Source organism: Meriones unguiculatus, chromosome 7, assembly GCF_030254825.1.
Source record: "Meriones unguiculatus strain TT.TT164.6M chromosome 7, Bangor_MerUng_6.1, whole genome shotgun sequence".
Lineage (NCBI taxonomy): Eukaryota > Metazoa > Chordata > Mammalia > Rodentia > Muridae > Meriones > Meriones unguiculatus.
The window spans coordinates 21789163-21850067 of record NC_083355.1 but is presented as its reverse complement, the minus strand read 5'-3'; the positions used below and the strand labels follow the sequence as shown (position 1 = coordinate 21850067).

At 46.2% G+C, this 60905-nt stretch overlaps 2 protein-coding genes and 1 long non-coding RNA gene across 4 annotated transcripts in view; 1 reads left to right on the top strand and 2 right to left on the bottom strand.

Moving 5' to 3' along the window:
• Krt20 (keratin 20) overlaps positions 1 to 5637 on the bottom strand; it is an 8656-nt gene extending 3019 nt beyond the window's left edge. For both annotated transcript variants that reach the window (XM_021662123.2, XM_060386767.1), the window contains exons 1-5: positions 5156 to 5637; positions 2604 to 2686; positions 833 to 989; positions 316 to 477; positions 1 to 119 (exon numbers count right to left, since the gene is read on the bottom strand). The exon at positions 1 to 119 is cut by the window's left edge and continues 7 nt beyond it. In XM_021662123.2, the coding sequence (XP_021517798.1) occupies positions 1 to 119; positions 316 to 477; positions 833 to 989; positions 2604 to 2686; positions 5156 to 5566 (932 nt within the window). In that variant the 5' untranslated portion in view covers positions 5567 to 5637. The remainder of the gene's footprint in view (positions 120 to 315; positions 478 to 832; positions 990 to 2603; positions 2687 to 5155) is intronic.
• A 32346-nt stretch (positions 5638 to 37983) lies between these two features.
• Krt23 (keratin 23) lies at positions 37984 to 52505 on the bottom strand. The gene is made up of 8 exons (XM_021662112.2): positions 51942 to 52505; positions 46627 to 46709; positions 45619 to 45775; positions 43035 to 43196; positions 42824 to 42946; positions 40627 to 40844; positions 40040 to 40071; positions 37984 to 38360 (listed from the first exon to the last, which is right to left on the bottom strand). The coding sequence occupies exons 1-8, from the start codon at positions 52335 to 52337 to the stop codon at positions 38266 to 38268; spliced, it is 1266 nt and encodes a 421-aa protein (XP_021517787.1). The 5' UTR covers positions 52338 to 52505; the 3' UTR covers positions 37984 to 38265.
• A 4073-nt stretch (positions 52506 to 56578) lies between these two features.
• LOC132655394 (uncharacterized) lies at positions 56579 to 58018 on the top strand. Its single transcript, XR_009593205.1, has 3 exons — positions 56579 to 56610; positions 57173 to 57226; positions 57806 to 58018. It is a non-coding gene; the product is annotated as an uncharacterized LOC132655394 (long non-coding RNA).
• Positions 58019 to 60905: the final 2887 nt, after the last annotated feature.

The following is a 60905-nucleotide window of genomic DNA, read 5'->3' as shown; positions in this document are numbered from 1 at the left end:
AGCTGTGACTGCAGCTCTATCTCCAGGTTCTGGTAGGTGCGTCTCAGCTCAGTGACCTGCACCCCGGTCCCTTTCAGCTCCTCGGTGTTCACCGTGACCTGTTGCTGCAAAGCTTCACTCTAGCATTCCAAGAAACAACAACAATAATAAAAGTGAGCAAAGAAAGGCATGAAAGAGAGGAAGGAAGGGAGACAAGGAAAGGAGGGGGAAGAACAGGAAGGAAGAAAGACAGAAGGACGGAAAGAGAGAGAGAGAGACCAGATGAGCTCTCTTCTGTAGAGCAGAGCTACACATCCGCTCACACTCTGGAATTACCTGTCTCTCAAACTGTTCTTTGGCCTCCTGCAGGTTCTTCTGGGCCAGAACTTCATATTTCTGTCTCATCTCGTTCATGATCTCTCCCAGGTTCAGGCCTGGAGCCGCGTCTACCTCCACGTTGACAGTGTTGCCCAGCTGCCGGCGAAGGGCCTCGACTTCCTGCGAGAGTGAGCGTCTCAGTGAGGTTAGCCTGAAACACATTCTCAAAATGTGTGAAAAGGGTGTAATGAATCTGTGACTTCTTTCGCTTGGGGATGAGTAAAGACGAAAGGAAACAAGAAGAGGGTGTCCTGTGGTCTGGGTACTGCTTTCAGTTACCTCACGAGAAAAAAGTTAGGGTCGGTGTCATGATTGACATCGTCTTTATCACTGTCACCACCTCCATCACTATCACCTCCATCACAACTACCACCATCACTACCGTCTCTTTTTCTACTTTCCGTTTCTCTTCCTCTCACTTTTGTTATCGGAGCTGCCTCGTCACTCCTTTATGACATGCCTGCGTGTTTCTCACCTCTTCATGTTCTTTCCTGAGGACGGCCAGGTCTTTGTTCAGCTCCTCAATCTGAATTTCCAAGTCTGTCTTTTGAAGGGTCAGGTCGTCAAAAACCTTGCCCAGGCCTTGGAGATCAGCTTCCACCGTTACACGCATCGCCCTCTCGGCCTCAAACCTGGCAGTGAGTGCAGATGCAGACACAATCAAGTCCTGCTGAAGCTGTCATAGAGGAGGTAATGTAGTATAACGAGATAGATGATCCCTGTACTTTATAACAACTTCCTTTACATATTTGTGGAAAAAAAAATAAAAGAATGAGAATCTGGAACCAGCTCATTTACTCTGTAATGTAATCTGTCGCTGGGGCTGGAGAGGCAGCTCAGTGGTTAAGAGCACTGGCTGCTCTTGCAGAGGACCCGGGTTCAATTCCCAGCACCCACATGGTGGTTCGCAATCATCTGTAACCCCAGTTCCAGGGGATCTGATGCCTTCTCTGGTCTTCTGGTCTTTGTGGGCACCAGGCACACACATGGTGCACAGACATACATACAGGCAAAATGCTTATACACAGACACACACACACACACATATATAGTTTCTGTTCATTTGTAGTCTAAAGCTTTGAAAAGTTGCTAAACTCAGGATCTATGGTTGTAGCCGGGTGGTAGAATGTTTGCATATAAGGCCCTGGGCTTGATCTGTAAAAACAAAAGGAAACAAACCTAAAAGCCCAAGCCAAATCAACACACACACACACACACACACACACAAAAATCCCAAATCAAACAAACAATGGCTCCCAACACTCCAGAAACTAACAACTCAACTGTGAATTTCACAGGGTGAACTCATTTTCATCATTTTTGTAAAGAGATGCATCCAGTGTGAGTCATCTTAGTAATTTCTTTTCCTCTACAACCTCCTCTCAAAGACGCAAATTCGAACACACCGATGCAAACAAAGAGGTAACATGGCAGAGTACCCAGCTGCCGATGAGTAACCCTGGCGCTCAGGGACCTAACTGCTCCACCTTCAGGCCTGCTTTTTGATCTCCTTCTTTGTACTCTCCTCCAGTGTCCTAAACTGCAGTGTCCTTGGTGTGGACACATCCTGCAGACCGGGACCCCTAGAAGACCCTACTGTTCATCAGCCCTGAGGGAAGATGAGCGTGTCCAAGAAGGTGAACACAATTTGAAGAGTATTAATCATAGGTTGGCTCATCAGTTGGCTGGATGAGACTGTAGAATACCAGCATGCCGGAAGGTACAGGGCTCATCTGTGGAATCTGTCTGTGATGTGGGGGCCACATGTCCATGGCGTGATTCTGTGGAGGGTCACCCAGTGGAGACATGTGGCTCCCACGTGCAGAAAGGTATTTGTGCAGAAAGGAGAGAGCTGAGGCCTGCCAGTGTCCTCTGATCTTGACACTTGTACAATGATGCTCTCTCTCTGTCTATCCTCTTCCTTTCCTTCTCCTTCCCCCCTGCCCGTATAAACATACAAGCTAAATAAATAAGAAAAAAAAACCCTACTAAAACGATTGCTTTTAGGAATATACTATCATGGTGCTGGGTGTGATGGTCTACGCCTGCAGTTCCAGGTGTTTAGGGGCTGAGTCAGGAGGATGTTGACTTTGGGGCCAGCTTGGACTACATAGGAAGGCCCTATCTCAAAAAAACAGAAGCCCAAACAAATCCCCCACCAACATACACACACACACACACACACACACACACACACACACACACACACATACACACATCTTTTTGCTGTGGTTTAGAGAACCTACTTCAACCTGAAGTCCTCCGCGGCCAGCTTGGCATTGTCGATTTGCAGGACTAAGCGGGCATTTTGTATTTGCGAGCCCCTAATCTGGAAAAAAAAACGTGAGAGAAAGAGAGGCTGACATTTACCTGGGCAGGAGTTTAAAGTGATATTATTTGTCCTCAGAGACAACTGTAATTGCAGCAGAAATGGCGTCCACGCGAGAATAAGTGAGAGGAATAGTGACGCAGGTATTAATGTACAAGAGCTAAAACAGGAATTTCGGTGCGGCCTATTTTCTTTGTCATCGTTGAACTCATCTGTACCACTGACCCTTTTGGAGTGCCTTTTCTGTGGCACACTGTTAACACCCAGAACCGTGGCTGCTATTTCTTCTCCCCTGGTGAGCTACTGTTCCTTCACCTCTCAGCTCAGACAAAATGGCTTCGGGGTGGGGGTGGGGAGGCTTCAGTGACATCTTCCAGTTCCAGCAGTGGACATGCCTCTGCGGCTGTTGCCTTTCACGGCCTTCCAGCATTTGCCTCTCTGAGTGACAGTGGCCTTTGTCCACGCCTGTTTCCACCTCAAGCACTTTATTTCGCGTCATCTTCCTCTGTGTGTGATGCTCAGGACCCAGCTGGTGTCTATGAAATGGTGGCTGAATGAGAACGTGCCGTCTGATTAGGAGTTAGGCACAGGACAGGAGGATGGACACACCCAGTCTACGTGCCTCTCTCTCTTCCTCTCTCTCTCTGTGTATGTGTTCATATGCACAGGTGTGTGCATGTGGAGGTCAGAGGACAATCTTGCATCTCGTTCCTTAAGCGCTGTCTATCTTTTTGTTGGGGGAGGTGGGGCAGGGTCTTTCCTTGCCCTGGAACTCACCAAGTAGGCCAGGCTGTCTGACCAGCATGCCTCAGGGACCTGCTTGTCTCCACTTCTCCAACACTGGGATTACAAGCACATGCCATCATTCTCCAATTTTTTTAATTTTTATTTTTTTGAGACAGGGTTTCTCTGTGTAGCCTTAGCTGTCCTGGATTAACTTTGTAGGCCAGGCTAGCCTTGAACTCACAGAGATCTCCAACCTCTGCCTTCCTTGTGCTGGGATTAAAGGCGTGCACCAACTCGCCCGGCTTCCAATTTTGTCTTTTAACTGGGGTGCTGAGCTCAGGCTCTTGTGTGTCAAGGCAAACACTGTATCCTTTCAGATGCAGGTAGGTTAGAAGTCAACCTCTAGCAGACCTTAGTGAAACACATCTCTTTCCGTGGCTTTTCCTGGAGAGAGGTCCCTTGACAGGCTTCCAGCACGTGGACACTAATGGCTGTGCCTAAGTATCACGGATAATCCCCGAATCAATTCAGAGGCATCAACCTTGACAGAAGTGCTGGAGAACAACTGGCTTATTTGGAATGAGCTGTAGCAAGAAGCCTGCAGGCACGCTTGGTGGAAGGGAAGGGTAGTCACCATAGCGGCTTGAGCTGATGATGGTTTCTGTGAAGTTTGAATCAAGCTGCCTTGATGCCTATAATACAGCTCAAGAAAAGAGGCCCCTCTGCTAAGTCAAAGTCCTTTGTTCCAAAGGGGCAATGATTTAAAAAAAAAAAAAAGAAACAAAACTGAAAGGGATGCTTTTCTTGATTAGATAAGAATGTTGGAGCAAAGCAAATGGTGTGTCCCGGGCTTGACATCCTCAGTCAGGAGCAAAGTCTGCCATTTTTACTCCGCCGAGAGCCCCACCTACCTTGGATGACACAGGACTAGATTACAATATGACTGCAATAAACTTGAATTGGGGGTAATAGAACAGTTTATTATTGTCGAGGTGCATGATAAAATGCTCGGTGACAGTGAGGAGATAACTAAACGAGACATTAGGAAAAATCCAGGCATCATAAATGCGCATGATGGCAAACTTCTCTCACCCCAGCGCTGGAGGGATGGAGGCAGGAGGGTGGTCAGGTCCGGACTAGCCTGAGATACACAGTGAGATCTTGTATGAATAACCATTTCATCCATCTGTTTGTCCGTCCATCCATCCGTCCAACCTCCCAGCTACCCACCTATCACCCACCCATCTATCAATCTATAGATACCATTAATCTCCGTATTCTGTTTCTACCCTGAACCCTTCTATTCCTTATGCCAATAGTAGGTTAATACTTGTTTTATAACGTTCATATAAGCGAAAGGAGAAAAAGCTCTTTAAATTGATTTGAGTCTTCAAAATTAGTATCATCTAGTGGCAAACTCACATAGAAACTCTTGCAGCTCTTTTAAGAAAAAAGGTTATTCACCACAAAGATCCAATATTGTAAGCCATGGCAAAGACACAGACTGTAATTTTGGATGACAAAAATCATCACACTTTAAAATGCAATCTGGTTGAAGTTTCAGAAAAAGTGTGAGTGAAACTCACCCTGTTTATAGCTACCACATGATAAAATACAATTATTCTTTCATTTCTAAATTTCAGCCTAATCTGCTTCGTGTGTTTGAAGTCACCTAGCACACATCCCCCTTAATCTATTATGCAACTGAACAGCAAGGTAGGAATCACAGGCTTCGTGACTCACCTGATTCTGCAGCTCTTTGATTTGTGTGTAATAGGGACCATAGTCCCGGACGGTGCTGGGCGCATTGGTTTCATACCACTGCTTGATCTGGGCTTCAAGTCTGCCATTGGACTGCTCCAGAAGGCGCACTTTTTCTAGGTAGCTTGCCAACCGGTCGTTGAGGTTCTGCATAGCCAGCTTCTCATTGCCACCAAACAGGTCCCCTCCACTGGAGAGGTCGCTCCCGTAGTTCACTACTGACCTGGAGACGGAGACCCGAGTGCCGTGGCCTCCGGCTCCACCGTAGACGCTGGGCGCAGCCCCCAGGCGCTTCATGCTTCCCTTCCTGTACAGGGAGCCACTCACGCTGAGTGCCGGGCCTTGTGAGGAGGAACTCGTACTTCTGTGAAAACTCCGACGACTGAAATCCATCTGGGATGCTGGGAGGCAACACCTAGAGCCTGAAGTTGGAGCACAGCCTGTCTGCCTCGCAGTGTGGTGGAGCTGACCTTTTATAGAGTCCAAGAGACTGACTCCTCCTCTGCTGCCATGCCACCTCAGGAATGACACAGTCCACCTCTCCCCCTCCCCCTCCTCCTCTTTTGTTCAGTAATATGTTTCACTCCATTCCAGAAATTACTACTAGAGGCACCGAGGCACTTCTTAAAGGCTTTTCTTGGGGGGGGGGTGATCTCTTTTTAATAAACAGAGGTAACAAAAAGAACGAGGAAGGGGTGTTCTTTCAGGTTGCACCTGCCCCGGCAGGTTTTTCTTTCTTATCCCTGTATACAAATAAAGAATATTTACAATCTGTATGCATAATTTAGGCATTGAACAAGACAGCTGTGGTAACATAATGGTAAGTCACCCCAGTGAGAAAAGGCAATGGCTGGTTTGGATGGTGCATCGCTTTTCAGAACCTCCGTTTTTTATGGTCCTTTAACTTTGGCTTTTAAGCTTATCCTTGTTTAGAAGTTAAAGTTCCAGTCTGTTGAACTATCTTGAAAGAAGCTGGGTGGGCTAGTGCACACCTGTGTGATTCCAGCACCTGAGAAGCAGAGGCAGGAGGATCCCTACAAGTTTGGGGCCTGCCTGGTTTAAGTAAGGAGTTCCAGGCTGGCCCAGGGTTGTGTAACGACCCTGCCTCAAAGCGTACGCGTGCACATGCCCCATGCACAGAGAGTTTCACGGCTAACTGTGGTGAATGTGTGAATCTGTAAATGAGATTAGGCGGTTGGTAGATCAGTTGACTTTGGAGTTTTTAAAATATATTTTAAAAATGTTTTTACACATTTCATATATGTGTTCAATGTACCTTAATAATACCTACCCTGACTTCCCTCTCCAACTTCTCCAGAAGCTCTGACACTTATCTCACCCAACTTTATGCCTTTAAAGAAAATAACCCAACAAATCTAATTAGTGCTGCGTGTGTGTTTGTAGGTGTGGGGCCATCCACCTGCTAGGGCGTGGGCAACCTGTCAGTAGCCATAGATCCTCTTCCTGGTTCCTAGCTGCTTACAACTGTCAGGAACTCCTAGGCTACAGATGGGGGCCTTTGGGAGCCCCTCCTGAGTTTTTTCTTTTTTTTTGAAACAAATTTATTATAAAAATCTTGCATATATATGTATATATTTATTTATGTGTTTTTTTTTTTTTTTTTTTTTTTTGAGGCAGGGTTTCTCTTTGTAGCCTTAGCTGTCCTGGACTCGCTTTGTAGACCAGGTTGGCCTTGAACTCACAGTGATCCACCTGCCTCTGCCTCCTGAGTGCCGGGATTACAGGCATGTGCCATCGTGCCTGGCTCCTTGCAAATATCTTTAAATACTAGAATCTAATGGTTGAAAAGTGTTTTTAAAGACTTAAATTACTGAGCAACTTCAGTTTTTAAACAGGGCGTGTTGCGAGCAGGAGCCTGCCTCCCCTGTCTGAGGCCAGCTGGACACTATCAGGAGATGCTTTCTGCTTCTCCCATCCTGACGCTGCAGCAGGACCCTGGTGGATCTGGCTACAGAAGCTTGCTCCGCCCTGCAGATTCCTGCACTTGAGGCAAAGTTGTTCCCTGAGAAGGAAGGTTGCGGGTGGCCTCAGGGACTCACACCCAACCTCCAGAGGCCATGGACTAAAGAGGGCAATTATTCCAAGCCTCAGCCATTCAGTCTATTGATTTGCTTGAGTAGTAAACCTTCCTCCTAGAGGCCAAGTCTGTCTCTCTGCAGGCGAATTTGCTGCTTCCTCTCTGCACTCTTGTGGGCACTGTCTCACCACTTCTCACCAGCGGGGAGCTGAGGGTGTGTGGAGCAACGAGCTTCCTCACAGAGGTCTCTTTCATTAGGACTTCTGACTGAAAATGTCTCCTCTCTTGAAACACCTGCGCCGTTTCTTTTAATCAAATTAATTAGAAGGGCTTGGGAAGGTCACAGAAAGCACACAACTGATTCCCATCTTAATGCTTATTGATAGGAGATTTGGGTGTGAGTAAAGCCAGAGCGCACACACACACACACACACACACACACACACACACACAACCAAGGAAGCAAATTTGGAACCTGCTTGCTTCTTTTTCCAAATAGCTTTCTTCTAAAATAAAGATGGCATTGTTTCTGCCTTATAAATAACTGTGCCTTCAAGCAAGAGTTTGTACTGTGTTTTATCTCCGTTGTAAGTTTTATAAAGGAGAAGCTACACAGCGTTAAAAACTGACAGTGCCGGCCCTGCCTCGGGCACTGAGTGGTATGTGTGGACAGCCTGTATACTGCCACCCATTTACTGCCACCCACTCACATGCCCATCAGCTAACCTGCCCCAATTGCCCACCTTCGATGGCTGGACACGCAGCAAGCAGATCCTGATGTGCGTTGGAGTCACAGATTGCTTTGCTAACAGATGTCACAGCTGAAACTTGCAGTTAGCAAGCTTTTAGAGACATGCAGACAGTGTGTGTGTGTGTGTGTGTGTGTGTGTGTGTCATTTTTGGTGTTGAGCAATGGGGTAGGAGAGAAAGTTATTTGATTAAAGCCATTGGAAAATTATACCATTAACACTGGAAAAAAAAAATCTGAGGTGAGTCTGCTCTGAGTCTCAGCCACTAGCACTTAGCACATACCCTGAAGATGTTTAAAAGCAACACCTGAATCCATAGTTGGTACCGAGTGTGGGTCTGAGCTGTTCTCCGAGGGCCCTGGTGTGGAAGGCTTGGTCCCTGGTCTGAGGTGCCACGGCTGGGCCCTTTTGAAGGTGGGCTGTGGTGGAAGGAAGGCGTGTCACCGGGGATGTGGTTTGGAAGGGTTCCTTCTCTTTCTTTCTCCCTTTGCTTCCTGGTCCCACCCTGAGGATGGCACCTCTATCGGGCACTCCTGCCCTCATGAGCCAGATCCCTGGTGCTGGCTGACTGTGGACAGAAACCTCTGAAATCATGAGCTCGGAGAAACCTCTCCTCTGAGTCACCCACCTCGGGTCTTTGTCACAGTAGCGGCAGGCTGACTGGAACAGCCTTGTAATAGAAAGGAACAGAAACACAACGGTCAAGCATTATAACTTGTGTTCTCCTCTTTAACACAATTCCTCCTTGTGGCTGGACTCAGTTATGTTTAAGTCTGAGTTAAAAATCCAACATGTGATTGTTCGAAGAGAAGAGATGAGTTCATGTTTTATCCAACCTATTATTGCATAATATTTATAGTTTTCTGACATTTTAAATTTGAACGGAAATCTGATATTGGAAGGCGAGAATGTCGAGGCTCTGACATCTGATCCACTAGTCTGCTTGAGGAGAAACATTCTGATCGGATCCTCTATCTGTCTTTACACTGGGTCCTTGATGTGCCATTGAGGTTTACCCATTGGCAGGTTCTTCCAGCTTCTAAAGTGAGTACAGGAAATCAAGCCATTGTTCTACAGGAAATCGTTTTTCTGAATAATGTCAGAGACCCAATAAAGGCCCTATTGACCCTTATTTGTACGCATAGGTGTGAATTTAGAGTCCTTGCTATTCCAGGCTGTTTGATGACTTCGTCTGAAAAAAAGATACTCACTCGATCGCAACTTCTGTGTGTGATCGAGGTGCACTTTGACCTCTGAGACAACTTGGCTGAGCGTTAATGATTAATGTTAAGCTGGGCAGTAGTTTGGAGGCTGTTATACCTCTCAGAGGTCTTTCTACTTTCACTTTCCCCACAGCATGGACAACCTATCATAGCTCAGATAAGGAGACGTACAGTGTGCAGGCTGTGGAGAGGTTTCCTGGCAACCAGGAGATGGGGAGAGGAGGAAGAGATGATGAAGCTGGGCAGCGAGGGGGAGGGGCTCAGCAGCTTCGACGCAAACGTCTATTGCTGTCCTGTACCGAGTTCAAATAGCTCCTCTGGCTTATGACTTCCCCTTATTTGGGGCTTCTGCCCAGCTGTGACTTGGGAGTTTGGTGGATCTGTTATCTCAGGGGATGATCAGAGTGAGACTATAACCCACAGCTATGAGTCACCTAATGACAGGGAAATGTTATGAGAAGTATGCTGTTAGGTGATTTCCTTGTTGATTGAATATTGTGGAATGTAATCACATAACCCTGGGTGCTATAGCCTGCGAAGAACCAAGGCTTTATGGCACATATGTGCCAAGGCTTTCTGACACACAGCCTTAGTACACACACACACACATGCACACGCACACATGTGCACACATGCACACATACTCTGTTTATGCTACTGTCTTAGTTTCCTTTCCATTGCTGCGATACATACCATGACCACAAGCATCTCCAGGGAGGTATTTTATTTGACATACATGTCCTGAGCACAGCTGATGAGTTTTTAGGGCAGGAACTAAAGCAGGAGCAGAGACAGGACCCATGAAGAGTGCTGTTCACTGGCTTGCTCCTCATGGCGTGTAATGCCATGTTAGGCAGGGCTAAAGAGAGTTACTGAACTAGGTAGCCCTGAGAAAAGGCTCTGGGTGCAAAGATGAATGACAAAGATGAGTCAAGAGGTATGATGGGTGGAGTGAGAAGGTCCAAATATATCAAGACAAAGTTCCAGAGAAAGGAAAGAGAGCATAAAGTAATAATAATAAAACACCTGGCAAGTAAAAGAGAATTTTCTATAATTATTTAAAGCAACTCATGTTTAGATTATGGAGACCTCGTGAGTTTCAACTGTAGTGGATACAAATAAATCACAGCCATGTCATCAGGGCAGAAACCAAATCATAAAGAAACCTCCGAAGCAAGTGGAGAGAAAGGAAAGACCACCAGGAGAGGCACAGTGCTTAGAGTGACAGCTGCCCCTCGGAGGCAACTTGAGAATGGGGAATGAATAATGCATTCAGTAGGCTGGGCGAAAATAACCATTCTTCTTGGAATTTTCTTGTTCAGTGAGTCTAGGTTTGAAGGAGGGCAAGTCAGAGATATTTTCAGGATAAAAAAGAAATTGTCATCAGCTTCTACAGTCTCACTAAAAGTAACCGGAAAGCATATACTGTCTGCAGAAGGAAGGTGATGCTAGATGGAAGATCCGAGGTGCAAAAATGGAGGATGGAGAATGAAGAGTTATATAACTGTGGCTGCTTGAATGAGAATGGCCCTCATAGGCACGTGTGTTTGAATACTTGGTTCTCAGTTGGTGGAACTGCTTGGGGAGGATGAGGAGGTGTGGCCTTGTTAGGAAAGCTGTATCACTGGGGATACAAAAGCCATTCCCAATGCCAGTCTCTCTGCCTTGTGGCTGTGTCCCGAGATAGGCGCTCTCATCTGCTGCTCTAGTGCCTTGCCTGCCTTCTTGTTGTCATGCTCCCTGCCATCAGTGATGCTAACCCTCTGAAAATGTAAGCCCCAAATAAATGCTTTCCTTTATTATAAGTTGCCTTGTTCATAGTGTTTTATCACAGTAATAGAAAAGGGACAAACACAGACCAAGTCTAAATGCGTATTTGTTAAAAATAATATCAAGTAATAGAACGCTCCCCTTTTATGGACTCAGTATAGTCAGAAGACATTAAATGGAGGAGTTTCCAGAGATAAACAATTTGAAGTTTTAATGTGGGCCATTCTGAGTAGAATGATGAAATCTCGCGCTGTCCTCTTACTCTCTACTCCACCTGGGAATCGATTTTGTTTAGAATTCATATTGATGAGAGAGCTGTAAGCTTTTGGGGCCTGGGAGTAGAATTCTATGACTTGAATCTGAACCATTCCCCATAGATTCTCGCTTTCGAATACTGGCCCCCTTCAGCTGATGGCTCCTGGAAGGTTGTGGGAGGCGGAGCCTAGCTGGTCGACTTAGCCGGATGTAGGCCTCAGAAACTTCCGCCTTGGCTCATCTGCCGGATGTAGGCCTCGGAAGCTTCCGCTGCCATTGGCTCATCTGCCTCACTCCCCGCTGCCTGGTTTGTCGTAGTGAGAGCAGTCTCTGCCACATCATACCAGCAAGAATTGAGATGCTCCTCCATGCCCTTGAGGCCATGATGGACTGAGACTGTGTGAAACCACGAACCCAAAGCAATTTTCCTACCCCAAATGCTCCTGTCAGGCATGGAGGTCACAGCAGCAGTAACTAAAACCATAGGTTTAGTCACACCACTGTGATCACTTCATTTGCTTCCAAATTGTGTGTGTGTGTGTGTGTCACTGCCCAATTTTGTGTCTTTTTTTTTGTAACCCACTGTAACTACAACTTTTGTATTTAAATATGAAGTCACCCCTTCCTTTCCTAACTGGGTTTTGTCTTACTCAACCGGCTCCAAACTGAGTTCCCATTGAAAGCCTCTGTGTGCTGTTCTTCTCAGCATACCATTCAGAACTAAACTCACACTCCAGACTATCTGTGGGGCCTGAGGAAATATTTGCCTTCCTCCCACCATGAGGAGGAGAGGAGGAAAGGGTATCCCCAGTTTTTCAAGGTATGCCTGACCAATCCTAAAACCAATCCTGATCCGATTGGCATTAGCATAAATCCCAGCTTGATTCTTGCCTGCAGAGGCAACTTTGAGCCAGCTTTGCACAAACTGGTCGATAGTTGGGATGCCCTGGGTTTGGAAGACAGCATGGGTTTGTGTTTACCCCGCATAGGTCTGAGGAGTGAGGACTAAGTATGACTGCCTCACATTCCTATGGCGGATTGATATGTCAACCAGTGGGTCCAGGCTCAGACACGGGGTGACTGTGAAGAGGATGCTGATATGGGCGGTGATTCAGTTTTAGAATGTACTTTTATGTCTTTTTTAACAACCCAAATTTACTATTTTTTTTCCTATAAAACAAGTAAGCAAGTGGCAGTTACTCATCCCATCTTTTTTTGTCTGTCAGGATACCTCTTCTTAAGTGCAGTGATCCATCCTAGCTCTCACATCTGGACAAGAGCAGTTTCCCAGCCCATCCTCCTCATTTTGCAAACAGGTTAATGACTTCCCTATAGCAACAGTACAAACATGGAAAGTTGAGATTAAGTAACACAATATTTGCTCTCTAAATTGATTTTTGCTCTTTGTGTGACTTAGGGAAACTCTTTTGCAAACACCACCCTGCTGAGAAACAATATCCACAATTAAATCGTTGGTTAATAGGGCCACTATAAAAGCGCAATATAAGCCTTCTTCTCTTTTCCATTCAGATGCTGGAGACCTACTCTTTCTTTGTGTTCCTAATAGCACAAAATTGAATTGGATGCTCTAAGTCGTCATTGGCCCCGGAATAGTCCCAAGGCAAAGCATAATGTATATGAAAACATGACATGAGATGAAGAGATGAATTATTGATTAGCTTTTCAGAACACAGTGGCAGATGTGTTGGTGTTCCAGTGTAGAGGGTTGTGTTCTGTTGTTACTTTTTAATGCATGCTTTCGACTGAGAGAGCTCCCTTCACATTGCATGATGTTAGAGTGACGTGGGAGATGTATTGGGAAGAGGCTGGGGATCATGAGGAAGAGAGTAGGGGGCAGATAGGACCAAGATACACTAGGTGTAGGAAGGAAACTTTCAAAAGAAGAGATATCCTACTGTTGTCAATAGTAACAATGTTTTCATCCCAATAGTAACATCTATTGTGTTTTCATCCATCCTGTTTCAAGTACAAGGAGACTCTGGGAGATCAAGAGCTGTAGCTAAGCTGCTAGTCAGTGCTCTGAGATGTTTAAGTGTCTGCCCATTATTCAGGCCCCTGAAGCCATTGCTTTATTACAGCAGAGTAACTCATTTTGATAAGGATGATCTTGTGTTAACCACATAAAATCCTGGGTCATACTTTGTAAATTCTGTTTAATAAAGAAGGCCACAGACTTCATGTTACAAGGTTTTCAATAGGGCGAGTAAGTTAAAGTCAAAAGAAGCCAAGGGGAAAAAATGGTGATTAGTTACTGTTATTGCTTGATATTAGGAGGGAAACACGATATTACTTTGCACTGTATAAATACTTAGCATTGTGGGCGTGTATACATTCAGGAAGGCGAGCAGGAGAACCATTCAAATCAAAAGGTGGCCTCCCTGTTGAGGAAGATGGTGGCTAGCAGAGGAAACACTCCTACTGGTCGTGCATCAGTGGAGAAGGCAAAGGCATGCAGAAAGCACTCTGAAAACTCACAGCAGGGTGAAGCCCGAAGGCTGAAGAAGCCAGAGAAGGCTTTGCAGAACATTGGCATTCAAGCAGGACATTGTTGTGTAGGAGGATCTGGAATCTGAGAGAGAGAGAGAGAGACAGAGAGAGAGAGAGAGAATAGGGCTCTTGTTTTCCCAGACCCTCACTGACCTGTGTCCTGTGCCTGGGCAGAGAATGGCCAGCAGGAGCTCAAGGGCCCTGCAGTGGGAGAATGAGCAGAGGTGGGCTGGAAAGGAATGAAGGAGAGGCATAAAACAAAGCTGAAAAGTCAAATTCATCCCATCTCTTAACAACACTGTGAAAGATAGAGTGTTTCAAATATAGACCACCGTCTTTTTAATGTGAATGGAGAAGAAAGACCAGGAAGTGCGGGGCATAAGAGCGGAACAGCTGTCCTGATAAAGGACTGAGGAAGCAGCTGGGTCTGCAGGCTGCGAGGAGTCCAGGTGACACCCTACCTTCACCCTCCACACTCTAATTAAGCGACCAGTCCTCTGGCGACCCAGTTTGGGCAGCAGAAGGATGGAAGGAAGAACCCCACTAGGAGGGACCTCATCTAGTGTGACACAGAAGAGAGAGGGTAAGGACCCTGCAGGAGAGCAAGGCTCAGTGGCACAATAGCCCTTCCCGTGGTTTGTCTTATTCCTGTGTCATGTTTCCTAAACTTGAAATCTCCCTGGGAACTCACTAGATGCCAATGGAGATTTGTTTTATTAATATATATATATTTGCAACGAGTTGCTTCTGTTCAACTGCCACATTGAAACTAATAATTTCCGATGCCTCGGATTCCACAAAGGCATTGCTTGTAGCTTTCTGTGATTTTGAGTGACAAAAAGGCAGGCAGGAAACCCCAGAACAATTTCTTCTGTGTTTGACACAGATGTTGAGGGGTATCAAATAATTACTGCCGAGGGAGAAATATAAGAGGATTTTATGGCTGAATCTTAGGTTGATGGAGTGACAGGCTGCTAGCTGGGTATGTACTTTTTCAAACAAATGCATCTCTGTGAAATGAACTGTCAGAAAAACTCCAGGCGTGGGAGGGCTGGGGTAATTAAAGAGTGATATCGTTCCTAAAATATTGACGTTAATGGTGATACACACTGTTTCTGGGCCATTTGAACCAAACCCATCACTTAGTTTCCTGCTGTGGGGTTTGTTTTGTTCCTAGACCATTTGAGGTTTTTATTAAAGATTTACCTGGTGAAGTTTTCAATGTACAGTACTGACTTCAGTGCGTGTTTATTTATGGTTTTGGAACATAATGGACATGACATCTGGCCGGAATTCAGGTTTTAGATCTCTAACTCCAATCCCTCTTTCCCCTTAATTAATGCTGATGTTTAAGAAATGTCAGAATTGAGACACCAAATTTGACCCAAGAAGCAATGTTCAATTAATTAAAAAGTTAACTCTGGAAACCAGTTCTGGCCTGCCACGTTCTTGTGTTAAAAGATAGTCCTTTATTTTCCATCCACTTACAGGCTAGTTCTTTTCATATCGATGAAGACAACCACGACGACCCACCACTGACATGCTCACAGGCCAACCTGGTCTACCTAGTTCCTCATGAGACTCTTCCCGGTGAGTTGGCATTTAAAATGGACGTCGTTCGGTCCAGCGTCACCTTTGCCTGTTTGCAGAACAGATGGTTCTGAGAACTCTGATGGGATGCCGAGACGCACCGGCAGAGCTCTGTTTTGGACCCCGCCTCTGCCCTTGCCTGCCTTGTGAGCTTGGGCAAGGTGTCCTCTTCAGTCATGAAACGGAGGATGGTGCTACTGCCCAAAGTAGCACGGGTGTGAGGATTAAATGAGAGTGCGTCAGTGCGGCATGGCACCGGTCCTCGGAAGTACCCAGTAAACTGCAGCTCCTCCCAGCGGATGAGATAGTAAAGGAGGGAGAGGGATTACAGACTTGGTGATGGCTGCAACCTGGCGAGGGCCAACAAGAATCATCACTAAATGTGCAGTGGGCTCATCGCAAGGTGAGCAGATAAGGACAGCGTGAGGCACGCACACAAAGAGTTTTACATTAACTGTAAAGAAAAACGAAACCGTGATGTTTGCTGGAAAATAGATGGAGCTGTAAATCCCCATGTTAAGTGAAACAGCAAGACTGAGAAAGAAAAATATCACGTTTTTTCCCCCCTCATACAGAGTCTAGACTAAAAAATATTTATAAAGGTGTATATAAAAATGTGTGAACTCGTATGTGTGTGTAGATCATGAAACTAGAAAGGGAGTAGGAAGAAATAATGGGGGAACGAAAAGGGGAACATATAAAAAGATAGAAAGATATTGCTTGAGGGGAAGGCATCAGCCAAGGAGGAGGAATGTGGAAATGGGACAGGGAGACAGTGGGGGAGGGGAATGAATGGGGTCAAAGTCACAGACGAATAAAAATGTCATAGACAAAAAGCCCATTGCATAGTATACTAACCTAAAAACAGACAGAGAAAGTATTGTTGAAATAAATAATAAACATTAGAGGGCCTACACGCCTTTAACTTCAGCACTTGGGAGGCAGAGGCAGGCAGATTACTGTGAGTTCAAAGCCAGCCTGGTCTACATAGTGAATTCCAGGACAGCCAGAGATACATAGTGATACCGTGTCTTGAAAAAAAAATTGTATTGTCACTGATGTTGGCTGGGCTCATATAGGTAATATTAAGTAAGATGGAGACAGATTTCTGAAGGAGAGTGTGACTGAGAACACACATGATCACGTTGAAATCCCTATACATAATGACCCGGAAGTATTGCGAGTGGGAGGGTCTAAGGGTCTGAGAATGCCTTGCATAGAACAACAGCTTCTCAGGTATTCGTGATTGGTTAGGATAGAGTTGCATGTGACATACTCACTCTGGAGAGAGGGGGAGGGAAAGGGGAGAGAGAGAAAGGAAGAGAAGGAAGAGAGAGAGAGAGAGAGAGAGAGAGAGAGAGAGAGAGAGAGAAGCTTGGCATCGTAAGACCTTGCCAGATGAACTCAGTTGTCACTGTGTCTCTCCCTGGGCTGGTCTGACGCTCCTGCCCCAAAGAGAGTAGAATCCACTAGAGAGGATGAACACACAAAGCTCTGCTGATCTCGTAGAACAGTGTCATCCACAACGGCTTCCCAAGACAGAACCAATGGGATTTTAATACCACATTTTACCCAGTAACTGCCCTGTTCTTAACGGGCTACTTTCTCTCATTTTGGAGCTCATCTCGGAGATCTTGTGTCTGTTCTACATCCACAGCCCGCCTGTGCTCACAGAAGCCCCACCGCAGCTGTTTATTCTGCCTCTGTTGCAAGTGTGCTCCTCAAGGGACAGGTCGGTGCCTGGCTCGGCTAGTCGAAGAGTGGTTCTCGCTCTCAGGGCCGCACAGGTGGGTGTGTCCTGGGTCTCCTGTACCTCCTGAGTCTGGGGGGGATCGAACAGGATCAGCGGTGAGTCACCGCTGTCTATCAAACAGGATCTGCGGTGAGTCACCGCCGTCTAAGCGCCGTCAGACGACTGGAGAAGAGCTTGCCCTTTGAGGGGACCACGCACTCTCCCCTCTAGTCATGTTTGCGTAGTACATATTCTTATCATAGATTCGGCAAACCATTTTATCGCAGTCAGACCAAAGGTAGGCTTCGTTCAGTCCTCTCCTGAATCAGTGGCATCTGGTAAGACTTTCTTGATCGGAAGGTTGAGTTGTTTTTAAAAAAAAAAAATGAAGAAAGGCGAGACAGGAACAAGTTTTCATTCAGCCATGTCATGAATGACACTGCCATTCTAGTCATAGAGAAGAGGAGGGAGGAGAGGAGGGGATAAAGAGAGTTTCTAACCCCGTCATCGGCTGACTTCCGCTCTAGGATTGGCTTTGTGCGTATATATGACCTTGGAGGGCTCTGACGACTTGACTGGCAGCTCTGCTGGGTTGAGATTTCTGTTTTTGGGCAAAGGTTTTGCTTTTCTATTTTTGGCGAGGCACATTATGTAGGTGGCGTGGGCTCACCTAATTGCATGCTTACTGTTACCTGCAGGTGAAAGAGAGCAATGGATTAGGGAGGAATTTAAAGAGCTTAGGTTCTTTTCCACTTCCCCATCACCATAACATCTTTACAGCCAAGATAAGACAACATGAAGACGGACCCGTGGGAGACTCGGAGTCAATAATGCATTAGGGCCTGGATGTCAATGGAAGATTAAATGCGGCAACTGTGGAACAAATACACTCATCACAGGGACACAAAGTTCCTCAATCAACATATAAACAGCTCCACCTTCCCAGCCATCCCTTCATGGTTCCTTATTCTGTGGCCATGGGCCGTGCCAATGAGTCAACAGGCCCATTCAGAATGGAGTCTCATTTGAGGGAAAGTTTATGTGCTAACTACTTTCTCTTTTGTCAGAAGCTTACACACAGTAGAAGTGTATCAGCTTAGAAATAAAATGGCTGAGCTCTACTCAAAGCTGTGGAGTAATCATTTCACTTGAGAGCAATCTACTTGGTGAAATGTGCAGTGTCTTCAACTCAGAGTTTAGTTTGGGACAAGCCAGCCACAGAAGCACAGGGAACTTTGCAACTGGTTGTAGGCTTTCCATTTTGATTTTTTTTTTTTTTTGTCAGATAGGGCTAGTGAGATACCACATTTCATAAGGCCATTAGGCTAACTTGGAAGCGATGTTGTTTACTGTGGTAATTGTAATATGAAAGATCTTTTATCTATCTATCTATCTACCTATCCATCTTTTTAATTTTATGCATATGGGTGTTTTGTCTGCACATATATCTGGGTACCACATTTGTACCTGGTACCCAAGAGAGCTAGAACAGGGCTTTGGATTCCCTGGGAAGTGAGTTAGCAGATGCTTGTGAGCCACTGTGTAGATGCTGGGAATTGAACCCAGGTCCTCTGGAAGAGCAACAGCCAGTGCCCTTAACTGTTGAGCTGTCTCTCCAGACACTGCTGTGTTTATTTTTGAGAGAGTCTTAAACATGAACAGAGATAGAAAAAGTAGTAGAAAAAAAATAAGTGTATGAAATAACCCGGGGTTTCTGAAGCTGGAGAAGAGCAGGCTGAAGGGAGGGACAGCAGAGTCACACTTTGACACTGTGGTGGCAGCTGACCATGGGCTTGCCTACCGCAGGAAGGTCACCTGTCTTACAGAGGCAGGCAGGACATCGCTTACCATCGTCCTGGCAATGCGTCTACTCATTCCATCTGTATTCATACGTGGGCATACCTGCTCAGTGTCTTCTGTGTGCTTAGCTCTGATATCCACTGAGCAAAACAGACCAACATTCCTGTTCATGGGGCTTCACTCTCGCAAAGGGATAGAGACTCAACACACACACACACACACACACACACACACACACACACACATACACAAACACACATGCACACATGCACACATGCACACACACACACACACACACAAACACACATGCACACATGCACACACACACACATACACACACACGAACTCATGAGCATATACATGAGTTCTCTCTCTTACCCACACACTACATACATCACTGCACACACACATACAAGCTCACGCACATACACACAGACACACACACTGTGCACACACACGTTCTGCTGTGATTATATAAGGCAGGAGGAGAAGTGGCAGCCAGAGGTGTGGGGTGGTGTGAGAGCCGTGTACCGTCATCTTCTGTGACAGGAATTCAGGTCCTTCATGTCTTAAACTGATAAATCAAGAAATGGCAGTGCAAACATCTGGTTTTTAAATACAGGATTAAAATTCATTCTTTGAGAATTTGACAAATTGGATACCATGCATTTTGACCACACCTATACCCCTCTTTTTCCAACTCCTCTAACACATCCCTCCTTCTAGTTTTATCACTTCCTCTCCCTTATAGTGATCTGCTCAGTCCAATCTTGTTATCTGAGTGTATATGGATGTGCAATGGAGCACAGATGTCTTACAAGCGGCCACACCCCTAAGGAAAACTGACTTTCCTTCCTCCCAGCAGCCATCAACTGCCAGCTGCTTCTCAGCTTGAACTGGGGACTTGTGAACACCCTCTCCCGTTGTAATGGTTTGAATAAGAATGGCCCTCATAGGGTCATATACTTGAATGCTTGATTTCAAGTTGGTGGAACTGTTTGGGAAGGATTAGGAGGTGTGGCCTTGGAGGGGTGTCACTTGGGGTGGGCTTTAAGGTTTCAAAACTCCACACTGTTCTCAGTTAGAACCTGTTTTGCTTCATGATTATGGATCAGTTGTAAGCTCTCAGCTACCATGCCTGCTGGGCGGCTCCCCACCGTGACAGTCAGGGACTCACGCTCTGCAACTGTAAGGCCCAATAAACTCTTTCTTCGGTAAGCTGGCTTGGTCATGGTGCGTGGTCACAGCTATGGAAAGGTAACCAAGCCATCTCTCCACAGTGGAATTTTGAGTGGTTGACCTTGTGCCAGTGACCTCAGCTGCTGTGAATTCCTGAGTGTAACAACTGTGTCATGCCCAGAATACAGCCTCTCCCAGTGTTTCTCTCTTCCCCACTCTCGAGCTTGTATGTTCTTTCTGCCCCCTCTGCTGCAATGTTCCCTGGATACTGGCGGTGGTGCTGGTGGTGGAGTGTCGACACAGATGTCCCACTGAGGGGGAGCACTCACAGTCACTTATTCTCCGTGAGCTGATAGGTTATGAGTCTCTGCATTTTCCACCCCTCACTGCACCAAGAAGCTTCTTGATTGAAGTCAGAGACAGTACCTATCCATGGACATAGACATGAGTATTTAGAAGGCAGCTTGATGATATGACCACTTAGCAAAGCTGGTCTCCTCAAGGGCCCATGACCTCCCCAGCCATGGGATTTTTGACAAGTTTTCCAGTAACGGGCACAAATACATTCCTGTGGAGCAGGCCTCAAGTTCCAGTCAGAAAACATGGCACTATTTCACCTGTGAGCATATCTTGCTTAACACATTGACATTACAGCACGGACGGTCCAGTCCCAGGGAAGACCACTGATTTCCTTTCTCTTCTGGTGGCCTGCATAGCACCCTCCCCCTGTGAAAGCTAGCTGGCAGGGAGGAAGTTTTCTTGGTCAGTTCAGGTGCATTTCTCTTATGTCCTGCAGCTGACCTGAATGGCGTCTTCAGCAATGGGGTCTTGCCATGTTGCTAGCAAGCATTTTGTTTAGGAATATGTGGGTTTACACCAGAAAAGCTGAGAGACTTTGGAGAAGAAGATTCAGAATAAGAGATAAAGGATGATATTTAATTTTTCTTTTTTTTTTTGGACCAGCCTTACAGGGCTTTTGATATCCATTCACTCACTCATTCACAAATAAGCATCAGTAACTGCGGTGCGTGTCCTGCTCTGCTGTAGACACCGGAGATACAGTAGTGAAAACACACGGGTGTCTGCCCTGCAGAGTCCAGTTTTGGGGTGGGAGTCTAGAGAGGAAGAGAGTGAGTCAGAGGAGACACATGAAAGAGCCAGTGAGGCTACTCTTTTATGAGCACCGAGGCCAGGCCTAACCCTGACAGTAAAAGACATTTGAATGAAGACTAGGGAGGAAGGGTCATGATGTCTGGGGTCAGGGAACTTCCTGGTGCAAAGTCTGAGAGTATGAGTGTGTGGGAGGAGACCCCTGGCCCAGTGCTGGAGCTGAGAGGAAGGAGGTGGGGTGGGAGAAAAGGAAGGCAGAGGGCAGGAACGACAGACTGGTGTGTCCCACAAGAACTGTAGTTTCACTCAGTGTGACTTTAGAAGCCATCAACGTCTGCCCACACGAATTCTGCAGTCATAGAGACCACATGGGACGGGTACCCATCACTGCGCCATTTTTTAAAAGACATCACTTAGGGAGTTTTCCGTCGCTGAAAGGAGGGCAGTGTCCACAAAGTCCACAGAGATTTGGATGAAAATGAAGACTAAAGGGCATCCCAGCGGTGACTTAGGGTGAGAGCACTAAGTATCCCAAGTCAAGGCACGAGCCTAGGCTGTGTAGTGCAGGGGACTATGAGAGCCTTGCGTCATGTGCATCCATGAGTTTGTTGCCTTGTTCCATTGTTCACCAGAAAGAAAGGCTTCCCCAATTGAGGCCGAGAGTGGTGTTTGCCTATGGGCATGAACATGGATATTTAGATGGCCGCTCAGTTCATAACAATGGCATTTGGTTCCTTCATAGGACCTATTATCTCCCCTCCCCCCCACCCCGCCATGGGTGTTTGTTGGATCTGCAGCACCAGAAGGGAATTCCTGCCTCTGAAGCAGAACTAAAATCCGATGAAAGAACAGTTGGTTATCGCCCTGACAGCAATGCCATTATTGCGCAGGTCTGCACTTCTCCATGGTAGGTTATTCTCCTGAGTTGTAGGACTCAGTTAGGTTAGAGCACGGATTTCTCCCCCAGTAGCCTGCATACCGCCCATGGGGACTATGAAACTCGTAAGTAGGGAGGAAGCTGCCAGCTCATTTCTGGAAGCATCATGCATCCTGTATGTGTGGTGTATTCTGCAACAGGCTCTCATCACGCAGCTCTGATAGACAACCAAGAAGACTGGCAAAAGCCTATACAGTTTTGGTGGTCTCTGAGATCTCTTTGACCAGTCACTCATAAAGAGGCATTCCACTGTTGGCATTGGGGGTTTTGTTTAACAGCCCGCAGAAACTGAAAACAAACAAACACTAAGGAGACAAATACTAAATACTCTGACTTGTTCATTACACATTATATACACATAGTCTGTACATAAAAATGTGTACAAATAAAATAATAGAGAAAGAGTCAATAAGAAAAATAGTTTATATCAGTTGTATGAGTTTTACTTCAACTAAAACAAAGCAGCCTAGCCAGGTGTGGTGGTACATACCTGTAATCCTAGAATTTGGGATTGGAGGCAGAAGAATTTAGAACTAAAGGCTATTCTAGGCCACAGAGGTAGACATTGCCTCAAAAAGACCCACCCTCAAACCAGTCTCTCTCTCTCTCAAAAAACAAAATACTCAAAACAAAAATTGACGGCCCTGTGTCATCTGGGTACAGAAGTGAAGGTTTGTCTGGCCTTGGGACTCAGTCAGGACCGGATGCAGATGGACTGGGGCTAGACCAAAGGAGGATAATGCCACAGACTGTCTGTCGGGTGTCTCAAGAGATTGTTATATAACGCTGGAGTAGCTTTCACCATCCTTGCCTTGTCAAGTCTTCCTCCCCAATGAAGGTCCGACCTTGTGTCCCCTGAGTCATTCTGTGACACATTGATCCTGAGGTGAGGGTGTGCTGGATAAGGACAGGATGACCATGCTTCCCTGTGGGCGGCAGGAGCCTCTTATGAACAGGGTTTACCTGGCTTCATCCTCCTCAGATCCTGTCCCAGGAGGTTGGAGGACAGATCTTTGCCTCCACGGGTGTTGGCTGAGTCAGGGTCTAAAATACAATGAGTGGAGAAGGTGCACCAGGAGCTATCCCTCCCATCTTACCCTTGGACAAAGGACCATCAACAGCCTCCAAAGGAGCCCGGCTCAGCACGTCCCAAGGGTGCAACTTATAATTACAGGCTAGTGAAGAGTGGGTTAATAGTCTACAGTTCAATAAAGGGACTCTGAAAGCTGTATGACAGTGAGTACACAGCCAAAGGGGAGAGGGAGAAGGAGGGAAAGAAGGAAGGAGAGAGGGAAAGAGGGAGGGGGAGAGAGAGACAGACAGACAGACAGAGACAGGCAGACATGGAGACAGAGAAATAGAGACAGAGATACACACACAGACAGAAGAAACAGACACAAAGAGAGACATACACAGACAGACAAACACACACGTACTTTTACTGTTTTTAGGACATCTTTTATCAATTAGAATCTGTCTTGTCAAAATGCCAGTAGGGAGAAGGAGAAGTGAGTACAAGTCCCACATTTATCCAGGAAGCCATTTGCAAATGGTACCTGCACAAATAGGGGAAAAACCAGTTTTCTCCACTGGAGTGACACTGGGTACACTAAGATCACTCTAGGGCAGGCCTCATGCTCAGGAGGAGTTGGCCAGCACAAAGTCAGTGCCATGTTATTTTTTCCCTGTTGTGTGCATTTTGGCCTTTTTTTTTTCTTTTAAATTTTACTCATCATTTATTTAATTTGAGAAACACCACAAAGGTGGGTGAGTAGGGTGATAGGAAGACCTGGGAACAGTTGGGGGAGCAGAAAGAGTATGTTTAAAATATATGAAAGAAAAAAAAGCCAATAAACACAAAAAAATAAATGAAATGTGTCTTACATTCTTTTGTCTAAAGAGGATATTTGATCATTTGTTTCTGTGGACAAAACATAAAACAATGATTTATATCATGTTTGGGAAAGCATTTTTTTCAGGGGGAGGGAAGATTTGCTTTGGGAATGAATAGATCTGGCAACAAGAGGCTTAAGGACGCTCTGTTGTTGTGACTGTTTTTGGAAACAACACCCAGAGATACAGTGAAATCAAGTTGTAAGAGGCAATTTGGTAGGTGCTCTAGCTCCCTCTGCTGGCTTCTCTGCTTTGCTATCACGGCAGATCCCGGCCCTTGGGTTCTCTCTCGCCCTTCTTTCCATCTCCAGCCTCCTGTTACACTACCCTTAGATTCAAGAGGAATCCCTCAGGCAATGATTCTCAGATGCCAACCACACCGGATTCCCTTGGGTAGCACAGTGAGACCCTTGAGGCTAAAGTCAGATCAGTCATGGACTGTGTGCGGTTTCTGTACTGGACAATGGAGTTAGTCAGATTGTTTTCATATCTGAGGAAGGAGAAACCACACTGCTTTGGGCTCCTGAGCCCAGGAACTGTTGTCTGAAGTCACTGTGGACATTTTAACAAGCACATCAAAGTACTGGATCCATCCAGAGCATGGAGCCCATTTCTCCTCGCCATCCTGTCTTCAGATTAGTCTAGGGTCGTCTCCAGAGTCCTGCTATGCTCATTGAGAGGGCTGAGTGACTGCTGTCCTTTTTTCATCATCTTGGTATTTTACTTGAAATGTTTTCTGGGACTGACAGAAAATCAGAGTCAAATGAATTTTGTTGCAGAACTCATACACACGAATGAGCCCAAGTCTTGGTTTTTGGGTTCTCCCACTTTGAAATCAGACAGTGCTTTGTCTCTGTCTGTAACGATGCCTTTGGATGCTGTCGGAGCCTGTCCTGGCTCCAGGCCTTTGTGGCCACTTACCTGTGAGGAACAGTCACCACCCAGTCCTCCTGGTTTCTGTCACCTGCATTTCATCTGCACCTGTTAGCATGCATCCTTGTCCTGTTGACCCTCAGAGACCGAGGGAAAGGTAAGAACATGACTTACAAATTTATCTTTTCCAGGAGTTTCTTTATTAGGGCACAGGTGTTAAAAAGAGAAAAAGAAGACTTTATATTTTAATAAGCTCACCAAGCTGAATGGCCCAAAGTGTGTTTGTGTGTGTGTGTGTGTGTGTGTGTGTGTGTGTGTTGGAAGGCTACTGCTTCAAGCTTATTCTCCAATCAGGTGGGTTCGAAGGAGATCCCACACACATTGTGAGGCCAGAGGCGCTGTGCCCGTCGCCATTTGCTTTCAAGCACCGTGTCCACCAGGGAACAGGGGAAGCCTGTCCTTGACTTTATACCTTCCCTCTGTCCCAGCTAGCTCCGTCCTTTGTTGATGGGATAACTATGAGGAGATGAAGCCATATGAGCTTGGCCTTGTTATGGCTCGAGGGGCCAGAAGCCTGCTGTTTCGTGGGGCTCCATTTATTTGAGAAAGATCTGCGGTCCATAGATGTGATAAAAGTTGTCACAAGACTTTATGTTCCAGGAGGTGCCATCGTGTTGGCTTGATGAGGATAAAAGAAGGCCTGGTGATGCCCTGATGGTCGTTTTTGCTTTTGCCACCGTACACAGGATACAATCTGCTTACTTTCTAAGTCAGCATAATCCCTGGGTAGAAAAAGAGTTTGATGGTCTTCTACGGGACGATACGGATGTTAATTAGTCTGTTCAAAGTTACACCTTGAGGAAGGAAAAGGAGTGCGTTGCCTCTACGGCCAGCAGGGGTCGCTCTTGCTCTTTCTCTCTAACGGAGGCGACCCGGAAGCAACCCCTTCCTGGCTCCTGCTGGGAAAAATCCAGTGTCTGACTCAGCTGTCAACCTTTAACTCTGTTCAGAGGAGCATCTTGCGAAAAAACTCCGGGAGGAGCAACAGCTGAGCACGCACCTGGAAAAGGATCGGAGAAACCATGCAGTTTAAAAGGAAAGCTGCCCGCCGTCTCCTTTGATCTATTTAGAATTGTTACCACCTGTTAGCAGCAGGGATGAGGCGTGGAGAGGCGGGGAGAACGGTTCAGTTTTCAGTCCTCTAAGCCATGACACCGATTCTAACCTCTTCAGGTAGCTTGTAAGGTACCTTTGCTTCCGTTTAGTAGACTAAGAGAGATGGTCTACTTTCTCCAGGGCAGAGCTATTGGCGGAGGCCTGGTTATTCCCGCTGTAATTTTAACCCATTTTGTCCTGCTCTCTCATCTACAGTAGAGGTCGGGAAGCTTTTTCTGCAAAAGCGAAAGCCTGGTGGTAATTTTTCTTACACACACACACACACACACACGCACACACAGTTGAAGCAGCGTTTTTCAATCTTGAGCCTATCTTGGCCTGGAACTCACTGCGTCACTTTGTAGCCCAGGCCAACTTCAGGCTCATAGCCAGGCTCCTTCCTCAGCCTCCTGAAGACAGGGATTGCAGGCATGAGCCACTACACCCAGTCCCTGGTGGAAAATATTATTTAAAAATCTCTGGGGTCAAAGAAACACTGTTGTAACCCTACCCTTGCAGAATCTGCCATGGATGCCAAGCGGGCATTGCTGCGTCCTAACAAGACTGTATGCCTGATTCGGCCACTCCCTGACCTGCAGACATCTACAGATGTTCAGGACTGCTTAGTGACCTCCTAGCTAGCTATCATTTTACAGTCTTTGGTCACGGGAACTCTGTTCTAATGGAGAAGTCAGTGATCAGATCTCTCATGCTCCGCCTCTGTCCTGGTGCCAAAGTCCCCCCTTTACAATGTCCTTGCCAGCCGTCATTTCCCTGCTTAGAGGTCTCCTGAGCTCTGACTTTCATACACCAAAGGCACAAAGGATGATTTAAAAAACAGCACTCGTACAGCAAAGCTTAGGAACCAGTGCTGCTGGAACCGTGACCTTGTAATCTTTCGTTCATTGCCACGTCCAATCCACATCTGAAAAGAAAGATTGCCACGTTACAAAAGAACAGGCACCAACTGGCCTGAAACATCCCAGGAAAAATCTGGTGTGAGATTTCTCTAGGAGTCCATCCAAGAGCATTTTTTCTTTTGCCTTTTGATCTGTCGAGAGGTGCACGTGATCCTTGGATGACTCTTGGATGCCAGGATGAACCAAGCTCTGACGAGGGGTCTCCTAGGGAGCCAGCACTCCGAGTTGTTAGGGTACTGGGGGAGCCTTTCTGTGTATGCTTGAGTCCTGCAGACCTGCCTCTTGCTCGCACGCTGTCTCTGAAGAGCCTGTTTCCTGAGGAGTCCAGGGAGAAGCTCATTCACTGCTTGTGTGCTTAAGTCTCTCTTCTCCCCCTTTGGGAACTTCCCCGAGTCCTTCTCTGATATTGGCAGCAGCAGGTTATTCATTCCTTGCCTTCTAGGGAGAAGGACACTGTTCTGGGGGTGACTAGGAAATGAGAAGCGGCCAAGAGAAAGACAAACCCTGAAGGAAGCAGATGAGATTTTTACCCCCTTTAGGAGATTTCATGGAAATGCCATGCTACTGAAGGTGCTAGGGGCAGGAAGAGAGCAGCAAACACTTTGAAGATGTCACTGGATCACTGGCTTATTATTTTTATTTTTTTTAAGGAAAGTTAGTAAGGTTATTTTGTATAAATGAGAAATAGCACACAATTTGGACTTAAGCACTATAGTTAGAGAGAGAGAGATCCGTAAGAAAAGGACAGAAGGCACCCAAATATGTGTGTGTGTGTGTGTGTGTGTGTGTGTGTGGCCTTCTTGAGAGGGTGACACTCGGGTGTCTCTACACAGGGGTGTATAATGTGACTGTGTGGCTGAGTTCCATGGCTCAAAGGGTGTGATTTACCACAAGGATCAACAATTAGACAAAGCTTTAGAATTACGTACAGAAATGCCAGGTTGTTTGCTTATTTTTCTTATCTTAAGGAATTCCTTTTTATTAAATGATATGGTAAGGTAACTTTATATTGTACATTGTTTGGGTGTAGGGATGAGAGAGGAGTGCTTGGATGGTTTTAAACAATTAGGCCCTGCACAAGCAGTTTGTCCTTTTTCACATCCTTGTTTGACACTAAAAAAAAAAATCTTTGATATTTTTAGGAAAAATAGCATTAGCATTATCTCTGTGGGTAATTCTTGCTTTATCAGTTTTGTTGAAGGGGTGTGTGTGTGTGTGTGTGTGTGTGTGTGTTTGACTTTCAGCTAACAGGAAATAGGACTAATTTCAAGGGCTGGGCTTCTTTTTCTTCTCACATCCCCCTCAATTTGTCCTGCCTTTCTATCCTGTCTCTCACCATGTCTATTTTTACTTTACTCAATTGGATTTGAGAGCAGTGGTTTTCAAAGTGTGGTCTTGGAGCAATGTCATCATAAGGGGCGTGCCCTGGAGGAGCTGGCGCTAGCTCTTGGGTGGCAGGTACCACACAAAAACCCGTCCTTTCTAAAGGGCAGGCATCCCTGGGTTCCAACCTTTATATCCTCCCCGTGGAGGCGATCAGACGCCTACCAGGAAGAAATGAGAGGTGGACGAAACTTTAGGCTTCCGCCCCAAACTCCAATCCTGTTAAGTCCCTTCACTCGATGTGTCTGTGGCTCCTTCTCACCAACGCTCTGGACCTTGGACGGGGCTCTGGCTTGCTGAGAGCTCTGCCTGGCCTTTTGTGTAGCTGACTGAGCAGCCGAAGCTAGAAGATGTGGTTTTAACCCTTCACTGTCCTGGAGATGGTTAGCAGGTGGAGGCTTGCTACCAAAGGGCTGATTTCTCCCTTCTGCTCTGCGCGGTGGGGGGCCACAGACCCTTCCGATACCGGACACCCGCTATTCTAAGACAGCCTCTGTGGAGAGGAACAGCGTTGAGTCTCGGGTCTCTCTTGGCCTCTGGCTGGCTGAGATCCTGTGCGTGTGCCCGAAGCGCAAAGTCTTGAAAGCTGTCATGTGGTCTCCATCCCTGGCCCATTGAAAACCCTCTGACCATCGAACACCGCAGGGAGAAGGGTGGGAGAGGGAGTGAGCCATTCAGTAACCACAACGAGGCTGTCCGCTATTGGCTCAGCCTCCCGAGTCTCCGAGAATGACCGGACATCCACCTTACACACAGCCACCCACCCTCCAGTGTCCCCAACTCTTAGCCCCGCAGCCAGGCTTATTCATCAGATTTTTGGGTCACTGCCATTCCTGAGTGTCAGGAGTAAATCAGCCCGTTCTTTGATGAGCCGAAGAGGCAGTCCAAACATTTTGCAGCGATGAGTTTTCTTGGAATGCCCCTCTTTGGCCTGTCAGCTGATTATTATTTTCCCAGGACACTAATAGCAACCCGGAAGCGGTGTCTTCCAGGCCCACATCAAGGCAGCTTGCGTGGCAAACCTGCTCTTCAGGTCGTGAGGGCAGCCTGCCGGAATAACAAGCTGAGTCTCGCTAGGGGGGTGCCGATGCCTCAGTGTTTGGGAAGGGTGTCAAGTGTGAGGCCAGTCACAGCAGCTGACGTGGTAGAGCTAGGCGCACGGCCACAGGCCACAAGGCCACAGGCCACAGGAGGCCTTGTGCAGTTTTTGGTCAGTGTGGGGGACAGATTCAAGAGGGTGGAAAGAGCTTTATTGAACAGACACGCTTTGCTGTGTTTCTCCCGGCTTGAAACGCTTCCTCATCGTGATATTGGGGAAGGTAGTAATTATTAGGAAGACATCATGATGGCAGGTGACAGGAATTAGGGGCGGGTTTTGTGCATTTTAATTTCCTTCTCTGAACTTCAAGAACTTCCTTATTCTGTCATCGTAATGGTGACTGGCTCTGTAGGAGGAATGAGGTGGGTGCCTAGTGGCCGATTCTCTCTGTATTTGTTCCAGTGTGAACCGTGTGTGTGTGTGTGTGTGTGTGTGTGTGTGTACACATCTCTGTACAGGCCAACCTTGGGTATCATTTCTCAAGCACCATACATTTCTCTCTCTCTCTCTCTCTCTCTCTCTCTCTCTCTCTCTCTCTGTGTATTCATGTCCTCAGGTGTATGTGCACACACGTGTATGAGCTTGTATGTGGAAGGCAGAGGCTGATGTGGGATGTTCCCTTGATTTACTTGGGCAGGGTTTCCTGCTGAACCTGGAGCTGCCGATTCTAGCCAGCCTGCCCCAGGGCTCCCCTGCCTCTGGCTCCCGAGCTCCTGGGTTACAGCAGGTCACACTGCCTGTTACTTGTTTTTCGCATGGGAGCGCTGGTCATCCATCTCGGTCCTTACACTCGCCTGGGAGTGTTGCAGCCACGTCACCGTCTCTGTGGCGCCCACCTTGTTCTCTTGAGACGCTGTCTCTGGCTGGAACAGGGGGCTCACCACTAAGCCCTAGGGATCTCGTCTCCGCCTCTCCTCCTCTACAGCATTAGCAGGCATGATGTCTTTACCCGGCATCTTTATGTAGTGTCTGAGGATCGAACTCAGGTCTTGATGACTGCATGGCAGGCCTGCTGAGCCATTTACAGTCTCCAACACAAACCTCTTGAAGACAGAAAAATGGCACCAGTAACAACGGTGAACGCAACCAGTTGAGCACACTTGGTTTAGTGTGGATGAGATGATTTCACAGTATTTTTTTTTTTTTTATAATTTAATTTTAGGGTTGGAGAGAAAGCTCAGCGGCTAAGAGGACTAGCTGCTTTTTCAGAGGAGTTGGGTTGGATTTGTAGCATCCACACAGTGGATCACGACTGTCTCGGGTTTCAAGGGGTCTGAGTTCCTCTTCTGGCTTCCACGGGCACCAGGCATATACTTGGGACACAGACATGCATGCAGACACCCACACACACAACGAAATGAGGCAAAGGAACAAATTAAAATTTAGTTTTACCATTATTGTGTGTACAAGGGTATATGATGTGTGAGTGTGAATGATGTGTTCATATATGATGAGTGTGTCTGATATTTACATATTAGCATGGGTACATGAATATGTGGATATCCGAGAACACCTTTTGGAATGGCTTCTTTCTTTCTTCTGTGGGTCCAGGGATCAAAATCAGGCCATCAGTCTTACAAAGACAAGTGTTTTCACTGCAGAACCAAACATGTTTTTTTTTTTTTTTTAGAACTTCAGCAATTTGGTTACCTAAATATACAATTCTGAAAAGAATTCAGGGAGATTCTTGGGATTGAATAGCCTCTCGGAGGATGTACACTTTTTGGTGCTCTCTGTGCTGGCCGACCCAGTAGACAATCCAGGACAAACGTTTTCCACCCTCTCCGTTAGAGTTAAACTGTGATGTGCCATCCACAACACTCCCGGGGAAGACTGGGACAAGGTGCTCAACCTCCTTAAATTCCAGGCCCGTCTTCTGCTCTCATGGAGAACCTAAGAAACACCCTCCTCCAAGGCCTGCCTTAACCAGGGCTCTTGAAAGTTTAGCTTGCCTTGAGTAAGACGGTGCTAATGGGCTTCTAATGATGTCGTCAGTCCTGCTGCGTGTCCACCCAGCTCGGTCTAAACCACAGCGACTGAAACTGGCTCACAGATGTGACATTCAGTGTTGGAGACCCATCAAATGGCTGATGGCTCGAAACCATCCATAAGCATCGCTTTGCTGCTCAGAGTGTGGTCCATGGGTCATCATCCCCAGCGTCACCTGGGGTTGTGTTAGCTGTGCAGAATCTCAGGCCCTGCCCAGAGCCGGTAGGTCACAATATTCTAACAAGCTCTCCAGGTTATAGGGATGCGCATTGGTTCACAAGGCTTGTGGCTGGGGGATGACTCCAAACCGCTGCCTCCTAAGCTGCTGGAGATGATGGGCGGACATCTCCCACTATGCCTTTGTGATAAGACTCTGGATAAGGCGTTCCCGCCTAATGGCTGTTGAAACTATTTGGTACAAACAGTGGTCTGTCATTATTACTTCCTTCTTCGTCATCCTGTCTCTTGGTGTTCAGGAAGAGTGTGGCAGAGAGGATTCTAGAAACTAGGAGTGGTGTGTGGTCTGACTTGGTCGACGCTGGAGGTGTGACATCTTCTGGGTCTGGCATTTGCCAACTCTCAGGGAAGAAACCGGCTCCTCTCTTGCAAATAGATACAATTTTAGGGGTTGTTTCAAGTTAAGAGACTATTGTCTGTAGACAGAGCATTGAATGAATGCTTTAAGTTTTGCCTGGTTGAGATGGCCATAAAATCCCGTCACTCTCTGGTCCTGATGGTCTGACTCATGCATACTGTGCTGGTACAATGTAAATAATGTCAGGTCTAATTGTCCCTGGAGAACGTGAGTTCTGCTGCCTTCAGAACTGAAAACTTGGATTTCTCATTCCTGGTTTCACACCTTTGATAACGACATTTGGCAGATGTCCATTAAACCGTAACGTGCATGTTTAAATTCCCCCCCCCCCCGCCCACGAGTGGTTGGAAACCATTGTTGCCTCTTGTCACAGAAACACACTGGCTGCAAATCCCGGATCCATCATTCTATGGCCATATGACCATGGGAAGCCGATGTGCTCCATCTGAGCTCCAGTTTCATAAACCTTGAAATGCAGATAATGAAGTCTTGCATGGCTCCGACCATGTTAAGTGAAGTCATGGGTGAAGGGCTTACGGGTTCTTAAAAGTGCATGCATGCACATATGTGCGCTCGCCTTCATGAGTGTTTGGGCCCCTGTGTGCATGCAGGTGTGCTTTATGTCGGTGTATGCACACGTATGTGCTGGAGGGGAGCAGCAGGTACTGTCCTCAGGGACTCCATCCACATCCTTTGAGGCGGGGTCTCTCACTGGCCTACAGTTCACTAATGAGGCTTAGCTAGACATGAGGCCCTGGAATCCCACTGTCTCCTCTTGCCCAGGGCTGTGATTACAGCATGTGTCACCACACCTGGAGTTTTCATATAGGTTCTTGTGTTTGCAAGGCAAATGCTTTGCCGAATGAGTCGCCCTCCCAGCCCACAGAGAGTTATTTAAGAATATTTTTCTAGTATGCGTGTTTTTTTAATGTCACATGTATGAGTGTTATGTTGTGCACATGTATCTCGAGATTAGCATCCACCTGTAGTCTTCGTTAAATGACTCGTAATTTCATCAGATGAATTCTCGTTTAAACCACAAAGGGAGGTTTTTGGTGAGTACTGGGATGATTAAACAGATACAGACACACAGAGACACGCACGGAGATTGTAGATAAAAGTATGTGGAGTTAGCCAGCTCATTACACTATGGCAGGGGCACGATCTTACTGAGCCTTCTGGAAACTTCCTAATACTCCTTAGAAAGATGTGACAGGCAGTGGTTATAAGAGAGCAAACGAGATGGGATGAGTCACAGCCAGGGATGAACTCAGACGTGTCTTCGAGTCAGAAAATCAACACGGCCAGGAAACACTCCAGGACGTCTGCTAACCCTCAAAATCTTAAAAGCATTTATTGATTAACGATCCCGAGAGCCCAGCATTTGGAGCAGGCCATCGTGAAGAGTCGTGCCCAGAATGAAGGAGTGCTTAATCCCAAGGTTTTAACAATGGATTAATGTTGTAACTGGGAGCCACGGACGGTCGTGATCATCTTAACCCTGATTGGCATCCTCCCGTCGAAGGAGGGCCTGTGCTGAAATGGGTCACCCTGCAGTGAAACTCCAGCTGTGTGACACTGTGAGCATGAATATTTATAGGGAGGTTGTTAATGTCTGTGGAATGAGGAAGAGAAACACATTTGGAAGAAACTGAAACTCAAAGAGGCCACTTGGACATCTCAGCGTGCTTTGGGAGGAGCAGGAGCTCTCTCTCCTGCTCAGGCTGGAGTCTCCCCTGCTTGTCCCTTCATGTGACAGGGCAGAGAGGGCATCTGTGAACACACAGGGGAAGTGACTTTATTCTCTGCAGTCTTTGAGGGCGGCTGACCTCAGCCTCTATCTCTTTGGTGCTTCACCTATGGCTATTGAACTAAGACTTCTGTAAAGGTCTGTTCAAGTGTTTAAATGACTAAAGGTCACCCTCAGCCTGAGTGGAATGAGAATGTGCTTCCCCCCCCACCTTAAATCAGCTATTGTCACCGGGAAAATAATGTTTTTGTACTCCAGATACTCTGCTTTACTGCTTTATTTATTTCCGTATAAGAAACAACTTAGACTTTAGCAGCTTGAACAACTATTTGTTCTCAATTTAATTTTGTGCTTAGAATTAAAGGACCATATTGTCTGTTTCTGCTTCATGATGTCTTGGGTCTCAGTTGATTGACTTGAATGGTTGGGATCTATCTGGAATGGGGGAGCCAAAGTCATATATTGAGAGCTCCCCAGGGCTTTGCTCCATTTCCTAAGAGACCTCTCCATGAGGCTAGATTTTAGTTTCCTAGTCTTCCAAACAGAAACTGTTTTTGTTTTTTGTTTTGTTAGCTGGCCAGGCTAGATTTTTTTTTCTGCTGAGTTTCTTCTTTGCATATGCCCTATTTTACTTTGCTGTGAAAACAACAGCAACAAAGTAGTGGCAGGAAGGAAGAGGCTGAACTGTGGACGGCCATGTTTTATCACAGGAACTTATTGCAAGAGTCAAACACCTGGACCAAATGCTTGATTACGTAGGCGGGGATGTGTTTGCAGGGTTCAGAAAACACTCTTTGAAATCAAGTGTCACTTCCGTTTCCCGTTTTTCTTCAGCAACGTTTTCTGGAAATTCTTCCCTTGAGCTCTGTCAATGGACCTTGAACCACAAGCATTTGGGAGTGACTTGAAGAAGGTTCCCTCCCCCCTTTTCTGTTATTTGTCACTAACCATATAGCTTACTACAAATTTGTGGTATGGGAAATGTTCTAGGTAAACCAAAAATGCACTCCTGAAGTTGCTTGGGAGAGCAGGATTACACGTCTGTCTGGACATTATAATCACATGGAACTGTGGAAAAGATGCTGAAGGCCTTTGTCCACCCATCCCAGATCTGGATTGAGCTGACGCAGAACTTTCTCCAAGCATTAGGATTTTCAGATCTCCTCTGGAGAGCCTGAGGACAGCCACTGTTGGGATCCCTGAGTTAAAGAAGCTGCCAAGGACTCTTGTGTCTAACTCTGGTTTCTACCATCAGAGTTCTTCCTCACTCAGCTTTGGGGCTACTTCTTTCAGAATACGGTTGTTGCATTCCTGACCAATGAATTTTTATAAGGTACTTTAAAAAGATTTGAAATGGACTCTCGTCATGTAGCCCAACTGGCTTCATGTTTGTGGCTCTCCTGCTTCATCCTTCTCAGTGCTGGGATTTCAGGCATATGCCACCACACCCTGCTGACATTCTTTGTGAAATTTAGTTTCCTGCTTCGACAGGGTGAAAATAATATGGGGGATATACAGGTTTTTTTTTTTTATTGAACAATGTCAAATGGATCTATTTTCTCAATGATTTTATGATACTAAATATTAATTTCCAAAATAACATAGATTAAATTATCTTAATATAAATATGAAATTTCAAAATAATCCTTCCCACAGCTCTGGATTGGGCAATTGTCTGTTCAGTAGGGTTGTGGTAGCAGCATAGTAACTGCTATTTATCTCGAGTGTCTCTGGAATGAAAGCAGTAGGATTTATTACCTCCTCCTTCATGTGGGTTGGGTGTGTGTTTGTTCAACCCAAATGTAAACAGAAACTTCTCTAGTTGACAGCTCGCCTCCATGTACAAGAATTAATCGATTTGTAATGGGTATTTTGAAAGAGTTTTTGGAATGATTTAAATCCAGGATAAGGGTCAGTTTATGGGATGTGGAGCCCAAACTCATGGAATTGTTTCTTTGTCTAGGTGGATTAATTTTTTGACCTGCCTCTTCGTGAAACAGAGGCATTTCTTTACTGATGGTGATTATCCTTCCAGTTTGTTTGGGATTTTTTTTTTTTTTTTGGTTTTGAAAACTGATGTACACTAGCTACTTGAACTGATAGCGTTAAAATGAATAAGATTTTAGGCCACTACATGAAGATTATTTACGATTCCCAAATTATGTCTAAACTGTGATTGTGAGATTAACGTTTATTTTCTGAGTTTGGTTTTTACAAGGTTTACTCTGGCTTGGCATGCACCTTTCTTTCAGGAGTCCTTTCCCAGTTGGTGCTGGGGATTGAACCCACAGCCTTGTCTGTGGGGTGCAGGCACTCTAGCACCGAGTTATACTCCCAACTCTGGCAGGATTTTTTTTTTTTTTTTCTTTTGAGGAACACTCCAACTTCTTCTTGAGAAGAATGTATGCAGTGGTCCCTTGGTGTTTGAAGAGGATTAGATGAAGGGTGATTTCTAAAATCCATGGATGGCCAAGTCCACCGTATGTAATGTCATAGCGTTTTGATATAACCCATAGTCTTTAAGCCAGCTCTACATTCTTTGTAATACCCAAAGCAAGGCAAATTGTTGTATACTATTATTCAAGGAATTGCGACACATTCGATACAAATCCAGTTAGTTTTTCAAATAATTTTGACATGTGGTTGGCGGAATCTGTGGACACAGACCCTTAGTGGCTTGGGAAAAGATGGCGTTAAAAAATATTTTGACATCTTTATAGTTTAAGGAAGAATGTCTAGAGTGGCAGAATGAATGGGTGCTAAAAAATATGTTTAGGTCATCTTGGAGATCTGTGCCCTGATGGCACAAATAGATTCTTTTAGTAGAATGACATAGTGAAAGATAACCAATCAATTTTAATGAGCACTCATTTTTTACTCCAAATAACACCACCATGGGTAAATACAGCATAGAGAGAAGTCATTTGGTGAGGTTTGTGTATTTGCTTTCTTTCAGCTTCTCTGAAAATGGTCAAATCATAAATGTAAACTTAAAATTTTACACATGTATTTAAGGGATTTAGTTAAATCAGTAAATTTTTATTCCTAGTGATGTGGTCAACCTATTTTCTTTCTTTTTTTCTCATTTAGATTGTTAAATGGTTTTTTATTTTCGGGGATTAAAGATCAGATACATCAACTGTTGCTTTAAAGAGAAAACAGGTTTAACAGATTCTCAGCTTAGAAGTCATCAAAAGCAGTCCTTTGAGAGAGACTATAAAGGGCTAGAGAGATGGCTCAGTGGCTAAGATTACTGGCTGCTTTTCCAGAGGACCCTGGTTCAGTTCTCAGCACCCGATTTACGGCCCTCAAACATCTGTAACTCCAGTTCTGGGAGAGATAACACTCCTCTGGCCTCCTCAGGTGCTGTACGAACATGACACACAGACACACATGCAGATAAAACAGTCGTACACATTCAAAAAAAGATTAAGAAAGAAAGCATGAAAATGGTAATAAAACCTCGAATGTGGCAGATGGTGAAGGGGTGTAATCACATCCTCTTTTAGTTTAACAACTGCTGGAGGGAACATGAGACACGGACCTCCATCCAGCAGCCCCAGCCCTGTGAGCATTTGGTAAACATCTTCCCTCCTCTGGGCATCAGGTTATTTGTTTGCAAAATGGGTGACTTTGCCTATCCTGGGCCTGGAGTCTCTTAAGCTGCTGAAATCTCTCCATTTCATGTCCCCACATTCTGATGATATCTTTACAGACCTGTGGTCTTCTAGGTCCTTTTCCCCAGCAGAGCCCCTCTGGTTCCTACGACAATGACTTACTCTAATAGGAACTGAGACAATGGCCTCTTCTCAAGGGGACAGAGGTCATCATCCCAGAAAATTAGCCACCAGCCATAGATCACCATAGGTCTCTGGACCCTGTCATTTGTAATTTGGGTCTTAAGGTTCTTGTGTAATGACATTTCCCTCTTAGTATCCTTTCTTAGGTTTAGCTTTCAACTGTGAACTCATCTATGTCCTCACATACGTTTGGACCCCTCAGGGAAGCTTTCAGAGATTCCCTCTTTTGTGTCCTTCCCCCTTTTCTGCCAGCAGGGTCTAGAGAGCCTCAAGAACTACACCTCAGTCCTGGTTGCATAGCTTTGGGGTGACCATTCTGCCAGGTGCTTGGCTACTGGGGACACATCACACATTTGGAGATCCCTCTGGATTATTCACGGACATGCTTCACAAACATCTCAGTAGAAAGACCATGAGACCCAATGTCCTATGTCTTGCCTGATGACATAGGAAAAGAGAGGATGCAACTAGTATGGAAGTTTATTGGCTATAAACTGGGTACACATGGGTCTCCAAACATTGTACCAGGAGAGTAGAGCTTTAATTCATAAACTGCTTCTTTCACTCAAAAATTTCAACAATATATGAAGAGCATCATGGGAAGTCTGGTGAGACCATTAGAGAAAAAAGTTTCTGAATTCGAAAACTCCAAGGGTTCCCATTGAAACTCACCCATTGGTGTTTGGGCAAGGACCTTCCATAGGGGGAACATGGTTTTTTACAACAGGCAGAGACCTATTGGTCTCACACGTGCTTTGGGATCTCATTCACCTGAGAAAGGACTATTCTTCCATTGATGCTCTCTTGAGTGATGGTCTTGATGGTCGAAGCTGCAGATCCTGGGGGAAAGGGCACCAAAGAGGTCACTGCCAGGCTTTGCCCACCATCTGCCCTCTGCTCATGCTCAATTCCCTTCTCCCACAGCTTTCTGTGTCCTGTGCAATTCTCACCAAGCTATAAGGTAGGCTCTGCCACAGGGAGGAAGGACCTTCACATGGATGGAAGCCCCGCTTCTTCACAAAGCGAACATCTCTGAACAAAGCCACTTTCTGGAGAGCTGGGGCCTGGTACACACATCCCAGATCCCTGGCCACCAGCTCTTGATGAGTACTCTGTGGCTCCTCCCTACACACTGGAGTGTACAGAGCACTACATGCCATTCAGGACACCTTGTTTTAAGTTCTAGAAGCATGGCATGGGTGGGTGAGGAGAGGGACGGTCACTGTTTCCCAACACATCATCCCTTATTTGAATAAGTGCTTTGCCAAGACACCAATAAAATGGTACTAGGCCACAGGGAAGCATGGAAACCATTAAAAAATGTAGAAGGGGAACTGTAAAACTGAGGCCTCTTGCACAGCACATGGTAGACTGTACATTAAGTATCGGGCTTCCCACCCTGGACATAGCCAGGAAGAGGTTCTGCGGCATCTATCCAGACTTTCAGAAACAGGGCAGTAAGGTCAGCTGCTCTAGAATGGTTAGCTCAGTTCAGATTCTCGGGATCTCCAATGCCTTAGGATAATTTCATTAAAGAATCTGTTCAGAATGGGATGCGTGGTCGGCACTGCTCTGGGCTAAACTTTTCTGCCGTGCATTCAGTCATCTGAGAAAATACAGCTCCAGGGTCAAAGGTGTGAGAATATTGAGTTGGATCAAAGCAAAAGTTTCCGTTGTTTCTTTCTCTTTACTGTCTCCTTCCGTCCTCTAAGAAATGCTTGTTCTGTCTGTCTTTAACATGCGATAAGACAGTGCGCCTGTTCAAGAGAAGGATACGCTGTGCTTATCAACTTCTTATCATTCTCGGCTCCTGCACATCCTTCACAATTGTCTATTCAAATCTCATGGAGACCTTTGTGGTTCAACACAGTCAGGTTTGGGAACTGACATGATGTAATTTTCTAGGAGTCTAGTTAACAGACCTCCTTAGTTAAGAGAGAGAATACTATCAGTTGCCACCTTCATCTATGCTCTTCTTGCAAAAAGCTTGCGTCATGCAAGCGGAGGCTCCCTTATTCAGAATTCCAAAGTTACAAATGTTCCAACTTCTCGGGCTTTTTGGAGCAGTGACGTGATTCTATGAGGGAAACATTATACACTACAAGACTTTACTTCATATAGAAAATTATTTAAAAAATATATATATGTGGTTGTATAAAGGCCACATGTACATGAAACACTACTAAATTTCACGTTTAGTGTTGGTTTCTATTCTCAAGATATCTCATCATGTATACGAAAATATGTAAGAACAACCCCCCCGAAATCGTTTATTCATAAGCTCTTTGAAGAAGAACTCCTCAGTGTTCCCCTGCTAAAATAACCAGGGTGTGCTTTGCTCTCTGGTACCTAAGATGTTAACTACATTGAAATCTTCTAGCCAGCTGGGAGGAAAATAAAAATTGAGTTCAGGGCATTTGGGAGCAGAGTAAGAAGTCTGACTAACATGGAATGGATAGACAGGCCGATTAGCCAAAACAATGGGGAGAGTCGGACAGTGAAACAGATTCTCATTTACCTTTCATTCTTGACTCAGATTCATCCATCGTCCTATGAAGGCGGGGGGCGGGGGGGGAGGGCGGGAAAGAAAGGAAAATCACTTTAGCAACCATCGGTGAGGTGCTTCCTTTGCTTGATTGCTACTTTTTAGCTTTTTTTTGGAAGATAGGACACACATGGACCTCTTCACCAATAGCTATTTTTTTCCTGGGATGGTCAGACATACCAGTTTGGAAATCTTGACTCTCCTAACGACTCTTCCTTTGCTGTTTAGTCCAAAATGTTTCCCTTGCCTTTTGTTTTTACTTCTGAACTCATGCACTCTATTGGCAAACCACAATAGTCAAACCTGCTCATCTTTCCCCCAGCCCTTCTTTGAAAGTAATGGTTCAAAGTAACAGTTTAACTGTTCCGAGAGCACGTCTTCACTTCCAGGGAGAACCTGCCTTTTAGCTCAGACTTATTGGAAGACCAGAGAGAGGAATCTTCCAGAGAAATGAGTCTCTCTCTCTCTTTCTTTCGCCACTATGGCTGAGACCCCTGGGATACTTCCGTTTGCATGCGTGGGAGCGGCCTATCCAGCAGGTTCCAGCGCTACTGCCTCACCTTTCGTCTCCCTCCAGGAGCTGGCGGTAGGTGGCGATTTCCTTCTCCAGGTGGCTTTTGATGCCCAGCAGCACCCTGTGCTCATTGTTCTGACGCTCCAGGTCCTGGCGCAGCTGCATCAGCTCCTCCTCATAGCGGGAGATGATTTGCTGCATGTCCTGGAGACGGCAGGAGTACCGAGCCTGCGTCTCTGTCAGCATGTTTTCCAGAGCGGATTTCTGAAAGAGGGAATGATCGTCCGGCTCGCTAGTCCACTGGAGGCCTCGGCAGCACGGGCTCGCTCAGTGTTAATTTACCCTAACCACTCTGCTAGGCATCTTGGCAGACGCTGGGGAGAAACAGGCTGACTTACAGGGTTGGGACTTGGGTCTTCTGATGCCATGCTCTGGGCATAAAGCCATCGTGTCAGCGAGCTCTTGACAACCCCAGTGTATCCCTCCAGCAATGCTGGCTTACTATGCGCACTGGGGATGAAACCCCGGACGCCTGGCTTTGAATTATTTCTAATGTTTCCATTTAATTTCTGGTTAGATGGAGAACTTCAGGAGGGAGAGGGCTGAATCCCCAGAGAAAGAGAGAGGAGAGAGAGAGAGAGAGAGAGAGAGAGAGAGAGAGAGAGAGAGGTCTGATGTAGGGCTGTCGTGTGCCACAGAGAATGCGTGGTTTTACATAACGACACTTGAATTAAAGATGAGCAATGAGTAAATTTTTAGGATAGATATGCCTGTGACCAGTATCATACATCATCAGACATCCCTATATACTTAAGATAATATAAGTTAAAAATTTTTTTTTTGTTTTTTGTTTTTTTTGAGACAGGGTTTCTCTGTGTAGCCTTGGCTGTCCTGGACTCACCTTGTAGACCTGGCTGGTCTTGAACTCACAGCGATCTGCCTGCCCCTGTCTTTTGCATTTGCTGCTCCTTTCACCCGGAGCTCCCCCCTCCTCTCCAGCCCATAGCCGCATCAAGCACCCCCCACCCCCACCTCTCTAAGACCTTTCCTCTGCTGTCTCATGCTCAGTGTGTTCATGGTGGCACCTCTGCCCACAGGCTTTCTTCCTCTCTTCTGCGCAGGCTTCCCCACCTGACACGCGTAAATTTGACGTCTTGCACAACAGTTTGCCGTCCTCACCCTTTCATCACTGAATTCTTAGTGTTAAGCCTGGTGCCAGACAGGGGAACGCAGGAACACGGGCTTCAGAGCCTTATTGACCCCAGGAATGTTGTGAAATGGAGTAGTTGAAATACATTGAACACTGCGTCACTCTGTGATCATTTCAGTGGCCATCACCACCACCTTGACAACGCATATTCCTATGGGAGACAGGGCCCTTCCTCGCTACACAGCTGGGGGTGTGTTGAGCTAGTGGTCCTCCTTCTGCGACCTCTAGAGTGCTGGGGTGATGGGCGTGCACCCCCATGCCTAGCTGACAGTGCACATTTTAATGTCTGTCCGGCAGTGGCATCATTACTTCACAAAACAAGGTTATTGGCCATATGTTTTTGCCAAACGGATGAGCTAATTATGCCTATTCAAAGTGCCGTAGAGCAGTCGCTGGAAAGCTACCATCGATGAATGATCAGACAGTTCAGTCCTTATGAAGATAGATTATACACAGTGGGTCCTGGATGCAGCAGTCGTGCAAAGCGTCTTACCAAACCGGGCTGAACATGGAAAGGGCTTAGGCTTGAGAACACATGCAGGATGGTGGATGACGTGTCCCACACACAGTGGACAGAGCAGCACATTGGAGTCATCCAGGGTTAAACATGCTACCTGTCGTACTAGTGCCAGAATTTCCTTTTATTGGAATTTGGGGGAACATACTGGGTGTAAGTGAGGGCTGACAGTTAATTTGGGAGTGTGTAGAGTCTCCTCCACCTTTGAAATCACATGGTCTCATCACCAGGAACTCACTAGCTGTGTTTGCCAAATTCATCAACTGTCCGGAGCTTTGGTGTTCTTATCTTTAGAAGGAGAAGGTTAAGACCTACCTGGGAAGGCCAGTAAGACAATGAACAGCATGGGATGAAGATAGCTACCCTGAACATACATCTCTTCTCGTTCTCACCGTGAACATTTTGAATGGAAAGTGGAAAGTCCCAAGGGGACTGAGAAGCTGGGGCCAGGGGACAAGGTTGAGGAAGGATCAATGAGGAGACTGCAGGCCCCAGGGTTTTCCGAGGTCAACTCACCCTGTTGTGCTGTGCCTGCAGGTCAATCTCTAGGGCCTGGAATGTTCGCCTCAGCTCGTGGATATCACTTTGGGCGCCTTGGACAGGGGCCGGGCTGACCACCTCCTGGGACATGGCTGCTGACTGTGAAGCAAGCAGAAGCAGAGGATTCAGTGTTGGGACCTGTGGCCATAGAGGAATTGGGGGGGGGGTCTGCTCACGTTTCTATCACCTGCTCTCTAAACCAGGTGTCCAACTCTTGATGTTTCTTCTTTATTATTAACTCGTATTCTTGCCTCATATCTTCCAAGACCTTAATCAGATCTTCCCCTGGAGCTGTGTCCACTTTCACGTTGACCTTGAAGTCACTTGGCATATGATTCTCCTCCATTTCCTGTTTAATAACACACAGAGAGAGAATGAACTGGCCCGTGACAGTCAGAAGGCTGGACTGTTGTGTTAGTTGGCACCAGTAAATGGTTCTGTTTATGTGACTGCCACTCTCTCTGGTGTGGCAACTTCATGATTATTTTTACAAACTGACTAAAGATCGTATGCACATTCTCTAAAACTTTATAAAATAAAGACCAACATGACACATGTATTATGGTTTGGGTATGAAGACTCTCCCCCAGTGGGCCATGAGCTGTGGGCTTGGTTCTCAGACAGTAGCGTTTTCTTGGTTTGCTTCAGGAGGCTTTGGGAGGTAGGGCTTTGCTGGTGAGTCCCTGTGGTTGGGTCATTGGAGAGATCTTATCCCTGTCCCTTCCTTGTCTATTTATTGTAGCCATGAAGTGGCTATAGCTTCCCCCTATAGTTCTGATGTGGTGACATACTGACCAAGCTAAAGGGTCAAGTAGCCATGGATTGAGCCTCTGAAACTGTGGGTCAAGCTTAATTTCCCCTCCCTTAGATGTCTGTCAGAGTCATGGCAATGAAAAGTAGCACACTCAGAGAACATGCAGAAGAGGGACTCCCTCACCTCCTGAAGGACAGAGAAGAGCAAGGCAGGAAGACAGACAAGAGAAACAGAGGGAGAAAGGGAGAGTGAAGAGAGAGGAAGAGAGTGAAAGGGGGTGGGGGAAGAGGGAGAGAGAGAGAGAGAGGGCAGGAGGAGGGGGAGGGGAAGAAGAAAAGGGAAGAGAGGAAGAGAGAGAAACAGAGAGAGAACGAGCAAGCTCACCTGTGCAGAAACAAAACACCCACAAAGACCCACCCCTTGTGTCCTACTTTCCCCAGATGCGTTCCACCTCCCAAAGGTCTCCAGGACTTCTAGAACAGTCCCTTGAATGGGGACTGAGTGTCAAAACCCAGGCTGATGGAGAACATTTCATGGTCAAACCATAACAGTACCTACTCAGATGGTTTCTTTGACCCTTGGTTTGGAATATTCCAGAAACGATTGCGTGTGCAGAGCAGATAGATTTCTCTCAAGCACGTGTGCATTAGTAATGTGTCTATGCAGTTAAGTGATCAACATTTCCAGCTTTGGGCCAAGGCTTTGGGGGAGCAGTTAGTTTAGCAACAGAAAGCAAGGCTAAAGAATGCCATGCCTCACGCTTCGCTAGGCTTTTCATGGAAACCAAGCAGGCACAGGAGGGGTAGCTAGCAACCACTGTCTACACAGCTGTTCAAAACTGGGCTCTTTGATGCTCAGAAGCCACTAGGTTTGCCTAGAACGTCTGTCTGTCCTCCTGCAGTCTCAGGGACTCAAGAGGAATGATAGTTCTGTAAGTCAGTTAGATGCTTCTACTACGGAGTGGTAGGAGTCTTGAGTTTTAACATCCTCTTTCTTCCATTGTCCTTCTTTTCTGCAAGTGCAGTCAATGATGAAAGTTCAGTATAACACATTTATGCTCCATTTCTGTCTCTCTCTGCATGTGTTCATATATGTGTGTAAGTACATGTAACCCTGTGCCTGTGAAGGCCAGAGGTTAAAGCAGGCGTCTCTCTCCGTCACTCTTCACCTTAATTTTGAATCACTCACTGAACATAGAACTCTTCAATCTGGCAATGTTGGCTGGTCAGCAAGCCCCAGGCATCCCCCTGTCTCTGCTTCCCCCAGAGCTGGGGTTACAGGTGGGTGCCACCACACCAGGGTTTTTTATGAGTGTGTAGCAGGTTTGGATTGTCCTTAGCTTCTGCAGCAAGCACTTTCCTGACCGAGCCTCCTTCCTACTCCCACTTACTATCTTTTGGCATCTCTATGTGTGTACAGGGCATGCATGCTTGCACGTATGCTTGCACATTTGTGGTCATGGATATAGTGGCTCAAAGCTGATGTTAAGTCTTTCTTATTGCTCTCCAACTTTTTTATTATTATTTTTTTTAATATTTAAGAGGCCTTGATGCAGGTCTCTTGCTGAGCTCGGAGCTCACTGATTTGGTTACTCTTAGCCAGCCAACTTGAGGCGTGCATCCAGTCTACATACTAGACAAGCATGTAGGCTCTGGGGGGAGGGGGGAGGTCTGAACTACAGCCCTTATGCTTATATAGCAAGCACTATACCCACAGAGCCATCTTCCCAGTTCTGATTCTTACAGTATTATACTAACCAGTTTAGTGAGAACAAATTATCATTGTTATTAATTGCCATTGTTCTGCCGATCGCTGCTAATTATGACCCTATTTGGTGGTTTCGCTTAGCATCTGAGCAGATAACCTTTAAGTTGGAAAAAATGAGATGTTTCTGGGGTTCTTCCCGAGGGATACTCAGCCTGGCACTCAGGTGGCGTTCCCTTCTGTTACCACGGGGTCAGCCTGGACTGTGAAGTTAGGAGCAGAGCTGGGTCCCAGGAGCCCAGGGCAGCCCCACCTGCTCGTGACGCTTCTTCATGAGGATGAGCTCTTTCCTCATCCCCTCCACTTCCTGTTCCAGGTCTGTCGTGACAATGGTCAGATCATCCAAGGTCTTTCGGAGGACCTCAACTTCAATTTCCAAGTCTTTCTTAAAGGAGTGTTCATTTTCATACCTTTGGCGAGAGGAGGGGAGGAAGAACACAGCCGTTGTTGGAAGGCCGCGAGCTTTGCCAGGGTCCGCCTGGGTTTAGAGGGGACGTTCTTACTTTCCGGGTGTAAGTGAGAGGACTGACTAATGCACACGGGACATCGTCATACATGCATACAGGACATGCACACAGGACACCGATACGTTGTTATAGGGTGTATATGCAGGGATTTAGCACATTAGCTCTACGCTGTGCTTGTGTGTGTTGGTGACTCAAGGCCAACTTTTAAACCGAGCACACAATGGAACACACACAGCTCTACAGCCAGCACATACCTTTATTCTGCTTGAATATCTTGCATCTGTGCTTCATCTATATGCATCGATGAAAATGTGTGTGTGTGTGTGTGTGTGTGTGTGTGTGTTTGTGATTGTTGGTTGCTTGTTTTTGAGATAAGGTTCTTGTTATCTCTCCCAGGCTGCACTCAAGAGCCTACTGCCTCTGCCTCCTAAGAGCCGAGAGTACATATATGTACCAATATACATGGCTCATGGCTGAAAATGTTCAAAGCGAATTACAGGCATTATGGCATTTTAACCCTAGATACCACGGAGTGCATCTTTTTTTAAACAAAAAGGTATTATTTTCTAAATAAGTATAACAAAATTACCACACCTAAAGAGAAATGTTTTTAATAGCACCTAATCCTCGGTTCATTTTCAGATCTCCACCTGCCGTCACATGCACTTTGTACCTGGATTATTTTAGTTGCACGCGGTTCTAGTCATGCCCTTTAGTTATAACCCAGCCAGACTTTGGCAGCCGGTTACATCAGGCCGGGCCTTCCTGTGGGAGCCGGTGGAGAAGGGACTTACTTGAGGTTGAAGTCATCCACGGCCATCCTGGCATTGTCAATGAGCACAACCATGTGAGCGTTGGTCATCTTACCGTCCACTATCTGTAAAATACACACAGAGGATTACTCCGGTTGGATGGATCCGCCCACGGCAGGTGCACGTTCTGAGCTCGGGTTCCCTCCACCAGCAGCTTTCGCCTTTTCCTTTTAAGAAAAGGATTTACTGTGTGTGTGTCCTTATGACTTTAGTGCACCATGTGTGTACAGGAGCCCTTGGAAGTCAGAGGGTCATCGATGTGGGTGCTCCCACTGCAACACGAGGCCTCCCGTACCAAGGCTGAGAGCAGCACAAGTGGCCATGGAGGTTTGACCGGGGGGGAGGGGGAGGGGACTGATGTGGCCACTGGAAGAGTGAGGTAGGGTAAGAAAGGATGGTGCCCCTTGGTAAAGCCCTCTCACTGTCTGCTAATGTGAATGGAGTTTGGGTCATGAGACTGTTCTTTTTCAAAGGAAGTGTGTGTGTGTGTGTGTGTGTGTGTGTGTGTGTGTGTGTGCACGCGCATATGTCTAAGCGTGTGCTTCAGAAGGACAAATAAGAACCTCAAGTGTCCTTCTTTATCACTTTCCTCCTCATTCCTTTGAGACAGGGTCTCTTATGGAACTTGGTGTTAGGATGGTGGCCAGTGGCCCCCAGCAATCCTCCTGTCTCCCACTTCTCCCGGCTAGTGCTGGAGTGACCAGTACGCACAGTTATTTCTGGCATTTGACATGAATGTTGAGGATCAAAACTCAGGTCCTCATGGCTTGTACAGAAATTGCTCTCCCCCATGGAGCCATCTCCCCAGCTCTGAGTCTTTTCTTATTGTGACCACGTGGTAAGTTTTCCTAAAGTTATGGTCCTAGATACAGATCATTCTAACTAGTGACACAGTCACATTGCCAGTGTGAGAGCTAGTTTGAAGTATACTTCAATAGTCTTCATATAAAGCTATTATTATTATTATTATTATTATTATTATTGCCCAGAGTGACTAGAATGACATATAGAACCTTCGGGAAGGTGTACATGTTTGTAATATATTTGTGACGAGATTGTCTTGATTACAGCTATTAAAACACGAGCTGAGTGGGTCCTTTACCTTTGAAATGGTGCCGCTTAAGATTTTTCCAAGTATTAAAACTTTCAGCTAAAGACTCTCACTCGCTATTTATTTGAGCTTTGTTTACACTACAAAGACTCATTGGAGATGTTTGGGCAATTGGGCCTACAGGACGTTATGATTAGGGAAAGGGCCCACATTTGATGTATGCCACACAAACTTTGGGAAAATGAAGTCAGTTTTTCATTGTCTAAAGGTAGAATAATACTTGTGTATGGAGTATTGTGACAGAATAGAACTGTGGTGTTTTTTTGTTTTTTGTTTTGTTTTGTTTTTTTGTTTTTTTTTTTTTTGATCTGGCTTCCTTCCTTTTCAGGCCACATGGTTGGGCAGTCTCTCCACCCTTGTGCCTTGGTATCAGGCTTCACTGTTTGTTCAATAAGGGGTTTGTATTAGAAACAGGTGACCTCAGAGATTCCTGCTTTTAAGCTTTGCAGCTGGTGACAGCACCTCGTGGCATTTCCATTGTATTTGTACAGCTAATTCCTTTATTTAGAGAGGATTTTTCTTAGGGCAAAGCTCGTCCTTAATACAAAGGCGCCTTTTTAAAACCCTAGTCCTATTTAAAGCTTCACCAACGAGTTGGAATTTGGTCCTGTGAATGCACAATAGCAGCCTTCCCAGGTATGGGGAATGCTGGGTCTGGAACTCAAAAAGCAGGACTGGGTCTCAGTTTCTTCATCCATAACAATAATAATGACTACTGACCAATGCGGTCTGAGGGTTAGAAGATAGTGAATGAGATTACATTGCACACATACCTGTCATGCTACAGACACTTGGAAAGGTTCATTGAACTTTGCCCTCAAAGTGGAAACTGCAGGTACTCTCTGGCTTCCTGTCCACAGTGTTGCTTTATGGATTTTTTTTTTTAACCAGTATTCTCCCTTCCAGGCTTCTTATTCTTGGTATTATTTGCTTATGCAAAATAGAAGCATCTCCACCCCGAAAGCGCAGGACTCTGAGGTAAGCCTTTCTTCCTCATGCACGGAATGACTGTATTCATCCGTGCTACTAGGCTGATTGACATCCCCCTCCTTAGCATCCTTGCTGTGTCCGCACCGGAAACAGAGAAGTGAAAACACCCTTGAACATATTCGGTTTTTCCAAATTAAAGTGATCCATTTATCGTATCCATTGAGAAGCCCACCTCAGGTATGTAATTTCTACCCCACCTCCTTCCCCAGCTAGCATCTTTCTGGTCCATGAGAATGAGGCCTTGGAATGTAGTTAGAATGAAGCACAGGTAGAGCTGGGGATGAGGGTCCGTTTGCGGGGTGCTTATCTAGCATGGGTTCGATACCCACGGCTGCACAAATGGAGTGTGATGGCACATTCTAGCAATCCCAGGACAGGAGAGGTGAAGGCAGTAGGATAAGGCGTTCAAGGTCACCCGTGGGCACGTAGTGAGTTCAAGGCCAGTCTCGGCTACACGAGACCAACTGTCTCCTAGCTACATATGTAAGTGTATGTGTGCATTTACACATTTATGTTTATGTGCCTGAGTGTATGTGCGTGTAATGTGTGCATTCAGGAGCCCGCAGGGACAGAGAGGCCATTGGGTCACCCAGAACTGGAGTTGCAGGTAGTTGTGAACCATCTTGTAGGGCCTGGGAGCAGGCCTTGTCCCTCCGCAAGAGAAGTAAGTCCTCTCAGCCATCGAGACATTGCTCCAGAACCCGCATCTCCTATTTGAAACTTCTTCTCACTGTTGGGGTTTACTCAGTATGTGATTATACTGCAGCCACTATTTCCGAGACATCTTTCACAGTCATAAATGGATGGGGGTGGACTGAGAAGTAATACATAAGGTATAGATTTTTAACTATATGTTGTATATTTACAACCTAGATTCTTCCCAAGGCCCTGAGTTCATTTTCTTTTCCTTTAAATTGAGTTGGTGTATTAGCAGAGTGTCATTGCCCTGAGGTATGTGATCTCCTACCCAGGAGAGGCAAATACACAATTTGACTATGCTCCCAAATGCCAAATACTGAGAGCCATCAGGGAGTTTTATAAATGCTATTCCTATTGCTACGTCCAGTTCCCAGTTCTGTGTTTCAAAAAATATTTGGATTCATTTTTGAACTGCATTTCTCGCAGACTTTGTGAGCAGCATTTAACATTGTAAAATGAGGGCAAAATGTCTTACGCTCAGAACATTTCATCAGGACCAAGGAGAGGCCAGCCCCAGGTGGCTGAAGACTCTCTTAGGATCCGTTTTCCTCATCTTCAAGTGGCAAAAGTCAGGATGTCAGGCATCCTCAACCCCAAAGGTCACTGTTCCAAAGCAGAGAAGATGAAACATCCAAAGTGCAAGTCTAGAACACCACAAACCTTGACCTACTTGACCCTGAACGCAGAGTCCTGGCCCCACAGAAAGTGTAGGACTAGCAGCCCTTCCTCATAGTTGAACCCAGTCTATTTTCTTTTCGATTCCATTCTAAAGAATTTAGAAAAATGAATGGGAAAAGCATAGCATCCAGTTTCAGTCCCCTGGTCTGGAAGTTGGAAGATAAAAATCTTTGCTTCCCAGAGCTGTGAGCATCAAATGGTATGTTCTGAACTGCGTGTGGCCTAAACGGTTTCTGTCAGCCCCCTGCGTTGTCCTTGTGAGTCGCACATGCGTTTCATCTTTGTGTGAGGCTGGCGAGTTGGCGCCACGCTGAGGTGGAAGTTGGATCCCTTGAAGTAGGCCCAAGGGAAAGACCCACCTCTGCTCATCATGAGGCTTTTCAGGTCATGTCACAGACGTGAGCTTCAATTTCCTAACAGATCTGTGAGAACTAAGATAATACAGCTCCATCCCACTGTTGCAGAAAGCCCTCTGCACACCTAACACCCACCACACGGCTTGGCCTACAGAAGGTGCCCAGTAATTGCTTCCTCCTCCTTTCCTCTTCTCCCTGCTTCTCTCCCCTGCTAGCGTATAGGTTACTGGGTCAGGTATAATCTGGTTTCCACTCGGGAGTCCTGCTCCCGGCTCTCCGTTTGCAGACATCATCTTTTCCCTCCATTCTAATACCAAAGCAACTTCATTAAAGGAAAAAAGACCGTGAGGATGTTGAGTCACCCTGTTTTCTTCACAGAGACAACCATGCACTCTGTAGTTAAGGCAATTACACACTCGGTTATTAGGCCGATTATTCAATAATTAGGGGTCATTACAAGGACAGATTTATGTTATCTTGATTGGTCCTTCCTACATTCAAGCGAAGATGGCTGAATGTTGGGAAATAATATGGTATTAATATCAGAAGCCTATGATGGCCTTTCCAGGGTGGGTTAAATCATGGCTTTTGCAGGGGCTTTTCCTGGAACTCCTTCATACAGAGGGCAGCTTTGTAGCATTAAGAAGACAACCATGAGATGATCTGCCTCCCTCTGCTTGTATCCTGGGACCCCAGAAAGTTTGGTTGAGAAGTACGTTGTTTTTCAAAAGCATATCTCCACAGACTATTCCAACACGCCAATATCTAAACTCATTCTAATTTTATCATCTCTCCCCCCGCCCGCCCCCTGCCAGCCACATGCCTTTCTCAGAAACGCGAGCAACTTCAGCTTCTAACAGCTTCTAGAAAAATAGCCAGGGATGTCATAACCTGCTGCTGCAGTGTGACAGCTTTGTGGGCATGAGCTACACAATAGCGTAACTCAGCCCTTTGCTGACAGAAAGCCACACTGTCGCCAGGACTCTGAGGTGGAGCAGAGCTGCCGTGACGAGAAAGCAAATTCTCGCCCAGGCCTTGTGTACCGAGGGTGCACCCTGCATACCAGCCCTTATCATTTCGGTGACATTGTTGCATCTTAAGTGATACTGCACAGTAACTGGCTGCCTGACACTTCTAAGGCTTGCCTTTTTTTTTTTTTTTCTTTCTTTTTTTTAATGTGTGGGAAACCAGGCCCTTTTGCTTTTTTTAAAAGATAGTTTATAGTGATTCTGAGATGTTTGCTGTCTGCACTTTCTACATCACTTTAGGGAGGGAATTAGTTTTACAAAACAGGTTTTCCTGAGTCCATACTTAAGGTAGGGTGATAGGATTTATGTGAGCAGTACTTGAGACCTGAGTTCTTCTGCTATTTTCTCTGGAAACTGTCATGTGCGCTGACTGGCCGCCCCTCCCCAGCCCTCCCTGGGTCTAGCGGCGCCACCGCGAGCTGCAGGGTCTCTTACCTGCTCCTGCAGGCGGCTGATGTTTTCCTCATATTGGGAATAGTCTTTTCTGTGGCTGGGCTCTCTCTCCTGATGCCACTGTAGGATGCGGCTTTCCAGCTTCGAGTTGGCCTCCTCCAGAGCGCGCACCTTCTCCAGGTAGGTGGCCAGGCGGTCGTTGAGGTTCTGCATGGTGGCCTTGCCATTTCCGCCTAGCAGGGGACCCCCTCTTCCAGATGCCCATGACCCTCCAGGAGGCAGGCAGCCTGGCCTGGTGAAGGAGAGAGAGATGCGGACACCCCCTGCGCCTCCGTGGACGCTGGGGGTTCTGTGGACACTCCCAGGCCGCCCCCAGCTGCCTCCAAGGCTGTGGATGGAGGCTGAGTAGGTCTGGCTAAAGCCGTGGCTGGTGTTCATGGTCCCATCTGGGGATGGAGCAGTGCTCTGTCTCTGCTCTCAGATGCTACAGGACTGAGCTGCCTCAGACTGCCCGGGATGCTTTTATGCCCTTTGCTGTGGGAGTTTCCTTCTCTGACAACTGTACCGACAAGATCCTATCATTGTGCAACGTGTGTTTCCTCTTGGTCAATCCCGAGGTGCCCCTGGGCCAACACACTCTGCTGTTGTTGTTTAGGGCCACATGAACATGCCAGTTACCGCCTCCCTCCCAGTGGTAACCCGGAGGCGTGGCCCGAGACATCAGGTGGGGAGCATGCCATCTCAGATGTCTTTCTAATCTTGCAGTGGAATTTTTCCAGTGTTCATTCTCCCAAAAAAGGTCTGATTAAAGTCCACAGTAAGACCGGTCTGATTAAAGTCCACAGTAAGACCGGTGTGGTACAGATTTAAAGACAACAGCCCCCTCCCTCCCAAAAAAAAAATCCACACAAAAAAACCTAACTAGTAATCACACAATCACACACACACACACACACACACACACACACACACACACACACACAGGGCTCCAGATAAACCCTGTTACAGCCAGCGTAAGAAAGACTTATGAGGACAGAGCCAAAACAAACCAGACTCTCAGGTCCTGGTAGAAAACCGCTCCTGTGTGGAAGGAAATAGAGAGGGCACCGAATATCTGATTCCTTTGTGACTCCGGCTGTTTGATGGAAAGTAATTTCAAAGGAATCGCTCTTCAGAACAAACCCTCAATTACAGCCCTAATTAATGAATGAATGACCAGCCTTCCGCTTCCAGGATGCCTTTCATCCCAGCACACCTCAAAACCAAACAAGCCAGCCTGTGCTGGGATGTCCCTGGGCTCCGGGGAGAAATGTACAGCTTTGTTATTGGCCCAGCAGCCCCAGCTCTGTTTTTGGTCGAGTCCTCAGACCACTGGCTTATAGGTGGCCTCTGGTAGGGACAATGGAAACAGGAAACCTGCCACCGTGATCTGACATGCTCAATGCATCTTAACTTTCTGGTAAGGGAAAGGTTGCGAATGAATATAATATAGTTTGGGGCAAGGGCTGTGTGCTGGTTACTGGTGACTTGGCTGAAAGAGAGCTTAGTAATAAAATGTCGGGTCTATGGAGATGGTTCAGTGTGGGGGAAGGCCCTTGCTGTGCTCGCAGGAGGACCAGAGATCAAATCCCCCAGAACCTAGGTGAAAGCCCAGGCGTGGTGCTGCCGTTGTAAGCTTTACCGTTGCTGGAGTGGGTGCAGAGACAGGAGGATCCCTGGGTTTTGGGAGCCACCCGTGCAGCTGCAGGCTCAGTGGGAGGCTCTGTCCCAATGGAATAAAGTGGAAAGTGACAGAGTAGGGCACACATATATACACAATGTCCAGTTGTAATATATTCGGTTACCAGAAGAGAATTTGGTGTGACTATTCAATGCCATGAATTGCACAGATAAGGGGAAACGAGGCCAGAAGGGGATGTGGGGAGGATGAACTGTGAGCTAGGGAAGCCATATCAGCAGTGAAGAGGTCCTGTACGGCTCTTCGTCCATAAAGGCAATGGGCCTTCTCTGCTTCCTAGACCAGATGTTGTTTAATCCTTATAACAACTACTGTGTGTGTGTGTGTGTGTGTGTGTGTTATTGAGAATGGAACCCATAACCAAGGGTAGACAAACACTTTACCTCTGACCTCTACCCCACGTCCAATGTCCAGTTGTAATATATTACGAAAAGAAACTCAGCTGTGTATAGAGGATTTGCATGTACAGCGTAATTGAGCTTTCCTTGGAAAGATGAGTTCAAGGGTTACTGCCTTCAATAACCATTTTCTGAGTTCTCTGGAATGAATTTGATGCCCTGATGGGAGGAACTGGCCTCATCAGGATCTAAGGTCTTCCGGTAGATCGGGCCACTTGGAATCTCTGCTCTGTTGCGAAAAGTGAAACAAGAACAGGGTCCGACTGCTTCCCGTGCTTGATGAGGTTCATTCTTATTCTTCCCATACTTGTAGCATCTCATGTAGCTGACCCTAAACTTTCCGTGTAGCCAAGAAGGGCCTTGCACTTCTGATTCTTCTGTTTCCGCCTCTTGAGTGCTGGGGTTGTAGGCGTGTGCCCTGATGTTCTCTTTGTGTGGTGTTGGGAATCAGTCTTGGGGCTTCCGACACAGCAGGCAAATACTCTGCCAGCCAAGCCAGCTCCCAGTCCTCTCACTACCGACTGCACAGCACTACACATTTGATACATGCCTCTGAGACTGTGGCCCTCTGGGAAGTTAGGTTCACCCTTCTCACCAAAGTGTGGTAGAAGCATTGGGACGCTGAAGAGTTTTCGTAGATGGCATTGTTTCATGGACTCAGTATTGACGTCTTCTAGAGTTAAAGTTTCGCTCGGGCCCTTCCGTGCCTTGTTCTTTTATCCCATGTGAACAGCCTAGGCCGCAGAACTCAAGTAGGAAAGGCCAAGCCAATTACAGCCCATTCCGATTATAACTAAAAACCACTGAAACACAGCAACGCTGCTCCTTCTGCCCCTGCATCAAAACTGATCAAAGAATGTCCCCTGGGCTTTCCTATAAGCTGTGGCTGTGGCTGGTGAAGGCTCTATGGTTCTTAAAAGGGGAGCTTGGGACCACCTGTGTCTCCAATGAGGAAAAAAAAAAAAAAAGAAGAAGAACAAAGGCAGTGCTTTGCCTCAATGACCCCTCCAAAATTCACACCGGAATTTAATCTGTACTGTAAAGCATGGAGAGGTGGGAACAGGTGAGGCTTTTAAGAGACGGTTAGCTATCGACAGCTCTGACCCTGTATTAATGGGTTGGTTGGTTGGCAGGTTGAGAGTGAATCTGTTGTAAAATGCAGTCTGCCTCCATCTCTGGTATGGGCTCTCCTCATGATAACCTGTCCTGCAGCAGGACTCTGCAGAGAGTTCCCCACAAGGCAAGAAGACCCTCACCAATGTGACCCCTCAACCTTAAACCTCACAGACTCTAGAACTGCAAGAAAGTAACCTCTCAGCTATTCTTCTATACCAATAGAAGGAAAAAAAAAAGACTAAGAGAGATAGAGGCATTTAGACTAGCGGAAGTGGTCTTGTTTGAACCTGAAATGTCCCTCCAAGGTTCGAGGTTTGAATATTCCCTACTGGTAGTGCTGTTATGGAGGGCTGGGGGGGGGCCTTTAGCTAGGAGGGAATTGCTGGTGGAAGGAGGTTGCTGTAAGAAGGCATTTAAAAGCTACCTTCTCACAGTAACTGCCCTGATTTTGGTCCTACTCTCTCCACTTCTTGATCTACCACCGAGTCTCTGCCATAAGCTCTTGACACTATTAATTCCACTCCATCTTTCCCACCAGGATGGGCTGAGACTGTCTGAAACCAGGAGCCAAAACAAACCTTTCCCTTCATTGGTTGCTTTTGTTAGGTACTTGGCCACATCGATACTGTGATCATTGACTCAGCAAGTGAGCCAGCTACAGAGATTGTATGGGAGTAAGTCATGTTCTGATGGACAAAGAGAGTTCTTGGTCTCTTGTTTGTGGTTCTTTGACTCAGGTTTGTGGTTGTCTCTGGGTTCTGTTGACATGGACCCAGCCTCTGAAAGCAGAAACAAAAAAAAAAAAAAAAAAGAAACCCCACAACCTCTTGCCTCCAGTGAGTACAAGGTCCAGGCTGCAACCCTAAATCCTTTCACAAGAATCTGCAAGGAAATGATCTGAACCACAGTCACGCCAGGCGTGTCTGAGATACCATTACTTACTAGCCCATATATTTGGCTCCTGTCTGATTTTACATCAGTATTTTTTTATTTTTTTATTTTTGGTATTGCGTAGCCAGAACAGGGTGGGAAACTTGATGGTGTAATTTGAGTGCCTGGGAGAAGTAGTTCCTTGTAGTTGACCACACACCAAGTTTCCTTGTACCTTCTATGGAGAATCTTTTGGATTTTAAAAGAAGCGATGCCTTTGGCTTTGGGTATATAAAAAAATGATGTGTGCTCGCTACAAAAATTCAATGAGCGTGTGAAAGCACAACATGAGAATTAGAAGCATTCTAATTTCACTACACAGAGGCCACCCTTGGCAAAACCCCATCGGCTGCTTTCAGGCACCCTCTAGCTGTATCATTTGGAAGAAATGGATGACTGAGATAACTTTGGAAAGATGAAGTATTATTTTTTTAAAAACCAACTAATTCAGGATGCACTTTCTCCTGCTTTTTCAGGGGATGTCCAGTACTCTGTCATTTTGTTCAGGGGACAAACCTGTACCTGCAAGGTGATTTCAAGATTTTCTGTGTCATTCCAGTTGCTCATGGCTGTAGTTAACCCTCTGCCTGACTTCGTCTTTCTGATGGACTGAGAATTAACCTTGAACAAAATTATTATGTTATGTTATGTATGTTATGAAAAGGAGCAGTGTTTTACTGGAGAGCTGGGTTGTGAGGGCATAGATGGGCTGCATGTGGGTCTCTCAGAAGCCAGCAGAGAGCTGCCATGATGTAGAACACAGTTTGTTTGTGCCCTTTAAAGACAACCAGTCCATCGATGAAACATTCCAGGACATCTTTCTCCTTTTTTTTTTTTTTTTTTTTAAACTAAGTATGACATTTCTGGACAGATGACAGTAGAACTCCAGGCAAAAATCCCTGTGCCATTCATTGTCTTGTTGTTGGAAGGGCTACATAGTAGAACAAAACAAAACAAAATGAAATAAAATAAAACAAAACATGTACAGAAGTAAACCTTAGTGACCACAGTGATGGGAGACTGGGTTGGACATGGTGCTTCTTGCACTAGGGCCAAATGAAACCGATTTCCTTCTTTTTCTGTTTGTTTAGGTGAAAGGAGACAACAGGAAGAAGTGAAGCATTCGGTGTGCTGTTTCAGACTCGGTGGGCAGAGTTTTCTGGAAGCTACTTCCGAATAGTTTAGGTGTACAGTAATGAGTAGACAAGGAAAAAAAAACCCAAACCAAAACCGAACCCACGAATGAGCAAAAGTGTTCTAAGATCATGAGGGAAGTTTTATGAAATGATAAGTATGAAATAACCATAGTGGGAACTTTGAAAAAAAATTTTTGATTTGTTTGTATGTATGTATGTAAGTGTATGATATATGCATGTGCTTCTGCACGCTTGCATGTTTGCACATGGGAAGACCGGAGGCTGACATCAGATACCTCCCCTGACCACTTTCCGCCTTATATTGAGGCAGAGTCTTCGGTTAACCCACAGATCCCTGAATCGGCGGGTTTACCTTAGGGACCTCTGGTCTTTACCTCCCCAGTGCTGGGATAACAGGCAGGCTCATCAGGTCCTCTTGTCACTTACATGGGTTCTGGGGATTGAACTCAGGCCCTCACGCTCGTGTGGCAGGGGCTTTATCCATCTAACCATCTCTCTGGTCTCCCCCCCCCCCTTATTTGTATCTTCAAAAGCAAGAAATGATTTGATACTTACTTATATTCGTAGGTTTTAGAGCGGTGGACAGGGCCTTCTTCGTAACCACTAGCAAGCAGCATCTGGGATTTTAAGAGGAGAAATAAGAAACTGGAAGAGACAGAGATAGCAGAATCTAGGAAGAGAACGTGAATCGTAGTGCAGTGAGATCACATGGGCAGAAAGCAGATCGGCAAGCATTAAGACCCAGGTGGGTGCTCTAGGCAATCTGGACTCTGCAGCACATGCCACATGGCAAACCTCTGTCAAGTTATCCCGCCACTTAACTGCTGAAATGCTTAAGGGCCAAGGTGCCATCTGACTCATCTTTAATCCCCCAATATTTCCGGCAAATGGCAGGGGTGTTTGCTGAGGCCGGTACTGGGAAGGCTCTAAAGCAGCGGTGAGATGCGCGTAGATGTCTTTGTGAGACAAGATGAGCAGAGAAGGGAGCCGGTTGTGGGCAGGAGGGGTTCAAAGGTACACGCTCTCTGATGGCCTGGTGGCAGAAGGCCGGAGGCTGAGACACTGTTAAGGAGGAGCAGACAGAACAGCGGGCAGCACAAATCCTGCCAAATCTTCCCACCTTTTGGATTAGTTTTAAAAGCGTGATCACATGTCCCTTATAGTTCTTGTAAGCTAGGAATACCTCAAAAGAGTGTTGTGTGCTTCCTGTTGTCCAGGGGGGTGGGGGTGGAGGGACAAAACACTTATGTTGCTTTTATGTGATCACTAATACGTCAGTTCTTGTGGCTCCTCATTCATTTGGGAGAAAAAATTTTTCCCAAGTGAAAAATTAATTCAGTGCTTTAACATTAAGCTGAGATTATTAAAGCTGGAATTCATTAGAATGGCTATATAGAAAGTTAGTAGAAACCTTAAAAATTGTATGTCATTTTTCTTCCCATGTTCTTATTCTCTTTCCTCCTCCCTCACCCTGAGGAGGAGATGGAGTATTCACTGACTTCTGATGTATGTATGTGTGTGTGTCTGTATATGTGTGTGTAGTATGTATATGCGTGTGAATGTATGTACGTATATATACATATATATGCATTTGAAATGGGATCTCACTGTGTAACCCCAGACTGTCCTTGAATGCAAGTCTTCCTTCCTTACCCTCCATGGGGCTGGGATCCCACTGTGGGCCACTATGCTTTTGACATTCTGAAGGAAAAAATGCGATAGAGAGGTTAGGAGCCACTGATGTAAAGCTTTTAGAGTTTTCTCTCTGGTGTTGTCCTTTCGTTACCAACTAAACACCGAGACGCCATGTTTTATAGGAACACACTACTGGAACACGTGTTCACATTTCATGCCCTTATTTTATAGGCAAATGAGCTCTAACAAAAGGACAGGAAGGACCATTGGCTAGACAAGTTCACAGGAGGGTGAGGGCGTTTGGTTTTAAGTCACAGTTGGATTCCTCATTCCCATTGCATTTCCCCCCTTCTAGCTGGGTGTTCCCCAACTATCTGACCTGTCATTTAAGGGTCTGGCCCTGGGGTCTCATCAGCAGTTTACCGCTTTATGCTTTCAGTTTAGAATCACCAGTTATCATGGAGACAGCAAATCAGTGTCATCAGCCACATAAAAAGGCACCCTTTCCTGGTTGTCGAGATCTTTTCACCTGATGGCAGCTTTGTCACCATCATCTGGGCCACATGTCGGTCATTCTATACATGGGCCTGTGCCAAAGAGGAGTGGCCTGGGCCTATCAGATGAGACTGAGCATTATACATCACTTGTTTTGTCATTTTCACCCCATTGAAGAGATCCCATGCCTTCCTTCTCCTTCCCAGATGAGACCAAATCTTTCGGAGAGGGCGGTAGCAGAAGTTTCAGCTGTGTTAAGTTCTCTGAGGGGAGTGCCAAGACGCCATGCCGTAAGCCCGGCTTTAGAAACGCCGAGTCCTTTTGAGCTCCTTTGACATAATGCCAGGCCCGCTGAGGTGGTTGGCGGTGACATAAGAACAGCAGAGGCCCACCAGTGGGTGGGGCGTGTTATCGCAAGACCCGAGGTGATTTCACTTCTCCTTTCTCTGCATCAGCACCTTAATCCAGCAAGTATGGCAGCTAAGCACATAAATCTCCCCCACAAAGGCTGCTGCCACTAATAATCCCCGGGCCAAGCAGCACGCTAGCTTCGGTCCTCCTCACTGGGTGTTGCTTTCTTTCTCTGTTGCCGCATAAGGAGATAGTCTGAAGATCCCTGGTGTTGGTTGGCCGAGGAATTACCTCACGCGATTGGCCCGAGATCTTGCTCTCATCGGCTTTTTACCTTTAGCCCAGAGGTTCTTGTTGTGACAGGGCCGGTGTGAGCTGCAGGGAGTTTCTGTTTGTCTGATCCCAGAATCCATCCCTCGTTGATAGTTTGGGGAGCTGAAAGGAAGTCATTTATTTGGCTGACTCAGTAAAACCTTGCTTACTGTTTTTCTCTTTTTAACATCCTTAAATTTTTATTTATTGTTATTTTTAATGTGTATGGCTATTTTGCCTGCATGTACCGTGCATATACAGTGTCCCAAGAGGCCAGAAACAGGAGTTGAATTCCCTGCGACTGGAATGTTAGTTGGTTGGTCTTGAGTCACCAAAACTTCACTTCTTAAAAGAAAAAAAAAAGGAAAAAAAGCTTCATTACTTTTTTTTCTCATTCACTCCTTCATTCATCCCACAAATGTTAACAGCAGACACCCACAGGTGGCCATTCCAGGTCTTCCAGCTCCGTGGCGTGTCCTGCTCTTCAGCCATCAGGGTCAGGGGAAGGCCTGTGCCTTGTGGACTGTGAACGAGAGCAGGAGTAAGCAGGTGGGGACAGAAAGAAGGGTGTTGGGTGACGGACCTGTGACCTCTGGCAGCAGAATGATTTAGTGAAACCTGCAGAGACGGTAGGGTGCGGTCGTAACGTCAACCACTTTCCTGCCGTGGCAGAGAAGGCAGTGGGATAAAATTCAACGTGTGGCTTCCGTGGCGCCACAGAGTGCCTGTTGATCTGTCTAGTCAGCAGCGTGCAACAAACACATTGGTTGTCTCAGCTGGGCTGTACGGTTTGATACATGTGTTAATCAGAACGCCGTTAGCGGGGAGTGTCCGGATATTCCACGAAAGCATGCTTTCGTTTGAGATTCTGGGC

What these genes read in the sequence shown, in the direction of transcription:
- Krt23 (XM_021662112.2), bottom strand. Translation starts at nt 52,337, where the DNA reads ATGAACACCAGCCACGGCTTTAGCCAGACCTACTCAGCCTCCATCCAC. An exon ending in TGCAGGCACAGCACAACAGG is followed by an intron (nt 40,845 to 42,823) that starts GTGAGTTGACCT and finishes TCCCTCTTTCAG; the next exon opens with AAATCCGCTCTGGAAAACAT. An exon ending in CTCCTGGAGGGAGACGAAAG is followed by an intron (nt 40,072 to 40,626) that starts GTGAGGCAGTAG and finishes CCGCCTTCATAG; the next exon opens with GACGATGGATGAATCTGAGT.